The 59,964-nt window shown below is 41.4% G+C and overlaps 1 protein-coding gene across 2 annotated transcripts; it reads left to right on the forward strand.

Moving 5' to 3' along the window:
• The first annotated feature begins 2,742 nt into the window (after positions 1-2,742).
• On the forward strand, positions 2,743-54,753 carry KCTD3 (potassium channel tetramerization domain containing 3). 2 transcript variants are annotated; one of them, XM_075530364.1, is made up of 18 exons: positions 2,743-3,137; positions 8,146-8,199; positions 8,451-8,496; positions 10,828-10,901; positions 19,364-19,422; positions 19,694-19,774; positions 21,668-21,808; positions 22,247-22,337; positions 27,367-27,557; positions 35,870-35,985; positions 39,811-39,898; positions 40,026-40,142; positions 41,844-42,014; positions 45,609-45,764; positions 49,535-49,631; positions 52,717-52,901; positions 52,987-53,119; positions 54,061-54,753. In XM_075530364.1, the coding sequence occupies exons 1-18, from the start codon at positions 3,055-3,057 to the stop codon at positions 54,617-54,619; spliced, it is 2,442 nt and encodes an 813-aa protein (XP_075386479.1). In that variant the 5' UTR covers positions 2,743-3,054; the 3' UTR covers positions 54,620-54,753. The 2 variants fall into 2 exon arrangements, with proteins under 2 accessions (XP_075386479.1, XP_075386470.1); XM_075530355.1 differs by having other exon boundaries at positions 2,748-3,137; positions 52,981-53,119.
• The last annotated feature ends 5,211 nt before the right edge of the window (positions 54,754-59,964 follow it).

The raw sequence follows: 59,964 nt of genomic DNA on the forward strand, positions 1-59,964 counted from the left end.
ATAGCGGAGTCTGGCCTCAGGCAAGTCAAGCAGGGTGGGACAGCAACACAAGAAGATGAGAAATTGAGGACTATCAGAGGCCACTAGTGAGTGAGCATAGTGAAGCAGTCCCAATAGGATCTCAAGAAGTCTGACAAAGCAGTGCACGATAGATCCTCAAGCTCTAGTGATGCACAGCAAGGCTACGCGGTCCACGGGTTGGTTCGGTCCACAGTAGTGCAGCATATGGTTGAGGCAAAGGACTAGCTCAGGCAGCAGACTGAAGGGCTACAAGATAAATGAATTTCCAAGGCCCTGGTCCAATGATCAAACTCTACCCAGATGTTCCTATGGAAGCCTAGTTGGCACAATAAACCTAACTATCACAATACCTGACCTAAGCCATGATATTTTCAATCGCCTTACATACATGTGAAAGTTAGACCAAATAAGAATAGATGCATGTGAATAATGTTGTGGCAAAGAATATTGAAAATACTGTGGACTACTTAAAGGACAAATAAAATTGTCATGGAAGAGGTATTGTGGGAATGCTCTTTAGACGTGAGGATGGCAAGACTTCATCTCACATACTTGGACGTGTTATCAGGTGACACATCATGCTTAGTAAAGGAGAGGATCAACAAAAACAAGTATGATCATTAAAAAGGTGTGCTGATACAGCAGCTAGAGTAATAGGTTTAAACACAATAATTGTGAGGATGGCATAGGTCCATGCAGTGTTTCTTTCTGCTGTATAGATGCATGATCACTTTGAGTCAAGAACCAACTCAATGGCCCCTAGCAACGGCAAGAAAAACATTCTAGCCCTGAATTGCCTCTTGTGTTCATTAAGGGTCAAAATCTGCTAGCAAGTCTTTTTGGATAGTCTTCAAGGTGACAGGCCATTAGAAAACTAAATGGCATTTTTACCACTTTATTAAAATTTGAGAACAAAGCTTCAAATCTTCAGAGAGTGCATTATTATGGAGTTAAGACAAAGATAGCTCACATTGTGTGGAATATAAAGTATCTGTAACTTGCTACTATTTTAATATCAACTTTTACCCACCGTCCAGTATGAAGGGAGGAAAGGTGTCATGTTTAAGATTGAATAAAACTGACTGAATTCCAACTGTCTGCCTTCAAATTCCTGCTATGTTGCCTATTAGCTGTGTCATGTGGAGCCATGTTTTCTGATCGTGGTAAATCTTTAAAACAGTGATAATACTGTGAGGAAAAGAGATAAAAATACAAATTAGTTTAATCAGTGTTCTCATTGCTTGCTGGGGAAAATATTTTTATATCATATCTATAAATACTGCTATTCTTTAAAAATGTTTTTATTTGCTGTTGGCATTTTAATCTTGTGGTTTTTTTTTTTTGTTTTGCTTTGTTCTTTCAGTTTCTTCTCCCCTGTTACCCTCTTTCAAGTCAGGTCTGGACAAAGAAATTCTATCACTAGTATGTTTGACAACCAATGGCTTTTTAAATGTGTTGAGCCCAGTTAACTAGAGAAACAAATCCCTTGGCATACTTGCATGTATAAGGAAGAGCTTTATATGGAAGATGAATTGTACATTAAGAAAACACCCCAGTCCAGTCCAGATCAAGTCCATAACACAATATTAGTCCATATGTCTGATATTAGTCCACAATTCCTCTTCAGACCCATGTAGCCTCTCCAAATGATGCTGAATGTTGGAAGATCACAAGCCGGCCGGTAGAAAGTCTGGTGGATCCAATGATGGTGGAAGTATCTCCTCGAGTGTCTCAACAGCTGTTTCTCTCCATGGTGCCTCCAAATGTGGTCATCAGGCTGCGTCCTGATTGACAGGCTAACTTCCACCCTTTCCCTCTTAATACCCTCAAGTTGACAGATTCATGTAACTACCACACTAAATTATCCTAACAAAGAGAATAAAAGCATGCCTTCACACAGGCTTTCAGTTTGAATCTTTGTAGTAGAACTGTAACAAAACACAAAATTGCTGATAAAGTTTTAGTACCAGAAACAAAGAACTTCTGGAAAATTTGCACTGTCTTTGTCAGCTGGAGAACTCATTAGGCATTGTTCATTTTACACAGGGTTGGTTCCCATATGTACAGCTTACAGCATAAATGAATAAAATGTGTATGTCTCTGTGTCTAATATTAGTTGAGTGCTTACGATATTCTAGGAACATGTTGTTGGGGAGTACACCACCTGAGGCCTTTTGTTCTTCGGATTCTTTCTCTGTTTAACAACGTAAAATTGTTTGGGGGAGTGGGGAAGCCATGAACAGATTAAGGTAAACTAGGATAACCACTATGAAGGGTTGAAATCCCCCCAATTTTCAGGACATTTGCATTAGGTAAGCATTAGTTTCTAAACTCCATGTTGATAAGATGCCAGGGCACTGGATCCAGGCTCGCTTGCTTCTCAATTGAAGAATGCGGCCACCAGTCCTAGGAAATCTGAAACGTAAAAGGCAAAGGGCTTGGGCTTGCCAGGGGAAAAAGCCAGGGCGATCCACTCCATTCGGGCGCATGGAGACCCTACAGGGGGAAGATGAGGAATCCCGTCCCGGCGGGCGAGGCGCCGGGAGCACGTTCTCCCGCCCGCCCGCGGCGGCGGCCTGCAGCGCGGGGAAGCTCCTCCCCAGCCCGTCCTCCCTCCTCCCCCCTCCCCTCGCTCGGCGGCCGCGCGGGCGAACGGAAGAGCGCCGCGGTATTTTGTCCCGCGCGGCGCCCCCTCCTCCGAGGCTGCCTGCGGCGGCCGCGAGCGCGGGCGGCCGTGGCCGTGGCAGCCGACTGCAGAGGCAGGCCCGCGTCCGCCCGGCGGCCTTGAAGCTGCGAGGGGTGGAGACGGGGCCGCCCGCCCGCGCTGCGGGAGCGGAAGGGGGAGCGGTGGGCGCCAGGGAGCCCCGCTGGGCCGCCGGGCAGGTGGGGGAGGCTCCGTGCACCTCCCGCCCTCCGGCCGCCGCCCCCCCGCTGGCCCTGCAGCCGCCGCCGCCTCCTCCTCGGGGTCCTGGCCCGGGCTCGGCGGCTCCGGCCCGGGAGGGAGGGCGGCGCGGGCCCCCGGAGCCGCCGGAGATGGCCGGCGGGCACTGCGGCAGCTTGGCCGCGGCGGCGGCCGGCAGCGGCGAGATCGTGCAGCTGAACGTGGGGGGGACCAGGTGAGTGGGCTGGGAGGGAGCCCGGGGACCTGGTGAGTCGGTTGGGAGGGGGCGAGGGGACCAGGTGAGTGAGCTGGGGGGAGGGAGCGAGGGGCCAGGACGCCTTGAGGGCCCTCCCGGCGAGGGAGGGGGACGCTTGGGAATGGAGCCGGGAAGGAGCGCGGGCCCTGCTAGCGGCCCGAAAGGTGGCCGGTTCGGAGCTGGTGTCGCGTGTCCTCCGGGAAGGGGGCGGCGGAAGGGCCTCTTGGGGTTACCTAGAGCGGGGTCCGTGCGGCCGAGCCTAGGAAAGCCCACCTCTGCCCTGCTCGTGATTTCTAAGGCACCACCTGGCTGACCGTAGAGAAGGTTTGAGGACTCTATTTTGTACCAGCCTGGCCTTGTGGTTTGGCGGTTGCCAATGAATTGCCTCCCTTGCTCCAGGGCCAGCGAGGTGGAAGCAGGCTGCAGCCAGCACGAGTGTCCTGTGCTTGATTGTAACCTCAAAGAATGCCAGTAGAGGCATGAGCGGTGTGTTTGCAGAAATGTGCTCATTTATTTTCAGAGTTTCTGGAAGGATCTGTTCAACTTTGAGGACAGCCTGTCCAGAAACTGGGGTGTGAACAGTTGGTTCTGGGAAGCTTGGGGTCTTGGCACGGTGTGGGCACTCGGAGTACCCACACTGAGAACGCTTCTCTGTCTGCCCTCGCCGGCCTTCCGCTCCATTTTTAGACGCCTGATATTCAGCTTGTTAAAAAACAAAATCAAAACAGTTCTTGATGATTTTTTTTCTATGGCGTTTGAGTCACCACTTTCAGAAAGGGATATTTTTCTGTTTTGAAAGGAGGGTTAGTTGAGTTTTAGGCTTGCAAGGATCAAGAGCTCTGGAGTTTATCTTTCACAAGTATGGAGAATATAAAAGATTTTCAACATTTAAAGCTCTTTTAACGAGTGTGTTTAAAGTATAATTTTAAGAAAAAGTAGGTGAATTATAGTGACAAAAATGTAATATTTTAATCCTAAAATGTGTTAGAGAAGTCAACCCTTTCTGTATATCTGCCCTCTTTCAGCCCCTAGATGAATGTTTTAAGAGTTAAAGAAGTTAAATTTTTATGCCTGCTACATAGATCCACTCGATGGAAGACAAGGTATAGGTTTCTTAATGTAAGAACTGGGATTTAACCCCTCAAATATGAAAGTCTATGCATCCAAGGATTTATAGATGCAAAAAGCACAATAGAATACAGAGTAGACCCTCAGGGTGTGGTAATGCTGAAGAGTAACAGTATAGCCATTTGAGATACTTAACACTTGTTTTTAATTGTGATTGACTTCAAAGTAGAGTAGTCCCTGCTTTAGGAACTTGAGAATAACTCTTAACTAGTCCTGTATTGTTATGTAAATTTCCATTCACTTGGAAATGTGCACCTGAACCTGTTGGTGTAGTGGTTAAGTGCTGAGTGGTTAACTAAAAGGTCAGCAGTTCCAAACCACCTGCATCTCTGAGGGAGAATGTCTGGACTTTCTACTTGCATAAATAGTTACAATCTCAGAAACCTACAGGGGTTACTATGAGTCAACAGTGGTTGGATAGCAGTGAGTTTGGTTTTTGGTTATAGCTTTGCTTAGAGGCAGAATCAACTGGATATGATGGCAATGACTTTGGTTTGCTTGAAATGATCAAGCCAGCCCTCTACCCCTGTTGTCCACTGCCTTGGAGTCCGTGCTGGTTCCAACACAGGGGCCCTCCTTCCAACGAGACACTGCCTCCTCTTGTGCCACCCTCACAGTGGTCATGTTTGAGCCCATTGTTGCAGCCACTGGGTGAGTCCATCTCGTTGATAGACTGTCTTCCTCTTTCCGTGACCCTGCTCTACTGAGCATGGTGCCTTTACTCTGAACACATAGATACCTTTACTTCATCATTTGCGGCACGTGGAGCGTTTAAATCATTGCAGAAGCGTGAACCTTTCCTGCAGAAATAAAAGCCCACCTTTGCTTCAGGTACGGGGGTGCCCTGTGTACTTGGACCTGGGAGTGGCATCATTGCTGAGAGATGTGTGGGATTACTACTCTGAGGAAGCATCATGATCTCTTATAGTAATACAGTATTTACCCGGGTAGCCATGGGAACATCTCTAAGCCATTTTTGCTGAATCGTGGGGCCATGTTTCTTAGTGAGACGGCACATGACATCCAGTTCCACTAGTTGTAGTTACTGTCACCTTGTTTCGTTAAAAAAAAAAAATCCAGCATCTTCTGTAATACTAAAACATGTATATAAAATGTGACTTGAGGTGTTATCTAAGTTCTATCTATGACAATGAAATGATACAGGCAGAGAGTAGAAGTTCAAGGGTAAGTCGAAAATAATTGCTACACAATAAAAGAAACTTTTTTTAACAAAAATTTCAGAATGTGAAACTTGTTTCCCAACATTAGGTGTGCCCCCTACTGTTTCCCATCTGTCTAGCCCTTCTGTTTATGCTGCCTCTTCAACTTACATCACCTTAACATGGATTCAGAAAGTGTCCCTTTTAAATGTTCTTTGAATTTGGGGGGAGAAAGCAATCTTTGATCAGGACTATAGGGTGGATGGAGTAAGGCTTCCCAATGAAATTCTCCTAGATAACCCTTTCCACCCTCAAAGAATGAGCAGAAGCATTGCATGATGGAAAAAACATCCCTTTCAGCAACTTTCCTGGCCTTGTTTTCTTTTTTCCCCCACCAATAGAATTTTCACCTTTAGAAAATGTCTTCATCATAAGCCCCCGTGATCACCCAATCTGTCAAGAATACCCAATATTCCATTTGGAGCCCCTTCTGTGCACCCCGCACCCCAGGTCACATAACCTTTGTAGCTAAGCTCTCTGTTTGGAATTGAGGGGACCCAGCAGATCTCCCTGCTCTTTTATCATACTGTTAAATGCAAGACTCCTCTCTGGTTATGATCTATTAAGGCGTCTTCATTAACTTCCATCTTGCTTAGAAGACTGATGGAAAGATCAGCTTTTTGAATTAACTGATCTTCACGTACAGATTTTTGCCTATGAATTTTTGCCACGTTGCCAACAGAAAATTTGCTATGCCAAACTTTTCTTAAATTAAAAATGTCAACCCGTGTGAGACCCCAGCTGCAGTAGTTCATTTTATGACGTTCTCCCACCAGTTTCTGGACTTCAGCACGGTTTTGACCTTCCGTGTGGCTGATGGTCTTCCTTCTCTCAGTTCATCTTTGAAGTCTTCTTCCCCTTCCTTTGAAGTGCTCCATCCATTTAAAGACTGCCATTTTGTGTGGGGCAGCATTCTTGTAACTTGCTACAAAACTTTGGTGATTTGGGTAAGCTTGAGTATTGTTTAAAATTGAATGCTAGCCCTGAACTCAATCGTTTTTCCCCATGGCACAAAGGTTTCCTTTTACTTCTTCATTTTGAGTCACATCCAGATGTGACTAAGAAAAGGGTATCACTGAGAGAACTGTCAGTTGTTACCTTCCACTAATCGCAGAGATGTGTTTAAATGCACTTTGCTGGGAAATATGTCCTCATACATATTTATACTTAATTCTTAATATCTTCATACATATTTATACATAAATCTTAAAATGAAAATATTTATCTTATGAGAGAAAAGAACTGGACTGGATACACCATATAATGCATGCCATTTTAAATGAGTTGTTGGTTTTCTGGCCCAGACAGCTAAACTTTGTTTAAAGCCCCCTTTGCTGGTTTGATCAAGTGGCAATCTAAAATGTGTGTGTGTGTACATATACATGTACACATACAGCAAAGAAGCTTTAAAAAGTTCATGGAAAATTGCATTTTTTAAAAACAATTTTTAAAAATTGTGAATTAAGTGGGAATTTACAGTTCAGGTCACCAATTTCTTATTTAACACTTTAAACCACCTATCACCTCAACCACCACCATCAATAGCTTGCCCTCCCCTCTGATTTCTCTTCTACCTCCTGCATAATCTTAATTCCTTTTTTCCATGAACTTTTAAAAGCCTGTCTTTGGTGTGTATTGTATGTGTGTCTGTGTGTGGTCTGTGTATTGCTGTGTGAGTTTTAATGAATAAATGCAAAAGTTGAGAATAGGCTCACACTGCATTAAATAGTATGTATGTTAAATATGTACTACCTATTATATATATAATATATGTAAGTAAAATGAATTGACAATGAAAGCTCAGAAAATGATAACATAATCCAGATTACTTAGAAAAAAAAACAAACATCAGTACTGTCAGAAAAGATGATTCAGACTTCGATTTTTAGGTATGACAAGATTGATCTATCTGCTGTAAACAGACAAAACGTTACTGAGCATGCATTGTGCGAGGTTATGCTGAAGAACTGCTATATTACACAGGGCAAGCAAAGCACAGGGTCCTTGCTTGTTCTATATTACAGTTGACGTTTAGCTGCTGTGTACCCTCTTAGGACTGCACTCAGAGTGTCTTGCTGTGTTACACACAGGGCTGCAGTGCTGTTTGCTCATGTTGTCATTTTCAGATGTTCACTGGCAGTGTTTATATGTATGTTTCAACCCCGAAATAATAAAGGTCCTATTTATAACAACACTGGTAATATGAGGTCTTAAACTTATACGTTAAAAAAGTATCCTTCACGGGGCAGAATTGACTTCAGGGAATTCTCCAGGGAAGTCAGCAAAGGGAGCCCCTTCATAAATTGCACACTGCCTGTTTGTCTGTGTTTGTTTGGAGCTGAAACGTGACCCCAGGGCGATGTGTGCTGACTCGCCAGCACATTGCATCATGGAGAGTAGTGCTTTGGGAAGCTTTATATGGCAGTGAGTTGTTTGATTTTGTTGATAGTTCCTTGGATACCCTTAACTGAGTTGATAACAAAATTTAAAATATTTACTATGGTTGATGACTAGTAGCTGGTAATAGTTTTAAGTGGGCGCCCGTGTTTAAGTCATTAGGATCTTTCAGAGGCGAGCCATTTTACATGGCGACCTCAGGTCTTGTTCTCGTTCATGATACCCGATGCTTTTAATTGCAGATTCAGTACCTCCAGACAAACGCTGATGTGGATTCCAGATTCTTTTTTTTCCAGGTATTTCAAACAATCTGTTAGCACTCAAATAAATCAGTTTGTTCTCCAAAATAATATATTTTGTTGTCATGTCAAATTAATGTTTCAAATTTTAAAAAAGTAAAATTGTTAACTGTGTAAAAGTAGTGTTTAGTTTATGCTTTGATACGACTTGACTCATTTGAAGTGGTCTTTGAGAATTGATAAAGATTTAGGACCTTTGTTTATAGTCACTTTTTAAAAGCTAACTGCATCTTACTTTTCTTGTAAAGTTTGCTGAGTGGAAGAATTTCAACACTTCGAGATGAAACTGGTGCTGTGAGTATATAATGTTCACATAGAGATTTCTGTGTTAGGTTATCTAATGCTTATAATGCTTATTCTTTATTATGTCGTGACTTTAAGCAGACAGAAAAGTTAATATCTCAATAACCATTAAATGAAAAAGTGGCACATCTGTAGTTACATTTGCCATGTAGAGTGCTTCCATAGAAGTTAGAGAAGAGACCAGTAAACAATGAACACTGCATGCAGTCAATTAAGTATTTCTACTGGACACTGTAGAATCAGAGCTCCCATTGACAGAAGGGGAAATGACACCCCATTTAGCCAATAATTGTTTGAATCTTGATATTTTAATGAATCTTGTTGTGTGCTGAGTCGATTTCAAGGTAAGCTGATCCATGTGACAGAGTAGAACTGCCGGCTAGAATGTTCTACGTTGTAATCTTTACAGGAAGGACCCCTGGTGGAGCAGTGGTTAAACACTGATTGAATGCACCGGCCACTAGAAGGGAGGGGAAACCTGCCGATCTGCCCCTTCAGATTCCAGCCTAGGACACCCAATGGGGCAGTTCTTTGTCATGTAATGACACCTGGAGTCTGCCCCAGTTTCTTGTCACAAAAATCACCAGAGATTCAAGAAGCAGACCACCCAGTCTTTCTCCCCAGGGACTGCTGGGTAGGATCTACCAGCAGTCAATGTTTAACCGTTGTGCAACCAGGACACCAATAACAAATAAAGAGATGAATACATAACACTAAAATTTGAAAACAATGGATTAGAATAGAAAATGTTTAAATTCCCAAAGGCCTGTATTTTTACTTGGGAGAATAATAGAAGCGTGTGCGGCAATGGTGGAGTGAAGGAATGCCCAGTTTGCAGGGCAGTCTGTAAGCAAAATGGCTGGGGTCAGTGACAGTGGCTGCTCACAAAGACATAAACACTTTGTTTGAGATCAGCTGAGTAACCAACGGTGTGCTGTGATCAAATTTCCAGATGCAATCAAACAGCAAAAAGCGTGTTCTCTATGAAAAAGACTTCAGTAATAAAACATTGGGTTGTTTTTTCAAAAGCAAGAATTTAGGACCCTGGACGAGCAGACGTCACTGTATAGTCACGATTAATACTGACATAAAGAGTTTTATTACTTGTGACATTTCCCATGCCTTGTAACACAAAAGCTCTTATAGTTTATTTGTAAATGATTGCAAATAACGTTGATGTACATTCTTGGCAAAAGTTAATTATGTATTTCACTCAGAGTTACTCATTCATCTAGATTATTTGGATTTTTTTTGGAAAATGGGATTTAGTTCATATGGTTTTCACCATATATTATTTTTATACATAGCATACCATTTGTGAAAAGCTTTTACTTGTGCCTTGGTAAAAGTAGCCTAGATGACGATAACATGCATTAAGACGTGGGTTTTCAGTGAAACTCATTTGACTGAGAACAACAACAATATGTGTAATTGGAAAACATAAAGCAAAACTGGCTAGTAAGTGATAAAAATTCTTCAGTTTATGGAAAAGAGATCCTTTCTTCATGAATTAAAAGATAAGTACAAAATTGGTTCTTTATAGCAATGCGCTTTTTAATGCTTTTTTTTTTTTTTGGTAATGCTTTATTCATTCAAGTTGGACCCAAGCGAACAATCTTAAAAATAGTTACTGAGCTTATTATGACTCATGGTGCCATGTGTATTACAGAACAATGGATAATTTTTCATAAGTCGATCACAAGCCGTCAGAGGCTCCATGTGTGGACCTTTGACCCCTCGACCTTTGGCCTCAGCTGAACCTTCATTCAGTCTCAGCCCTCACTTTCAAATAGAAGTTTGATGCTAAGACATAGGTTCAGCCTTTTGGTTTCTCCCTTTGTCACATGGAGCTTTTAAAAGCTTTTGTTACCTTCCCATCCTAGCCTTTAGGGAATCCATGTAGTAGATTCCAATATGGCTCTAAGTCATATTTGCTCTCATTAATTAATGATTTGACAATGCTAAGAAAACATAGTTTATGCACTGTTTTTAAAGAATTTATTTGATTCTATAATATAATTCAGATTTTTAAAATTCCCTCACATTTAATTTTTAGATTACAAAAAATATTAAACAGAAATGGGAAAACTGACTTAACAGCTACCATATTGCTACATGTTAAATACCATGTATTGTTTTAATAATAGATTTTCCAGGGAGATAAAAGACAGTACCACATTAAATACACATAGTTATAAACTGCATCCTGATTTTAGAAACATCAGAATGTGAAACGTGGAATCTAGAAAATAGAGTCTGTAAAAAATTTAGACTTCATGTTTAATTTGTAATATGAGATTAAAAACAATTCTTCATTTGCAGATATTTATTGACAGGGATCCAGCAGCATTTGCACCTATTTTAAATTTTCTTCGGACAAAAGAACTAGACTTAAGGTAAGAAGTACATCTTTTAAAAGTAAATTCTTATTGATAGATACTTTTGATGTAATTTAGGATGGAAATTCCCTCAGAACAAAGCTTGTGCAGATAGCAGCCACCGTCATTTTTCCCCTGGGGCACTGCAGGCTGCGTCCTCACGGTTTGCTGCCCCCAGTTCTTGCACCCTGTTTCTCAGTTCTTTCCCACAGCGTAGCTTGCTGTTGTCGTCAGGTGCCACTGAGTTGGTTTCATTCAGCTCATAGTGACCCTATGAATAACACCACCCAGTTGCCATCCTCAATTGTTTTTATGTTTGAGTCCACTGTTGGAGCCGCTGTGTCAATCCATCTTGTCAGATGTCTTTCATTGCTACTGCACTACTTTACCCAGCAAATGTCCTCCAGGCATTAGCAAGATGACGTCTCCTCATCTTTGCTGCTTAGGATCATTCTGGCTGCACTTTATCCAGGATAGATTTGTTTGCTCTTAAGGCAGTCACTGTACTTTCTTTACCAGTACTGTAATTCAAATGCACCAATTCTTCTGTCTTCTTATCAGTGCCCAACTGTCATATGCATAGGAAAATAAAATGACAACAAAACCCAAACTTATTGTCATCAAGTCGATTCTGAATCCTAGTGATGCTATAAGATAAGGTAGAACTGCCCCTGTGGGTTTCTGAGATGGTAATTCTTCACAGGAGTAGAAAGCCTCATATTTCTGCTACCAGAACCATTGGTGGTTTTGAACAGCAGCTGACTTTGTATTTAGCAGCCCAATGCATAGCCTACTACTCCAGCATGACTTGGGTCAGATGCACTCTTCTTCGAAGTATCCTCTTTGCTGCACCACTTTAAGAAGGTCTTTTGTAGCAAATATGCCCAAGCAATCCATTCTTTGGTCTTTTGACTGCTGCTTCCATGAGTATTGATTCTGGATGCAAGCAAGAGAAAATCTTTGACAATAATAATCTTTTCTCCATTTTTAATATGTTATTTATTGGTCCAATTGTGAAAGTTGTGTGTGTGTGTGTGTGTGTGTGTGTGTATGTGTGTTCAAACTGAAGGCTTCAATCCTTGATCTTCTTTAGCAAGTGTTTCAAGTCCTCACTTTCAGCAAGTGAGGTTGTGTCATCTACATATCACCGTTTTTGAATAAGCCTTCCCCCAACGCTGATGCCAAATTCTCTGATTATTTGCGCAGCATACAATTAAATTAGTATGCTGAGAAGTTACAACCCTGACCCACACCTTTCCCGGTTTGAAACCATGAAGTATTCCCTTACTCAGTTTGCACAACTGCCTCTTGACCCAAGTTCAAGTTCTTAGTGAACACTGAAGTGTTCTGGAATTTCCTCTTTTCAAGGTTATCCTTATTTTGTTGTCCACACAGTTGAATGCATCAACATAGTCAATAAAACACAAGTAAACATCTTTCTGGTCTTCTCTGCTTTCAGCCCAGATTCACCTGCAGTGATATTCTTTGTTCCATGACCTCTTCTGAAGCCAGTGACTTTTTGGCAGCTCCTTGTCAGTGTACTGATGCAAGAGCTGTTGGCTGATCTTCAGCAACATTTTACTTGCATGTGCTGACAGTAGAATTGTTCTGTAATTTGAGCATTTTTTGAGGTCACCTTTCTTTGGAATAGGAACAAATATGAATCTCTTCCAGTCAGTTGGCCAGGTAGCTGTCTTCCAGATTTCATGGCGTAGACGAGTGAGTGCTTCCAGCCCTTTATCAGCCTGCTGCAACCTTTCACATGGTATTCCATCAATTCTGGGGCCTTGTTTTTGTCTAATGCTCTCATGTTGAGTTGGACTTCTCCCTTTCGTCCCATTAGTTCTTGTTTATATGTTACTTATTGAAGTGGTGGAATGTTAACTAGTTCTTTTTGGTATAGTGACTGTATATCTGCATAATTCAATATTTTTCCCATAGAGCCTTTCAATATTACAACTTGAGGCTTGAAGTTTTTCTTGAGTTCTTTCAGTTTAAGATATGATGAGCATCTTCCCTTTTGGTTTTTTTACTCTACTTTTTTTGCACATTTTATTTTAATGTTTTGCTCTGTCTTTGAAATTTTCTTTTCAGCTCTTGACTTATGCTTCAGTCCACTGTTGGACTTCTTCATTTTTTCCATTTACCTTAACTACCTATGATGAACAGCAAGTTTCAGAGTCTCTTTGGTTTTTTCTTTCCTGGCTTTAATGACCTATTGTTCTTTTCATATTTAATGTTCTTGATTTCTCCCACAGCTCATCAGGTTTTCTGTCACTAGTGTTCAGTGCCGAAAGTCTGTTCTTGAAATTCAGGTTATAGACTTACGGTAATATTTTTACTCTTGTGGGCATGTTTTAAGTTTCTTCAGCTCCAAACTGAACTTACCTATGAGAAACTGATGGTCTGTCCCACAGTTGGCCTTGGTCTAGCGGCTGAGATCGAGCTGCTCCCAAGTCTCTTCCCACAGATGTAGTCAATTTGATTTCTGTGAATTTCATCTGGAGAAGTTCACATATCTAGTTACCATTTGTGTTGTTGAAGAAAGATATTTTTGATGAAGAAACTGTTGGTCTTGTAAAATTTTATTTGATCTCCAGCCTTATTGCTAACACCAAGCCGATATTTTTTGTGTATTGTTCCTTCCTCTTTGTTTCTGACTTTTGCATTCCAATCGCCAGAAATTATCAGTGCGTCTTGATTGTGTTTTTGATCAATTTAGACTGAAGATAATATTGAAATTTTCAGTTTCTTCGTCATGAGCTCTAGTGGTTGGTGCATACATTTGAAACCTAGTTGAGTTGGCTAGATGTCCTTGTAGAGGGACTTGAGATACCCATATTTTACATTGAATGCGTTGCCGTTCCTTGTGAATCTTTGATTTAAACATGCCTTTCAGATTCAAAATGGCGACTACCAGTCCATTTCGGCTCAACTAATGCCTAATATTGGTCTTTGTGTGTTCCATCCCGTTTTGGATGACTTCTAATTTTCATAGATTCCTAGTTCATACCTTCCAAGAACCGCTTAAGAGTAAATGATTGCAGCTGTTTCTTCCAATTTTACATAATGTCCCATCAGCAAATGAAGGTCATGGTCTAATTCTGTAGGTTTATTTACTCCGTCCACATCATTGTGGTCAAATATACTTTGAGAAGACAGTTCTTCCACAGTCATATTTGAGTGCCTTCTTTCCGGAGGGGCTCATTGCTGGTCCCATCTCTGATACGAAGCTGCTTCTATTCCTCAGGTGCTTAGTATCTAACAGTGCTTCCATGCTCTTCGTGAAGTTTTCAGTGACTAGTTCCTTACAAGTGGACAGGCTAGTCCTTATTCCTAGTCTGTTCTTAGTTTGAAAGCTCCGCTGAAATTGGTTGCCTTTGGGTGACCCTGCTGGTAGTTGAAATACCAGTGACATTGCTTCCAGCTTCACAGTAAAACACAAGCCACCACAGTACAGCAAATACACATTCACTTACAACTATTTTATCCTACGGACTGATAGAACTTTGGACTTTATCTCACTGCTTAAAACTTTATAATTTGATCGTGGCTTATTTTCTTACACTTTATAATTTTAGCCTGTAACCTTTTGGGGGCTCTGTTTAAGCCTGATTTCCTCACTGATCTCTTCTCTGTTCACCGACTATTCAACGTGTTCAGTACTGCCACTTTCACAACATTCTATCTGCCCAGGACTCTCTTTGTTGTTGTTGTTTTCTGCCACTGAGTCACTGTGACTCATATTAGCCCCTGGTAGTGCAATGGTAAGCATTAGACTGTCAACCCAGAGTAGTGCGTACCCAGGGGTTTCCCAAGAGAAAGACAAGAATCAGTCTGTTTCCATAAAGAGCCAGCCAGGAAAGTCTATGGGGTGCTCTGCTTTGTTTCATGGGGACTCTAGGAGTTGAAAATTGACTGATGGCCCCCAGCAGCATTTGTTGTTTTCTTCTCACCAAGGACCCATGGTGATAATATGGTTCAGTGCTTGACTCCTAACTGAAAGCTTGGCAGTTCGAACCTACCTGGCCCTCTTGAAGGAGAAGGCCGTGGTGACCTGCTTCTGTAAACACGCAAACACCACCTGCAATGATACCGTTGAGCTGATTTTGATGCCGTGACCTGATAGCGGGGAGCAGAGCTGCCCGTTAGTGTCTCAAGACTAATCTTTGTGAAAGCAGACTGCCAGCATCATTCCATGTGGAGCTACGGGATGTTTTAACGGCTGACCTTCTGTTTAGCAGTTGAGTTTTTAGCCAATACTAGCCCTGGAAATACTATCAGTTATTCTCTGACCTATAGGGTGACCATGATTGACTTGATAGCACAGGTTTGGTGGGAGGTTTTTTAAAACGTTTTATTAGGGGCTCATACAACTCTTATCACAATCCATACATACATCAATTGTGTAAAGCACATCTGTACATTCATTGCCCTCATCATTTTCAAAGCATTTGCTCTCCACTTAAGCCCTTTGCATCAGGTCCTCCTTTTTCCCTCCTCCCTCGCTGCTTCCTCCTCCCTCATGAGCCCTTGATAATTTATAAATTATTATTTTGTCATATCTTTCCCTGTCCGATGTCTCCCTTCTCCCCCTTTTCTGTTGTCCGTCCCCCAGGGAGAAGGTCACATGTAGATCCTTGTAATCGGTTCCCTCTTTCCAAGCCCCTCTCCCTCTACCCTCCCAGTATCGCCACTCACACCCCTGGTCCTGAAGGTATTATCCACCTTGGATTCCCTGTGCCTCCAGCTCCTATCTGCACCAGAGTACATCCTCTGCTCTATCCATACTGTCAAGGTAGAATTTGGATCATGTTGGGGGTGGGAGGGGAGGAAGCATTTAGGAACTAGAAGAAAGTTGTATTCTTCATTGGTGCTGCATTCGCACCCTGACTGACTCATCTCCTCCCCTAGACCCCTCTGCAAGGGGATCTCCAGTGGCTGACAAATGGGCTTTGGGTCTCGACTCTGTACTTCCCCTTCATTCACTATGGTAAGATTTTTTGTTCTGATGATGCCTTATGATCGCACAGGCTGGTGTGCTTCTTCCATGTGGGCTTTGTTGCTTCTGAGCTAGATGGCTGCTTGTTTACCTTCAAGCCTTTAAGACCCCAGACGCTATCTCTTTTGATAGCCAGACACCATCAGCTTTCTTTGCCACATTTGCTTATGCACCCGTTTGTCCTCAGCGATCGTATCATGGAGGTGTGCACCCAGTGATATGATTTTTTTGTTCTTTGATGCCTGATAACTGATCCCTTCGGAACCATGTGTGTGTTCTCCCATGTGGGCTTTGTTGCTTCTGAAGTAGATGGCGGCTTGTTTATCTTGAAGCCTTTAAGACCCCAGATGTTATATCTTTTGGTAGCCGGGCACCATCAGCTTTCTTCACCACATTTGCTTATTCACCCGCTTTGTCTTCAGAAGTTGTGTCTGAAGGGTGAGCATCATAGAATGCCAATTTGATAGAAGAAAGTATTCTTGAATTGAGGGAGTACTTGAGTAGAGGCCCAATATCCTTCTGCCACCTTAATACTAAACCTATAAATATATACACATAGATCTATTTCTCCATCCATATATTTATATATATATATTTGCATTGTACATGTCTTTGTCTAAACCTCTATAAATAACCTTTGCCTCCCAGCTCTTTCCTCTACTTCCCTTGACTTTCCTCCTGTCCCACTATCATGCTCTGTCTCCACCTGTGTTTTAGCAATACCTCTTCATTACATTACCCTTGATCATGCCCTACCAGGCTTGCCACACCCACCTCACCACCAATTTGGGTCACTTGTTGTTCCCTTGTCCCTGGGTTTGTTAACACCACTTCCTTACCCCCACTTCCCCCTATCCCATTTTCCCCCCGAACTGTCAGTCCTGTTGTTTTTCCTCCAGCTTGTTCATCCAGCCTACCTTATTTAGACAGACCTGTGGAGATAATAACATACACAAAAACAAAACAGAGCAAAACCAAATAACAATATACAACAAAACAACAACAACAAACCACTGACAAAGAACAAAACAAAAACAAAACACAACAAGAAAGAAAAGCTTGTAGTTAGTTCAAGGATCGTTTGTTGGCCTTTAAGAGTGTTTCCCAGTCCAGTCTGTTGGGGCACCCACGCCCTGGCCACAAAGTCCACCTTCAGCATTCCCTGGCGACCTTGCCACTCCATTCCCTTGCTGTTCCGCTGCACTCCCCCAGTGCTTTGCTTTGGTGTGGTGGGATCAGGTCTGGCACAATTCTCACACTGTGTCTCTGGTGCTGTCCCCCGCAGGGCCATGGGTCAGTGAGGGACGTCATGTCTCATGGTGGGGCTGGCCATGTGGTCCTCTGTGGACTGGCTGCTCTAATTGGGGTCATCGTCCTCAGAGCCTGGTGGACCAGGATGTGCTCCACTCTCTCCTACTCCCCCTTCATCTGCTCGTGTGTTCCGATCAGATATGTCCTTCTCCAGGAACTGCAGATTCAATCCTGTCCTTTGAAATAAATTCTTCTGGGGGGGAGGGCAGGGATCCACTTAGTATTTTATACTGGGGCCAGCCCCCCAGTGGGAGGTTTTTTATTTTGTTTTAATCTCAGTTGGCTTTAAGATCCAAACGAGTACCTCCTGATTCCTTGGTATCCTCTTGCTCTTTCCTTAGGCTCCATGCAGAATAGGTGTCCAGGGCTCCTTTTGTTTCATTCTTTTAATAAGTGCTTGGTCATTTAAACTAGTTCTTTTATTTGCTCACTTCCAACGTAGATGCTTTCATTAAATTCCTTATGATTCTTTTAAATTTTTATGCCCCTGATGAACTTCACTAAAGTTGTATTTTTATTTTTTTAGCCCGAATTATAATAATTATTTTAAATTACCATTTCATAACTTTTTATGAATTTTCATTTCCTAAGGCAAAAGTTATCTTGAACTCTTTCTTCCTTGCTGTAGTCCTAGTAGGATGTATTCCTAGTCCAAGTTGGAATACTGATTATATGTTCAGCTGATAACTGCAGGGTCAGCAGTTCAAAACCATCACTCCACGTGAGAAAGATGGGACTTTCTATTCCCATAAAGAGATACGGTCTTGGAAACCCCCAGGGGCTGTGTAATTTTGGGCAGTTCTAGTACTAATAGTACATGTAGTAGGTCCTTAGTATTGTTACTGCAATCATTGAATAAATAAAAGAGCTTATGCGCTTTTTTCTGATTTCTGGCCTGATTTAGGAAGCAGTAGGAACTGTGTTATTAACTACTTTTGGGTACTTATTTTTACTGATTTCATATGATTAAAGAAACCTAAGGTTGTGCTTACTCTATAGCTAGGTCACCCATAACATGCAAATCATTGAAACATCCGGGTTTAATTTTTTTTAATGAAATGCCATATTTTACTTGACAGTTTAGGAGATATTATTATTACTTAAATCCTATGTGCTATCTTCCAAAAGAAGATGGGGAACCATGTTTAAAAAATTTAAAAATATATATATTTGAATTATGATCCTTGCACAAAACTACTGTATTGGCCTTATTACACACTATTGTAATTACCATTCTTGTATGCTTATCTTCCCCCGGAAACCTGACTTCAACAACTATTATTTGAGTTCTGAGACACCGTATAATTAGCCTGTACTTCCTGCTGTTATTATAAATGCTTTTGAATAGTAAAGAAAAAACACGAACCATTCTTAAGTCAAGCACGTCACAATCCTACAAATATAAGCAATTTCATTGCACTTGGGTGTGTCTGTTAAAACCAGGGAGTATCTTCAAAGTACAGAAACCTCAAACGAGTCATTGATAGTTTAAGCTCTTATTCATCTACTCTTGTTACTTTTCATTCTCACATGACTTACCAGTCCTGCTGTGTAGAGGATCATGTTCATTTGGGTAACATAACCTTCCTAAAGATGCCCCCCCCACCACCACATCCCACCCCCACTTTAGATTCCACTTTCATTTTTAGTTTTTGATGAGACGGGAGCAATGTGTCTGAATTTACTCATCCAATGAATATTAATTTTATAACTGCTATGTGTGTAAGGCACTGTGTCACATATGCAGAAATAGATCAGAAATGGCTCACCCATAATTAGAGAGGTTAAAGGATGTAAAAAATAATGATAAGATATTAAGAGCAATTCTTATTATAAAATAATTTGTCCTCTTGCCTTATCGAATACTTCCTGGTACTTTACCTGTACTAACACTTTAGAAGTCCTCATCTCTTGCTTGATTAGACAGTTCCTTTATAGATGAATGGTTTTTAAGTACCTGAGAAAATATTTTTGTTTTCATGCAGTTTTCGTTTAGACTTTTCAAATAATAAGCGCATCATAAATAAAGGATATTATGAACTGAAAAATAAGCTTCAACGCCTGGTAGTGTTCACTTTAAGAACTTAGTACCTTTTCCTTTTGCTTCAGATGATAACCCAGGGTGCCAGTGTTGGAGAATCTAAATCATTTGTTTGTTTCTTTGAAGGGGAGTGAGTATTAATGTTCTCAGGCACGAAGCAGAATTTTATGGAATTACTCCATTAGGTATGTGTTCTCTGAATCTTTTATCTGTGTGATTTGACTGTGCCTCTCATGAGCCAAGCTTGCCCAAAAGAAATGTGTTTGCTAACAGGCCCTCCATTTTGATGGCACAATTCATTGCTTAGTCTGTACGGATTTTCTTATTAACAAGATAGTGTCAACTGTGGGCTAATGTACATCCCTCCTCGTTTGTCCCTTATGCTGTTTAACTAGAGACAATAGGAAGGGGTGCTGTGCGCATGCACTCTTGACAAGTTTGCTTGAATTGTTTCAGTCAGAAGGCTTCTCTTGTGTGAGGAACTGGAGCGCTCGTCCTGTGGCAGTGTCCTGTTTCACGGCTATTTGCCGCCGCCAGGTATTGCTGCTTGGTTTTCCTTCCTCTCTTTCACAGGTCCTTCCCAACATTGAGAAAGTACAAACACGTGCACGAGAACATTGGCTGTCTTGTTGAATAGCAATGATGCAAGCTTCAATGTTCAAAGAAATTAAGTTACAATGTTGGAACAGGGGTTTGGCAGTCCTCTCCTGTAGAGAGCCGGATATATTTTCAGGCTACAGTTCTTTGTGTCAACCTCTGGGCATCGCTGTGCCAATATGGCTTTATTTACAAGATCAGCCATTGGACTGGGCTTACCGTGACACATTGTTTCCTGACTCCTGAGATGAGACACTGGCTTTCAGACGCCTCACTGGAGAGCTGCAGGAGTTCCGCAGAGATTTGTCAAGACCTGGGATGGGGGCGGGCAAGACTCATGCCATTTTCTGTGTGTTTGAAGATCCTGCCGTAATCTGTGCTTTATTGGACTTCTGAAGATTTCATTTCGAAAAAATTCCACTCTGCCAAATAAAATGTTTGAAAGTACAAGGAGTTCACCTCTAAAGCACTATCCTTGTACATGGCGTGCAGTACCTGGCCCGTAAGTGTAAAGTCTAGCTGACAGACTGGGTGGTTTTGGAATCTAGCACAGTGACTTTTCTAAATTCCCGAGTCAGGAGAAGAACCAGGATCAAGCACAAAGCAAAGCTGGTTCCTCTGGGGTGCAGGTCGGACAACTCCACTTTTCCGCTTCTTCGCTGTTTGAGACAAGCTGTTTGCGACAGCGCTCTCTACAGCCCTGCCACGCTTGGTAACGTGTTGTAGTGACTGTGCAAAACTCAGAGACCATGCTCAGTTGTGTGCTTTATTAGGGAAGTGACTGGTAACAACTCAGGATCAGGATCAACCTAGAAGGATCAGGAAGCCGATATAGGCCAGTTGGAAGACTTCCCTGAGGCAGAGAGCACATCTCAGGACGGCTCTCTCACCTCCTCGTGGCCTTGTAACACACAAGCCCTTCTCAGTCGTACGGCCTTCTGTGCATTGGCTGCCGTGCTGCTAACAGGTCCAGCTCTCATGGCCACTGTAGCAGCTTGCCCTGCTGCTCTTGGTGAGAGCCCCTTCCTGTCATCTTTGCCACTGGGCTCCTTCCAAGCTTCTTGCCATCCTCAGAGATACAACCTGTAGCCCATATACAGCTTTTAGGAGGTTCTCTCTCTGCTAATTTTGTTTTTTGGCCTCTCTTACCTCTAAACACCTCTGGGGTTAGCTGCTTATATAAGCAAACTGCTGTCCGTTTCAAAGCACGGCCCTTTAAACAGAACCACCACCCAGCCAATCCCTTCAGTAGATCACAACTTACTTAATTCTATTGGGGGGTTTTATGCACCACTGTTTGCATAGCAAATAAACAAATTACAGAGCAGACCAAGTACTGACAGTGTTATAAAAGGTTCACAACTTACCCAGCAAATAAATGCCAGTCACCTTGGGCAAAAGTAGCAGAGTTTCTGAGGCAGAAAACCCGAGAGGCCCCTTGCTCACCTCTTCAAGCCACCACCCTCCTTTCCCTGATGTAGCTTCGTTTTAAGTCCTCAGGCTCAGTGGGAACTATGCTGAACTGTTTCCCACCAACCGCGGAGAAAGGTGACACACAGGAACTCCTTTCCCCAGAATTTTATCTCAATGAGAGTTAGAGCTAGGTGAAAATGAGGTTTAATAGGATCAATTGTAATCTTATTCACTATCATAGTTAATGTAAGTATCAGAAATCTGTTGAACTCTTAATTTTGCTTTTATGGCAATTATTTCTAGTATTATGCTATAATTTGGATATAATGCAGTGCATGTTTTTATATTCCATACTTAAAATTTGATTTTTTTGTGTGTGTTTGAATTTGGAAATAAATTTGTATTATTTTTCCTTTATAGGTATTCCTAGTCGTAAAATAAACAACACAGCTAGAGCCTCTGCTGATTCTAGAAATGGACTAAATTCTGCAGAAGGGGAAGCCCGGGGGAATGGTACCCAGCCTGTTCTCTCTGGCCCTGGAGAAGAGACTGTCAAACTAGGTAAGCACTGCTGGCCTAAATCTGTGAAGAAACACACATAGGGTTTTAACTGTAGGTTATAATGGGTAAGTTTACAGAAGTGGTCTTTGACTTATCTTTTTTTTTGTAAGTCCAGATTTAACCATTTGTATCTTGAAAAGTGCCATTTAACCTATCATTTTTATTTAAAATGCATGGGCTCTTCCTTTTGTTTGCTCTGCATCCTTACAAACTAGGACTGGCAGAGCTTTTTCTTTAAAGAGCCAGATAGTAAACATTGTAGACTTTGTGGGCCATAGAGTGTCTGTCATGACAAATCTGTCATTTACCACAAACCAAAGGAATGTGTCTGTAGCCCAGTTAGACTTGATTTAAAATGGGAAATTAAAATGGGTTTATAGGCTGCAGTTTCCCAGTCCTGATTTTAAAATGTAAAATGTCTTTTTCCAAAATAAACAGGATTTCCTGTGGATCCACGAAAGGTGCTAATAGTAGCTGGCCATCATAACTGGATTGTAGCTGCATATGCTCATTTTGCTGTGTGTTACAGGTACTGTGTACTTAATAACATACCAGTTGGGTTTGGATTTTTCCTGGAGTTTGTTTTTGAGCAATTTTTGTTTATACCTTGGGATTACTATGAATTGTAATGGACTCATTTGTATTTAGTAAACAAAATAGTCTTTTAAATATTCTGATATTATATTTTTAGAGCTGTTTCTCTTAATCATCAAATTTCTTTTCCCGTTAACTTCATCTACATTTGTGTCTACTAATTAGATTTAGTTTGTCTTTATTTTCACAGCTAATTAGGTAAATATTACTGATAACCTTATATGTCTTAAATATGTAATTGACTTTCAATTGAGAAGTCTTGATGTTACTCCTTATTTATTTTTCTTTAGCTTCTAAATCAATGAGTTATTATATTAAGTTATTGAAGACAGGGTTATTGATGGTGAGTCCTATCATTTTTTATATATAAATACCAGATTTGGGCTCTTGAGCCTAGCAGAATATGACTCTACATTGGTCACACATCTTGCTTCAGTGATTATAATTATTTTCTGTGATAATATCACTTATAAATAATGCTGCTCTCAGTCTTTTAACCTTTTTGGCAGTTCTTTATAATATAATAATTGATAAAAGGAAAAATAACTTAGATGCACATTCTCTGCAGCATATTAGATCACATCATATTATTTATGTCCCTCAATAAATGATCACCAAATTACATCATTCACCTCTTTCAATCCATTCCTCAGCTCTCTGTGGCATTAGTATATGTATGTGCATGCACGCAAATAGTGCCACATGTCGGCACTCTTCCCAAAGTACTGACAGTATCAGTGTGACAGTCACTAGAAAATCAGTTGTATGCTGTTTCTCAAACCCAGGGACAAGGGGACAAGTGATCCAATTGTTGGTGAGCAGGGTGTGGGAGCCCTGGTAGGGCAAGATCAAGGGTAATGTAACCAAGAGGAATTGCTGAAACCCTGGTGGGGACTGAGCATGATAGTGGGACAGGAGGAAAGTCAAGGGAAATAGAGGAAAGAGTGGGGAGGCAAAGGGTATTTGTAGAGGTCTAGACAAAGACATGTATGTTTGCAAATATATTTAGGTATGAGAATGGGAAAATAGATCTGTGTACCTATATTTATAGGTTTAGTATTAAGGTAGCAGAAAGACATTGGGCCTCCACTCAAGTACTCCCTCAATTCAAGAATACTTTCTTCTATTAAATTGACATTCTATGATGCTCACCCTTCAGACACAACTTCTGAAGACAAAGAGGGTGAATAAGCAAATGTGGTGAAGAAAGCTGATGGTGCTCACCTATCAAAAGATATAGCATCTGGGGTCTTAAAGGCTTGAAGGTAAACAAGAGACCATCTAGCTCAGAAGTAACAAAGCCCACATGGAAAAAGCACACCAGCCTGTGCGATCACAAGGTGTTGAAGGGATCAGGTAACAGGCATCATCAGAACAAAAAATCATATAGTGAATGAGGGGTGGAGTGCGGAGTGGAGACCCAAAACCCATTTGTAGGCCACTGGAGATCCCCTTTTTGAGTGGTCTTGAGGAGGAAATGAGCCAGACAGGGTGCGATGTAGCAACAATTAAAAATACAACTTTCCTCTAGTTCTTCAATGCTCCCTCCTCCCCGCCCCCCACTATCATGATCCCAATTCTACCTTGCCAGTCTGGCTAGATCAGACGATAGAAACCCTAAACACAGGGAATCCAGGGCGGATGAATCCCTACAGGACCAGTGGTGTGAGTGGCGATACTGGGAGGGTGGAAGGTGGGTTGGTTGGAAAATGGGACCCGATTACAAGGAACTACATGCGATCTCCTCCCTGGGGGAAGGACAACAGAAAAGTGGGTGAAGGGAGACGTCGGGCAGGGCAAGATATGACAAATTAATAATTAAAAAATTATCAAGGGTTCATGAGGGAGTGGGGGAGTGGGGAGGGAGGGCAAAAAATGAGGACCTGATGCCAGGGGTTTAAGTGGAGAGCAAATGTTTTGAGAATGATGAGGGCAATGAACATACAAATGTGCTTTACACAATTGATGTATGTATAGATTGTGATAAGAGTTGTGTGAGCCCCTAATAAAAGAATTTAAAAAAGTAAATATCTGGAAAAGAATGAAGGCAGCATATGTATAAACTTGCCCCATTCAATTGATGTATGGATTGTGATAAGAGTTATAAGAGCCCCAATAAAAAGATTTTTTTTAAATTTGAAAAATAAAATAAAACAAAAATTGAAAAAAATTATCTCTATTTGATTATCTTAACACATGTATTCCATCTGGTGGCTGAGAAGGGTAATTACAAACCCTATCGTGCCTTAGAAACACCGATAGAGTTTTCTCTGTATTGCCTTAAAGTTTAAGCAGACAAATTGTTAGGTCTTCAAATTAATGTGAAGACTCAGTTGTGAATTTTTTTAAATTAGAGTTATTTTACGTTAAAACCAGAACCAATGCTGTCATTGAGTGATGGGTGACTCATAGTGATCCCTTGTGAGTTTCTAAGAGTTAACTGTTCATGGGAGTAGAAAGCCCAGTCTTTTATTCAGTGGAGCTGCTGTTGTTGGTTTTGAACTTTCAACCAGGTGGATCACAGCCCAATGTGTAACCACTGTACCACCAGGGCTCCTTGTAATTCTTCAGCATACATATTCCAGCTAACATGAAGCTGAAGTGATACCACCTATAAGGAGGCTTAGTGAATGTGACTATTATTCAAATGTATACATCAACCTCTATTGCCCAAGATAAGAAACTTAAGATTTTTACCAGCTTCTGTTTGAAATTAATCTAATATGCAGTCAAGATGCATTGATACTTACTGGTGATTGGAATGTCAACGTTGGAAACAAGATGAATAGTTAGAAAATACAGCCTTGACAGTAGAACCCACCTCATTAGGTGAAATGTACAGGAATCAAATAAGCTATGTGTCTGTGGAAAGAGATGACTGATGTAGAAGCGCAGTATAAGTCAGGATAAGGCCAGGGGCCAACTGTAGAAAAGACCATCAATTACTCTTAAGCAAGTTCAAATTGAAACTGAAGAAATGAAAACAAGTGTTCGGGAGCCAAAATATGAACTTGACCACATCCCTCCTACATTTAGAGATCATCTTAAGGATAGAGTTAATACATTGAATGCTAATGATCAAAGAGTAGGCGAGTTTTGAGATGACACCAAAGACATCACACACGAAGAAAGCAAAAGGTTATTAAAAAACAAGAAAAGACCAAAACATATCAGAAGAGACTCTAAAACCTGTTCTCAAGGTAGAAAAGTTTAAGAAGCGAATAGAGGAGGAAATTATGAAGAGAACTGAAAAGGAGATTGAAAGGCAGTATTATCATGCCCTGTGTTTCTCAAGTTGATAAAGCTGAGTGGAAAGCCCCTCGAGGTGCCATCCTGACATGATAGGGGCAGACAAGTGGAATGAGCCAGGAAGCCTCGAGGAGAGACGTGAGGAGCGCAGAGTTACTGCCGGAACACCTAGTCCATGGTCAACCATTTTAGGGGGTACCACACGTAAGAACCAAGGGTGTGGGTAGAAGAAGTTCAAACCACGAAGGCACTGGTGGAAAATGTCTCCAATATTTTACAGACTAACTATTGAGATGTTTTAGCAAATGGATCCAATCCTGGAAGTGATTACTTGTGTTTGCTAAGGAATTTGGAAGACAGCTTCCCTGGCCAGCCTGCTGGAAGAAATTCCTCTTTGTGCCATTCAAAAGGAAGGTGAACCCACAGAATGTGAAAATTCTTGAGCATTATCATTAATATCCTATGCAAGTGACGATCCACTGAAGGTTTCGTAAAAATGGCTGCAGTGGCCGGAACATCAAAGAGCTGTCATACATTTAACCCAGGTTGAAAAGAGGATGTGGAGCAAGGAATATAATTACTGTTCTCAATGGATCCTGGATGAAAGAAACATCCAGAAAGATGTTTGTGTTTTATTCATAACACCAAGGCATTCAGTGCTGGATCACAGCAAATTATGGATAACACTGAGAAGAATGGAATTCCACAACACTTAATTATGCTCATGCAGAACATGCTCAAACACCACGAGGCAGATGTTCGAAGCGAACAAGAGGGGTTCTGTGTTGTTTAAAATCAGGAACGATGGGTGTCGGGTTGTAGCTCTGTACCACATTTCTTCAAGTTAGATTCTGAGCACATCACTAGAGAAGCTGGGCTAGCAGAGGAAGCCTCGCATGAAGAGGGATCGTTCACAACCGGCATAAGCAGGTGACTCAATTTTGCTCGACACCCTTTCTGATTCAAACCAGAGACTACATCCTTTAGTGTGAATTTTACCTTAATTCACAAAGACAGCAAAAACCGTCATAGAGAGACCAGTGCCAACAACATAAACGAGGGAGAAAATACTGGAGCTGTCAAAGGTTTCATTTTACTTGGATTTGCACTCAGTACCCGTAGACGCCCCAGACAGTCAATCAAGTGGCATGTTGCGTGGGCACATCTGCCAGAGGGCTCTTTAACATGTTAATAAAGCATACATATCATTTGGAGGATCACGGTGTGCCCGGTCGTGTCGTGTGTTATGTTGTAGACTGCTAACAGTAAAGTCAGCAGTTCAAGACCACCAGCTGCTCTTTGGGAAAAATGAGGCTTTTTATTGGCATTAAGCGTTACCAGTCTCAGAAATGCACAGAAGCGCTCCCACCCTGTCCCACAGGGTCCCCATGAGAGCAAATCTGCTCCATGGCAGAGGGTTTGGTTTTGTTTGACCCATGTCACCTCATTTGCATGTGAAAGCTGGACAGTGGGTAAAGCAGACAGGGAAAGAATGGAGGATATATGTTAATGGTGATGTTGGCAGAGAGTACTGAACTAGAGTATGGACTGTAGAGTCTAGAGGAATGTGCGCATCTGTCTTGGAAGAACCATAGCCGTGACTGTGAAGCTGGTGCAGGAATTAGGTCGCTATGATTCTGAATGGGTTCTCTGATACCTACTGTGGTTACATTTTCCTCTGTATTCTTGTTTATATGTCTGTGTTTTCTCAACAGAATCAAAGAATCTTCAGGATGGCAACAAGTGTTTACAAGCCCCTATTTGGATTGGACGATTGAGCGAGTGGCTTTAAATGCTAAGGTGGTTGGAGGTCCTCATGGAGACAAGGATAAGATGGTTGCTGTTGCCTCAGAGAGTAGCATTATCCTGTGGAGCGTTCAGGATGGAGGAAGTGGAACTGAAATAGGTAAGGGAAGTGGTGTTTCTGCTGCATTTGGCTGGTTGGTATATCTAATATTGTGAGCTTTAAAATGGATCGCCTCGAAGCATTACAACTAACTTGCCTTGTTAGTGTGCGATAGCTGCTAAGCCTTCTTTTCCGGAGTCTCATACAGACAAAGCCCTTCGGTGTGAAGGGAATGGTAACGTTTAAGAGGGAAAATGGATAATTGACTGTCGTGTCAGTCTTTTCACCAGTGTTCTCGGCATCCAAGTCGGTGTCGGGTCTCTTCGCTCTCTCCCCCGCCACTTGTCCTGAAAGCGCTTTTCCCTCTTCACTGCTACCTCTGGGTCAGACATTCTCAAAACTCTTGAACTACCCTTACAGAGTCTACAGGACCACAGAACCCTTTTGTTTGTTTAGGTCATATCTTGATACTTACTATACTAGAAATTAAAATAGAAGTTTTTATAAAGCATATATTTACTAATCCATCTAGTAAAAAATTAACCCACTGAAGAGTTGTGTGTGTGTGTATTGCTTTTTATGAAGGTGAAAGTAGCTGTTCCAGAATCTCAATTTATTGGACAACAGTGGTGTTGCGAAGCTTTGAGCAGGTAAAACTAAAGCTGACTAGTAAGAGAATGGTAGATGTGGCTGGGAAAAAGCACTGTGCTTGTGTGTACACATCCTCACACCCACCCTAATGTTTAGGAGCAGTTCATGACTGTGACTCCCAAGTGGACCCTTAGACAACCTGTGGCATGCTCGTCAGTTCTCTGGGACTGTCCCAGATCCCTGCTGCTGTATGTTATTTCATGCAATTACGTTTTTCTGCTTAAATTTCTATTGCCTTCTCTTCCATTCTCCTTAAAAACTCGGGAAATCTGAAGAGACTTTTCCTAAGGTCATACAGTCATATCTGCCTTCCTTTGTGACAGTATACTTCCTGGTCCCTTTTGTTACTGTGGTGAAGTTGCCCATGCGTCATTTCAAGGCCAGTCTCCAGTTACACCGAATCCCATTCTTCCTTGCCTGCTCAAAGACACAGTTTCTGTAGGTTTCCTTCCCCCTCTCTCTTTCATTGTAATGTTGGGAAAGTTGTCTTCAGTGTACAACTATGGTGCATTATCTTAAGAAAAATGATCTATTAAAAAAAAAGCAAATACCATATCTACATACTATCCAGTGGTTTTTTTATTCGTTTCTCTTCTTAAGACAAAGTAGTTACCAGATCTTACTGTTTTTATGTCCTGCTCTTCTCTCTTAAACTTGTCCAACTAAAGTACTTGTAAAGCTATTATTAATAATTCCCATGTTCTCTACCCTGCTAAATCCTATGATCATTTGTAAGCGCGCGCGCACACACACACACACACACACACACACACACACATATATATATATATATATATATATATATATATATGGAGAACTCCGGCCCTGAACATTTGGAAGTGTCTGGAGATGTTGGTTGGTACATTGAAGGAAAATTACTACTAGCCTCTCTGAGGTAAAGGTTGTTAAATAGCTACAATGTACAAGACAGCCTCCCACAATGAAAAAAATGTGCCCTAAAACGTAGATACTGCTGAGGTTGAGAAACTGGGTTCAAGATCCAGGCTTGTTTGTTTGCCTTGATCCATATATTGTGGATGTGTTTGTCCCTAATTTTCTTAATGATGTATTTTAAAGAGTAGAGATTATTAAGTCTGATATTAGTTTTTCTTTTATTTCCCATGTTCTTTGCGTCTGAGCTTAGCAGTCTTTGCTTACTACAAGTTTGCAGAGATTTTCTCTTGTGCTTTCTTCTACAAATGTATTTTTTTTCTTTTATCGTTTTGGTTCTATGTATGTGCTGATTGATTCATTTTGAGTACTTTTTTGTGTGTATGATGTGAGGATATGGTTCACTTTCTTCATAGGGATATTCAGTTTCTTGGGGTATGGCCTGCATCACTTTTTACTTTATAAGAGTTAACTACAACAGAGGAGTAAAGCATCACACTAACAAGGTGACCAGATGTCCTGATTTTTAACAATATTTCCCGCATCCCGCGGCGTTTTAAAAAGTCCCGATTTTTGGAAAGAATGCACGACAAGCTAGGGTATACGGTTTTCGGCTGCCATGTGGCTATTTCACCAGGATATGAGTTTTATCAATGGTGTCCTGCTTTACCAATGTGAAAATCTGGTCACCTTATACTAAGAGTTACTTAAAATATGGAAGCAGTTTTGTATTTGGGTAGAGGATGGAAGAATTTTAAGTTATAGGAGTAAAAACGTAAACTCCCTTGCTGGAATTATTGATGGAATTTAGAGGTCAAAGACATTCTGGTGATGGCTCAGAATGGAAGTGAGGACGTGGGCAGGGAGAGCTGTAACAGATGGCACATGTGGTGTGAATGAAGTAGTGGCAGAAAAGTGTCAACCGCTGGTTCAGGAAACTAGTGTGAGACTGAGCAGAAGTGGATCTACGTGGCAAGAAAGTTGCGTACCTTCAAGGTGAGCTTTCCTAGTGGAGGGGGGGGGGGGTCCCTCCAGACGCTTAGCAAAAGAGCTAAAGAGCTTTGTCACACTTGCTTGAGCTAGGCAAAGACCATGCCAGTCCAAGAAGCCGGGACAAGAATCCAAGAGGGCAAGAATCATGAAACAGAGCTGAAGCGACCAGGAGCACAGGAAGCACATTATCACTGTCTTACAAGTTAGGGCCATGACCTTTATTGTCTTAATTTCACATGGAGGGGCCACAGCCTCAGAGATTCCACAGAGTCTACTCTTCACCTGCTTGGTTTTGGAAGGGGGCGCTGCTCTTCACGAGTTCCAGGTAGCAAGACAGATCCACTGATCCCAGCTGCAGGGGTTAGGCCGCCTGCCCAAAGCATCGAAGAATGAACTTCTCTTCCATCTATCCTTCGCCTCCTGCCTTGGAGATTCAGTTATATGTGAAGCTACTTTATATTGACTTAGAGATTTCTGTTATACACCCCCCCACTCAAAATAGCCTCCTTTAATTCTTTAGAAAAATTTAAATCGATTTTATTCCATCAGCATGCATTTAAACCTACTTAGTGATACTGGATGTTTAAGCTCCAGAATTCCTTTTGATTCCATTTTACTTGTTTTGCCGTTGAGATTTCTCATCTTTTCACTTGTCACTGTTACTGTTTGGTGCCACTGAGTTAGCTGCAGCTCATACCGACCTATGTACAAAAGAACAAAACTCCATCCTGGCATTATGCTCCCCTTTTTATTAAGTTTAACGTAACTGTAATAACTTTTTTGAAGTTTCTGTCTGACTTTCCAATATCAGGGCCACTTCATCTGTCTATTTTAGGTCACATTTCCTGCTTCCCGTGTCTAGAAATCCTTGAGTGTGTGAAGGGCAAGTTGATGATACGTGGGAGGTGTCGATGGTGCTGTCTTTCAAGGCTGTGCGTCTTCTAGCAGGCATTTAGGTGACGGGAGTGGCTTCTTGACCCTGGGCTGCTGGTTTTAATGCTGTCTTTGAGGAGCTCTTTCAGCTTTGACTTTTAGGGCACGACTCCTACTAGAGGCTGCGACCCTTATTTGTAAAGGTTGCCTTTTCCTGGACTTTCTGTGCCATGTCGGAGGTGCTAAGGCAGGATTCACTCTTCACTTGTCTGAGCTCACACTGGAGATCTGTGTCTAGGACCTCTATAGTTTCTCCACTCAGGCTCACAGTCCTACAGAGGGTAGGGGTGTGTGGGGTGTGTGTGTGTGTTCGCTTTCTCCCCAGGTTAAGAGAAGCCATCACCCTTCACCTGGGCTTTACCTACCAAGGTCATGAAGGCATCGTTCAGCCCAAAGCCAGAGTGCATGTGGCATTTATCTTGGATCTTTCCCATTTCTGCTTTCTGTCAGCCAGGTCTTAGAGCGATTGCTATTTTACAGTAAAGGAATAATTTGACAGTAGTTGTTCTTTCCTGGCTAGTAGAGGAAGTCTCCCCTGTAATAACACAAGAGAATAATAATTTCAGTATTCTAATATTTGGAATTAACCCGTGGGCTTGTGGGTTAGGCGCTCATCTGCTAACTGGCCACGGGCACGCTGGTTGATTGTCGCCCACCAGCCCCTCCTCAGGAGAAAGGTCAGGCTCCCTGCCCCCTGAAGCTTTACACTCTCAGAGAGTGGGTAGCCGGTTTAGCCGTGGGTTTCCTGTACAGAAAGATATCAGTTGTGATTTCTTTTTCTTTTAAAAATTACCACTTAGAATGGCAGTACAATCCATTTCCCGTCTTGCGTTATTTTCAAAGGCTGCTGTGGTAGACAGCTATGTTACTGGGGAGTCCAGTAGCAGTTTGTTTGCACTTTGTAAAATAAAGCTTGGTCTGTCTGTCTCAAATGCTCTTCGACCCTGACAAGACCATCTCTGGAAGTGCTAGGGATGCCCTCTCCAGGATAGCTCCACGCCTGCGCCAAGACTGAGCACTCTTCGGCGTCACTTCCGTAAGGCAGTGCTCCGGACTTGCTGCTGTATGCTGTGTTTGACTGCGAGGACCCCTTAAGACAGAAGCTCGTCATGACTTACGCTCTTGTCTCCCCTGCTGATGGCAGGTCAGGGTTGTTGAGCATAAGCAGCAGTGACACTTTAAATTTCCTAAAGCCATTCAGGGTATCTGCTTTGATTTCCTAGAACGTTTGATTTCCTTCTCTGGTGATTCAAGGGAGTTGTTTTCTGTTCTTCAAATTGTTTGATTACTTCCTCCTTTCTCAGCCCTCATAGTGCTGAACATAGTTGGCTTCACATGGTCTAAAAATGGTTGGGTATCAAAATTTCAGCATTACATAAAAATTTTTAAATTGTGCAGAATGAAAATGGTGACCCTCTGCTTTCCTAGTGACAGGCTTACTTCCCAGTTAATCCAGAACACAGCTACACGTTGGGGAATGTGGAGGAGAAGACAGGAAAAAGTCACACCACACTCAGAATAAACATTTAGGCCTTTACTCTGAGCTTGTTGATTAAACACTTGGGTTCCCAGTAGTGCAGATTTAAATGTAATTCATTGACAAGGCAACACTATTAGGTACTGGTGATGAAAAAAAAAATGCTATATACTACTAGGAATTTACTCCCTAGTAGAAAAAGAAAAATGAAACCACCAACCATCCCATCAGAATGCAATAGTAACACAAGAATACACAGCGTAGAGTGATAGCCAGAAGAGCGAACGGGTCAAGGAGCCTGCTGGCACGGTGGGAATGGCTCAGACACGAGCCAGAAGATCAGGGGCGGAACTCCACCAGGTGCTCCTTGGAAGGAAGAGGCTTCTATAGAACCTTGGAAACATGACGGGGCAGTTCTCTCCTCTGTCCTGAGGAATCACTATAAGCTAGAATTGACCCAGCAATGTGTTGGGCATGCTTGCTTGGTTTGCTTTCGGTAACTGGGGAGAGAGAAAAAGCAATGGAGAAAATTGGTTGTTAAAGAAGTCATCTGAATTGGAATTTTAAAAGGTTAAGAGTTCACCAAGGTGGAGAACCAGGAATAGACAAATCCAGGGAATCTGAGAAAAGGAAAGGCTGGTTTAAGGCAGGAGAGCTTGTACTAGCTAAATATAAGTAGTAAAAGGCCAAAGCATTTATAAAGCAGAGAACTCTAGGGTCTTTTTGGTAAAGCACAGGACAGGTGCTGAACAAGTTACAGCAGAATTCGCATACTAAGATGAACCTGGGAAAAAACATATACCTTAGAAAATCAGTTAAGGGAAAGCCTATAGGGATCACAAGGGGGCACCGTCCAATCCACACGAATCATGGAGACATGGTAAGACTAGGAAGCCTTTTGTTCTGTGCATAGGTCACCATAAATTGGGGCCAACTCAGTGCCAGCTAATACCAGTAATAAACACACACACACAAATCATGTGCTAGACTCTATACAACACGTGTGTGCACACGCACACACATGAGCTTCAAAAAGAGTGGAAACTTTCATTGTTTTTTAAATCGGTTTTCTTAGAACTTTTGAAATCCTCTTGTGTGGATATATGCCACTGGTTCTCAACCTGTGGCTCGTGACCCCTTTGGGGGTCCAACGACCCTTTCACAGGGATCGCCCAATTCATAACAGTAGCAAAATGACAGTGATGAAGTAGCAACGAAAATAATTTTAGGGTTGGGGGAGATCACCACAGCATGAGAAACTGTTAAAGGGTCTCAGCCTTAGGATGGTTGACAACCACTGATATATACATTATCTGTAACATATGTATCACTTTAGCAGAATATTGCAGTATAATTTGAGTTAGAATCTTGAGTTAAAAGTACCTTTCTTTTTCACCTCTTTGGTCCTTACTTATGTCACCTACAAAACGAGTTCTAAGCCAAGTATCTCTGGGATAGCATTTAGTTTTAAACTGCTACAATTCCATTTTGGCATTTAAGTAATATTATTTCAGTTCTTCAAAAATACACATGATAGGAAATATCATCTTTTAGCCAAATAATCCTAGAAAATAAACCTCACAGATATGCGATATTATTTAGCTATTTCGAGTATCAGTTTATTTATTAAAAGAAAAAGGGAAGAGCATCTATTACACGTCAGTGCTGTGTGGGCCCAAAAAGAATGCTAAGACTTTCAAGAGCTCATTTGGGGAAAGAAAGGAATGCAGTCAGTATTACTAAAAGTCTGCGTCAGAAAGGATTCCTGGCGTTTGATTTCTTCTGAAGCTTATACCAATGCTATTGCTGTTCCTGCTCAGAAATGTATTACATGTAGTACAAGAGCAGTGACCATAAACATCTTCAAAATTTTTAACTGAGCTTGAAAATACAAGAATCTAATAATAAGAAAAATTGTATGTACTGGATAATAAGCCAACAACAACAAATTAAGCAAGAATCCTATGGAAGATTTTTAATATATACATTAATATGAGCCTAGGAAGCATACTCGTTTTATGTATTGGGCTGTTAACTGCAAGGGCAGCAGTTCGAATTCATAAGCCACTCCAAAGTAGGCAGATGAGGCAAACACGCCCAGCACGTTACTGGGTCAATTCTAGCTTATAGTGACTCCTCAGGACAGAGGAGAACTTCCCCGTCATGTTTCCAAGGTTCTATAGAAGCCGACTTCTGCCTCTTCCTTCTAAGGAGCACCTGGTGGAGTCTTGCCCCTGATCTTCTGGTTCATGTCTGAGCCATTCCCCACTGTGCCAGCAGGCTCCTTGACCCGTTCGCTCTTCTGGCTATCACTCTACGCCAGGGCTCCTCAAACTTTTTAAACAGGGACCAGTTCACTATCCCTCAGACTGTTGGAGGGCCGGACTATAGTTTAAAAAAAAACAAACTGAGCAAATTCCTATGCACACTAGACGAGTCGACTGCTAAGCAGGACCGGCAGTGGTGGCAAAAACACCTGGCGGGCCCGATAAATGTCCTTGGCAGACCGCATGTGGCCTGGGCCGTAGTTTGAGGACCCCTGCTCTACGCTGCGTATCCTTGTGTTACTATTGCATTCTGATGGGATGGTTGGTGGTTTCTTTTTCTTTTTCTACTAGGGAGTAAATTCCTAGTAGAATATAGCATTCTTATTTTTTTCATCACCAGTACCTAATAGTGTTGCCTTGTCAATGAACTACATTTAAATCTGCACTACTGGGAACCCAAGTGTTTAATCAACAAGCTCAGAGTAAAGGCCTAAATGTTTATTCTGAGTGTGGTGTGACTTTTTCCTGTCTTCTCCTCCACATTCCCCAACATGTAGCCGTGTTCTGGATAGATGAGGGTAGCAAGTCTATCACTTCAGATTGATCACGAGGTCCCAGTATCAGGCCTGTAGACCAGCTGCATGTACATTTCTTATGGATGTTTAAAAAATGCAGTTTGATTTGCTCGGTGTGGTACAGAACCCAGGAGGTTTTTACAGACACACACACTGTGCGCACACGCACGCACACACACACACACACAGTGGTGTTGCTGCCATTGTGCTAGTTCTCACTCAGAGTTACCCTGTGCACACCAGAATGAAACACTGCGCAGTCCTGGGTCATGCTCGCAGAGAGGGAGAGAAATCTGCCCGATTATTTTGATCATCCCAAGTAGGCTTGGGAACCACAGTTTTGGATAACTTCAGTATGATGTCAGTGTAACATTACTGGGGGGCAGACTCTTTATCTGCTTTAAGAGTTCTGTAAGCTATTTACAAGCTTAGAGTTTGTCATTTCTGGTTCTCAAACTGTCTTGCACATAATGTCCGTAACCAGAATTGAGTCAAACTCTTCACTTGTACCATGTTTTCAGTCTGGGTTTTGATTAGTTCTCAAATGGTGACCAGTGAACCTTATCTTTCTCCTTTTGATTTTAGGGGTGTTCAGCCTTGGTGTTCCTGTGGATGCGCTCTTCTTTATTGGGAACCAGCTGGTGGCCACGAGTCATACAGGGAAAGTCGGCGTGTGGAATGCAGTCACTCAGCACTGGCAGGTCAGTGCTCATGAAACTGCAGTGGCTGAGTTGATTCCTGGGGACAGACAGAGTAGAACGACCCCAGGGGGTTCCCAAGGCTGTAAATCCATATGAAAGCAGACTGCCGCCTCTTTCTCTGATGGAGCCACCACTGCGTTTTAAGGACCTTTTGGTTAGCAGACAATTGCCTAATTACTGAACTCAGTCCACCTGACAGTGATGCTGCGACTCTTCATGGGCACAGAAGCCTCTCTTCCTCTGGAGGAGCAGCTGTGAGTTCAGCTGGTGTCCTTTCGGGCAGCCGTCCGGCATGCAGCCTGCTGCGCCACCAGGGCTTCTGACTGCCCCACCAGTCGTACGGCATTCGTAGTACTTTCAACTTGACATCATACTGAATATACTTAATAGTAACGTTTTTCTTGGTATGTGTTTTACTATGTGGATTTTTTTTAAAGTGCATTTCTGAACCTTTGTTTGGTATTTCTCAAGTTCTGTGCTCCTTGAAAGAAAAGCTAGCGCAGACATACATCATTTCTGAGTGGAAGCAGAGAGAATAGAGAGCCCGCTCAGAGTCGACAGCAAGCTAAATGCGCTCACGAGCGCTGGGGGGAGGAGATAAGACTCTTAAGAAGACATTGATACCTGATTCTGAAGGAAAGAGGAAAAATGGCCAGATGTTAAGCAACAGAGTGACACGATCAGATCCATGTGTTAGAAGCTGACAGTAGGAGCTAATGGTGGTCACTGTAAAAAAGATCAGCCAAGGAAGCTTGTAAAGGATTGATTTAGATGGATCTAAAGCTTAGGTAGAGGGCATTTCATCAGAATTCTGGAACTGCTGAAGGTTCTGTGAAGAGGGATGTGCATTTGAATGATTCCTCGAAGCCCTGCTTGCAGGGGGCTTATTTGGCCAGTTGTGTTAAGCTTGAACTCCTGTGTTTGGAAGGACGCTGTACTGTTTGTATCACCAAACTGCTAAAAAGTCCATTTTGTTTCTAAAGGAACATGGATTCCTTATTACTATTTTTGATTTTTACTAAAATTTTAGAAACTATATATAAAAGTTTTGGTTGTCTGAAATCCAGAAAACTGGACTAGCCTCCTTCCATTAGGTAATTAGTCTTAAGCTTTCATTTTCCTATGACAACCTGATGCTTCTTGTTTGGTGCAGGCTTGGATGGAAAAGTATTTCCGACTCAGGAGACCCGTTAACTGCGTCTCCGGAAGTCTTTGGGAAAGCCGAACCCCATGCAGCAAAGCAAGCCTTACAGCCTAACTGGATGAATGTCTCTAGTGCAAGGCAGCGGTCATTGCCACGATGGCTAGCGCGGTGTCTGGTCTGTAAATCTCCACAGGCAATGCGGACCTAAGGCTGACTCTGGTGGCTGCTGGAACACTAGTAGATCCTGATTTGGGCTGGAGCGGCAGCTCAACCCAGGAATAGCACAGAAAGTACAAAAGACAACCCTTGTAGTTTTTAATAATCAAAATTGATAAGTCACAAAGTAGTGTGTGTTTGTATGTAAGCCAAAAAACAGTTTATTTCTTAGTAGTTTGTCCTCAGGACTGCTTTCATTGAAGATGTTATAGCCGATTTGAATAAGGAAAAGGAGAGATCTCTTTCTAAAGTAATCTTGCAGTTTGGTATTGCCTTTCTTCTCTCAGCTCGTCACAGAGTTTTGCCGAAGAAGAAGACCACTAACAAAGCGTTCGTGTTGTCAGGTGGTAGCCACTTTAAGTTCCACGGGAGAAGAGAGCATCATTTCCCAAATGGTTCCCCAAACGTAGGGACCTCTACTCGGGCTCGGAACTCGGAACTGGAAGCAAGATATTTTATTCTTATGTCCAACTGGAAAGACAGTTTGGGAGCTTAGTGCTAGAAATGCTTGATGTATTCTGATGACTAGGGATCTGAGTCCTCACCCCATGTTTGTTTTGGAAGATTGGAGACCTTCACCCAAACTTCTCATTGGTATCACACCCTACCCTGTGAACGTCTGACGTGAGCAGTGGGAGCTGACCTTGGGGGGGAGGTGGAAATAGTGCCTGAGGAACTGGGTTTCTCAGTGAATTGTCAGGGCTGATTGGCTAGGCTGGGCAGGGTTTGAGAGAGCTTGTGTAACTCCTCCTCGTTCTTGGTGTAAGAAGCAAGGTTTTGTGTGTTTTAAATTTATTGGGGAGTTTGTTTTGCTTGTTTTTTGGTGGTTTTCACCTACCTGGAGACCTGCTTCTGAGGAAGGTCACGTCCCTGAAAGCCCTGTGGAGCACTTTGCTTACACAGATGTGGTCACCTTGAGGCAAAGTCAACGTGACAGCAACCACCATGCTCGGGGAGAGGAAACTGGTCAGTGGGAATGTAAACCTGGCTTCCTCTGGCGCCATTCTTTGGCCTTTTTTGTTAACGTCAGTGACAAGTTGGCCTCGTTCGCCTGCTGCAGAATTTGGTGGCTCTGATGGGGCAGAAGCCTGACCCGACTGTGCAGAGTTATGTGTTGTACTTGACTGTGTGATACCTGGAAGGCGCACACAGCTCATGAAGACCTGAGCGATCATTCTTTCCAAGTTTTAGTTCATTTCCTAAGATTTAGAATGGCCATGTAAAATTAGAATGGACCTAGAGCCTGTGCTTCTATGAGCAAGTATGCTTGCTGTTCTGTTGGACGTGCCCTTTCCCCCCCTTCCTCCACCTAACTTACAGTTAAATGCTTCAAGGTGGCAGAGTGGTTATACATTGGGCTGCTGATAGGCCAGCAGTTCGAAATCCCCAGCTGCTCTGCATAAGGAGTTGTTACCGTCTCAGGCAGTTCTGCCATGTCCTATATGTAGCAGAATTGACTCGGTGGTGTCAAGTTTGGCTTTTTTGAGTTTGGTGGCTTTTGCTTGACCTTTGCCCTTCACAGTCCACCTCGACTGAGATGGGAATTCCTCTTCCCTTTGCTGTCGTGTCGCAGGCTGGACTCCAGAGCCTTTCACGTTGTAGTGGTCCTTCTTTCTCCCCAGTGAACTTATACAAGATCCTTCATCTTCAGCCCAAGACTGTTCTCATGGATAATGGCTGACACATAGTAAATACTCATGCGTTAAAGTGGATAATATTTAGGGCATAGCCTTTCAAATGCAAACTAAATAATAGAAACAAAGGTTCCTTGATTAAAAAAATTGTAGTAAAAAAGCTTATCCTTTTACTTTAAGCTGAAATGCATGCAGTTTCTAATTTGTAGACCAGCTTGAGCTACTTGGAAATGTTCACTCCAGTGCCAGTAGGAAGGCAAATAGCCTATGAGAACACTGTGGTTTCCCTGGTCCTTTCTCAGGAAACAAAGCAAAATCCTCACCAGGGAGATCAAAATGGACAATACGATCGGTGCCAAAAATTGTAATAAAAGAACAAGAGAGCAAGTACTGTCCTGAGCAGTATTGGTTCCTGGAAGGTTGATTGGTTGTGCCCTTAGTTTACTAAGTGAATCTGCCTGGACATTGTTTTCTCTCTTGAATGAGAGAGAGGTGGGGACAGGGACCCACTAGGAGGCGACGTCCCAGTCCTCGTGTGCTATGATCTCGAAAGGAAGTGCTGCAGAACAAAGTGGCTCCGCTGCGTTCCAAAAGCAAGACGACTTTAGGAAATAGATTAAAGCCGTCTTTTCCTCAGAAGCATTGCACTGAGGATTCTGCGGAGCTCCACGTGCGCTTGTGCACGCTGTGTGTGTAAGGAGAGTTTTTCTCAATTCTGAAATGGGATGCGAACATTCATAATTTTTTTGAAAAAATCAACCTTTTGAGGAAATTGAGTAGAATGTGTCCATGACACTTCTTATCTAACGTATACTGATCTCATCACTTCAGGTTCAAGATGTCGTCCCCATAACTAGTTATGATACTGCCGGGTCTTTCCTTCTCCTGGGCTGTAACAATGGATCAATATATTATATAGGTAAGTGTACTGATGCTTGCTATGCTCTTATTTAAGATGACTTAAAATAAGAGTAAGCAGCCATCACCCTTCTAGTTTTAAATCAATACAGTGTTTATGTAAATGGCACCTTTTTTTTATTTTGTAGATATGCAGAAGTTCCCTTTACGAATGAAGGATAATGATCTTCTTGTAAGTGAGCTTTACCGTGACCCCTCAAATGACGCTGTCACTGCTCTGAGCGTTTACCTCACGCCTAAAACAAGTTCGTACATGACAGAATTATTTTACATTCTTGAGACTTTTTTTAAAAAGAACATACATGTATTTATTGGTTTGTTTTGTGATTAGAATTAGTAGGACCTATCTGAGCTGCCATAACACCACCGATTTTAGTTATATGAATCTAAAGTTTATTTTGGGTTTAATAATGAACTCAAATGAGCAATGCATAAAATAAATTTATGGTGGAAATTAAAATGACTCCTTCTGAATTATGTATGGTCTAAGAAATGTAAGGGATATGTGTTTTCCCCCATAGACAAATGCTTAGAAATTATATAGAATAATGCTTTCGGAATGTCCAATGCTCTTAACAGACCAGATTTACCAATTCATTAAGCATGTATAGAGTACTAACTATGTCTCAAGTACTCTATATACTGTGAAAGATTACAGTGCATTCTCTCTCAATAAAGAGCAGGAGTAGACAAATTTTGTGTTAACATGCTACAGTTGTTACGAAGAATTAAATACACAATATTTCCATCTTGGAGTAAAGATTAATAGCTTTGTAGTAAAAAATAAAGGAAAGAACTAGGTGGCAGAAGACATTTATAGAGGTACAAATATAAGCATGCACATGTAAATATACAAATATATTAATTGGGATATAGGTCTGTGTACATATATTTAAATGTTAAATATTAAGGTAGCAGATAGGCATTGGGTCTCTACTCAAGTCCTCCCTCAACACAAGAACACCTTGTTCTAATAATCTGGCATTCTGTGATGCTCACCTTCCCAACACAATTACTGAAGTCAAAATGGGTGCATGAGCAAATGTGAAGAAAGCTGATGGCTCCTGGCGATTAAAAGATATAGCATCTGGGGTTTAAAGGCTGGAAGTTAAACAAGCGGCCATCGAGCAGTGAAGCAACAAGCCCACATTGAAGAAGCACACCAGCCTGTGTGATTATGAGGTGTGAACGGGATCAGGTATCAGACATCAGAAGACCCCAAACAAACAAATATATCTGTGTAAATGATGGGAGTTGGAGTGGAGACCCAAAGCCCGTCTGTAGACAATTGGACATTCTCTCACAGAAGGGTCACAAGGAAGTATTGAGTCAGACAGGGTGCAGCATAGCACTGACGGAATACCCAACATTCCTCTAGTTCTTTAATGCTTCTCTGATCCCCCTGCCCCCCACTGTCATGTCTACAGTTCTACCTTCCAAATCTGGCTAGACCAGAGCATGTACATAGGTACAGATAAGAGCTCTCCACACATGGAATCCAGGACAGATAAACCCCTCAGGAACAGTAATGGGAGTGACAATACCATGAGGGTAGGGGGAAGGTGCGGGGAGAAATGGGGCACCAACTACAGTGGGTCATGTATAACACCCCCCACGCCACCGCCCGGGGAATGAACAACAGAAATGTGGATGACGGGAGACAGTGGACAGTGTATGATATGAAAATAAAAAATACTTCATAATTTATCATGGATCCAAGAGGGTGGTAGGGTAGGTGGTGAAGGGTAGGTGGTAGGGTATGGTAGGTGGGTGAAGAGGAGCTAATATAAAGGGCTTAAGCAGAAAGCTGTTTTGAAAGGATGATGGCAACATAGAAGTTTTAAGATGGCTGTGCTGAGCGGAGTCTGGGCTGCTGCGGCAGACTGCAAGAGCAGCATCCCGTTCTTGTGTCTAACGGACTGCTTTTCAACTCGTGGCTGGTGTAGGCGTCAGCGGAAACTGGATCGAGATTGCCTACGGCACGAGCTCGGGCGCAGTGCGAGTGATCGTCCAGCACCCGGAGACCGTGGGGTCAGGCCCGCAGCTTTTCCAGACTTTCACCGTTCACCGAAGTCCCGTTACGAAAATCATGTTGTCCGAGAAGCATCTCGTGTCAGGTAACACGGCGCTCAGCCCTGGCAGGGTTCCCCCTCATTTCAATCCTGCCAGGCGGCTTGCTTTCCTACAGCCTTGCTACAAGTTCAGAAGGATTTTTACTGCAGAAAATTTCCAAGCATAAATTTAAGATGCATAAGTTGGGTTATTATGATGTACGCTTTAATATTACAATGACAACTTTAAATGTGCTTTTTGGCATTTCATCATTTTAAATATAGAGTATTTGAAAAAGATAAGTTTATTTTGTGTGTGTGTATGTTTGTAGTTCTTTTACTACAGTCAAAGCCCAAACAAACCAACCTCTTGCTGTCAAGTTGATCTGGACTTGTAGGCAGAACAGAACGGCCCAATCCCCACTGGTTTCCTAACACGGTAATTTTAAGGACAGTGGACAGCCACATTTTCCTCCCCAGAAGTGGCTGGTGATTTGGAACCACTGCCTTTTCAGCTAGTAGCTGAATGGTTAAGTCACTCTGTAATCCCGGCTCTTCCTCATGCAAAGTATTTAAAGATGTAGAGAATAAATTCTCAAAGCGAGCGCTACTGGTCACAAAGTAGATTTTCATTGATGCATTTTCTCATTCCATTCGTTGAATGATAGATGCTTTCTGAAAAGCCTTGTGAAAATTAATTGGCACTCAGGTACACCAGGAGAGCTGGGTGCTTAGGGGAGTCTGGGTGGTCATTCTTCTGTGAGCAGTTCTTGCCAAACTAGTAAGTTTGCCTTTGTTGTTTTGCTTCTATGAAGATGACCCAGTTTGAAAACCTGGTGCTTCTTATTCTTCAGTTTGATTTAAACACCAGCTGCAGCAAAAGTACTGTGAATGAGTGAGTGAATGAATAAATGAATGAATATGCTTATATTGAGTGTCTGATTGTTGTGGATGCCATTAAAATGAAATTGTATATTATTATAACACTATCCTCAGGGATAATTGTTTTAGCTCTTTATATGTGCAGTAAAAGCATTAAAGTGCTTAAGGGTTCTTGTTTATAGTAACTTAATGCATCAGGGTCAGTGATTCACTAAACTTTTTCTACTTAATCAGATTAAAATGGAGCTACAATGATTTTTATGCAAATACTATGGACATTGCACTTTCTTTTGCAAACCACACAACTGCTATAAATGTCAGGTTTCTATAGGTACTTTGTGTGTTACACATATGGGCCATCAGTATGAAAATATGTCATACTCTGCTGGTGGAATGGAGGCGAATAAGGGCTTCAGAGCCTTTTTGCCCAGTCGTACCCTCCAGTGGGGCTTCCTGCTTTCTGGTGGCTGGGGTAGAGGAAAATGCGGAGGTGCTGCTCACCGAGTGTGCACGGTACTCGCTTGCGTTTTTGACAGTGGGCGTGGGTGTGGCTTCACAGCATTGTGATAACTCTCAGCACAAGTAAACTGTGCGTGCAAAAATGATCAAAGGGGAAAACTTTATGTTGTGTCTATAGATTGACACATTCCCGCTGTACTCTTATCATCTTTCACACATCTGATCACGGCACCATTGCTGCCTGCTAGGAGCACACAGATAGCATTTCTCTGCTGAGTTACTTCAGGAGCTTCTCAACTCTTCCTCGTTTTGTTTTGTGTCTCCAGAGCCCATGCTCCACACAGCAGCCCAAGATAGCAAGAATAAATGGAAACACCGTACCATGGCCTACACGGCTCTCTTCCTGTTCTGGATTCTGTTTGCTCTGCAGGTCCTCCCTCTCTGTGCCCCATGTTTCCCCTGGCTCATGCCGATGCCCTCTTGTGCTTTGGAGTTCTTTCTTAATGCCTTTGACCTTTACCCTTGTTGTCCTTGCTCTATTTGAAATAATGACCCCCCTAGATAATTTTTTGACAGAATTCTAGTGACTTGGGCTTCATTTCACACACCTCTTCAAGTGAGACTTCCTTGACCCAGTGGTCACTTTCTCTTAGCGATGTCTTGATCTGTTTACTTTATCAACATATCACTTGAGCACGTGTTTGCTTGCTTCTCACCTGCGTTGCTCCTGCAGAATGTAAGTCTGGCCATGACCAGGAACGTTGCTCCCCACTCTATTCTCAGCACTTAGCCCATGGAGTTCTGGCACACTGAAGGTGCTGAATGCATATTTGTTGTGTGCACTGAATTAGTCTGTCCCTCCGAGAAGACAGATGATGCGATGTTTACAAGACAGTGCTCAGAGACACTCAGTAGTTGTTGCTATTATTTTCATGGTGGTCGAGTTGTCAGAGGATGTAATACCAAAGAACTGTTTATTAAAATTTGCATTTTAACATTAGATTTTTTTTCATATATAAATTTGAAATTTAAGTGAGTTTGTCAAGAATCAATTCTGAAGTCATTGTGTACTCTATGTTATTCTGCCACCTGGTGGATATTAACATTTATTTAATGGTGTTCTTTTTCATATACTCTTCTTAATGCCATAAATTTAAACTTGAATTGATAAATAGTATTCACAAAATTGCCATGATATCCCAGTGGAATCAGCCAAAAATATTTAAGTAGTTTTTACTGACTCTAGCTACCTAGTAGGAAATCATTACCCTTGAAGTTGATTAAACAGCCTAGGACTAAATATCTTTTCACCAGCACACTGGCAGTCTGAGAAATGGAGAATTTTAATGCATAAAAATAAAAACTGCAGGTGTTACTTATTGCTGTTTAAACAAAGTAAATTTTGTTCCTTCTAAATATAGCCTGTTTAAAACATCCAGCTGTGACTTTTTACCAAGAAGAACTGTGTGTGTGTAAGAATTTTTTGTTAATTATCTAATTTTTATTGATGAACACATAGCTTATTATCGAAAAGAGACATTGAACTCACGATAAGTGGCAAATTTGTACATGTTTTAAATGTGGCTAGTTAAAAAATGTGATTCTTTTATTAGAGATGCCAATATTTTGGCTTACATTTTCTGGAATAGAATTCGAACCAAAAAAATGCAAGTTATTAGGGGACAGCTCATATATATTCATTTAATATTTTCATTAAAAATAATTTAATTGAAACTTATTCATTAAATACAAAGTCTTGGGTGATATAAAATTATCTTTAGTACATGACCTTAATTGTCCTTAATGTAACTGCAAATGGGTGCTAGCTGGTTTCTATGAGTGTTTTTGACAAATGTCATTTGTGCTAGGTGATTGACTTAGGTGATTTGCATTTTTGAATAACATAAACAGAAATGGTCTGTGATTGGAAAAGATAACCCAAGCAACTTGTTTATTCCACAGAAGTTTGCAGAACAGGATACTACTGATCAACATCTTCTCCCATGTACACATCCACCACCCCACCCATGCACCCCCTTCCCTATATGTAGATCCTCCAGATTTTTAAGGAGCTATAGATGTATGCAGACCTTAAATTTCCAGCAAAATAACCATATTCCGTTCTCACTTCCACTGCATAAGTATCATGCTAACTAGCAATGTAAGGTATATATAGCATTGACCATTCACTACGTGTGTCGTTTGATCTATTTAATGCATAATTTGGTAAAAAACGAAGTTAAAATTTGTTTACAAAGAATTTGGTGATGCTCTTTCTAGCTATAGTTAACTACATTTTATGTGTGTTCTCCTTCCCAGTTTGTGCAGATAATAACCATGTTCGTACTTGGACGGTAACACGCTTTAGAGGGATGATCTCTACTCAGCCAGGTTCCACTCCGTTAGCATCCTTCAAGATACTCTCTCTGGAGGAGACAGAAAGTCATGGTAGCTATTCTTCTGGAAATGACATAGGTAGGTTAGATTGCTTGGGGGCATTTTCAAATTTTAATTCTGAAACTCATTTAAAACAAATATAAGAACTTCAGATGAAGTTCTCTGGGTTTTCGATTATATCCTTGTTATTTGTTGTTTCACAAGCAATGAGGGAAAACAAGTTTTGCCTTAATTTGCATTTTCGGAGGCGCTCTGGCCACAGTGATACGTACTCAGCTGCTAACGGAAAGGTGTTGGCAATTTGAATTCCCTGAACAGCTGCAAAGGAAGACCTGGTGATCTGCACCGTGAGATTAGAGCCTGAAAACTAACCAGGGACAGTTCTACTTGGTACCCGGGCGAGCGAGGAGGTGGAATCAACGTGATGGCACCACCAAAAGCGATGACCTAACATATTCTAATCTAAGTAACGTCTAAATGCTAACCGGATTTTTTAATAATTAAAAGCCATAATATTGTGCACATTTGAGACCTGAAATATTTTCCCTCTATTGCTAATAGTTATTGTACTGAAAGCAACATTTGAAGCTAGAGAAGAACCGGTCCTTTTACATACGGAGACTAATTATTACAGCATTGGCTATATGTTTAATTAGGAAACACCACAGCATGTCTCTCAGGTCCTTTCATTTCAGCTGAAGTTATTAGATAGAATTGGATTTGTCCAAATAATAATAATTTATAAATTATCCAGAGTTTGTGAGGGAGAGAGAGGTGGTGGGGAGGGAGGGGAAAATGAGGAGCTGATACCAAGGGCTCAAGTAGAAAGAAATGTTTTGAGAATGATGATGGCAACAATGTGCTTGACACAATGGATGGATGGATGGATTGTGATAAGAGCTGTGCGAGCCCCAATAAAGTGATTTTAAAAGGGAAGGGAGAAAAAGAATGAGATTTGTCCGTCCACAGCTTTCCCACGTGCTCTGTGTACCCGCACACTTTTTATGGACAGGCTCTTTTCTTCTAAGAACGCATCTGAAAGAATATATATGTCCACTTGTGCCTCATTGATCCTATCATGGTGCTGTCGGACTTATCAACTGCTCTACCTGTAATAGTTTTACTGGCATATACTTCGTATATTATGAAGTTCAGTAGGTCACTCATCTTGACAAGAGTTGTGCCAGCATCACCACAATCAAGTTTAGAACACTTCCTTCTTCCTTGTACTCGTTGGCTTCCCAATTGCCCCCAGTCTCCCCACCCCGCCTCTAGGAAATTATGAATCCAGTCTATAGAGAGCTACCTAACCTTGATTTCATCTACGGAAAATCATGCAAACCAAACACAGAAACCAAACCCAACAACAATGAAAAAATAACACAGTGAAAACTCAATCAATGCAAAAGAAAGCAGAAAATAATAAAAACCGCGTCAGATTGACAATGGGTCCGAGATCAGATGTTACAGTGTTACATTCTAATCTAGCTACATCTGCCTTAATTGACTTTGTCTCGCTCCCTGACAGCAAGGCTCTACACATTCCTGGGCTATGTATGGTAAGAAGGGATTCATCCGTCTTAATCCACGTGGGGACCCTGCAGGTGGATTTTGGTCTTTCATTGTCATGAGTAGACTTCAGCAAACTTGGGGTTCAGACCTTAAGCTTTCATTCCATTTCTTAGGCATTAGGATTTCAGAAGCCAGTGTGCTTCTTCCATGTGAACTTAGCTGATGCCTCACTCAGATGGTGGCTTGTTTGAAGACAAGCCTTTTGGACCCAGTGCTGTTCTCGGTGATAGCAGGACACCATCTGATTGCTGGTTATTTTTTGTAAGCGAAAATTACAGTCTTGATTTACATGAGACTACTGAGTTTATATCCTGTCAGAACTGGCTGTGATATTAAATATTTCAAAGTAGTTATCTTTAGATCACATAAGCTATGAAGGAGAACTTTTCTGCCAGTCATAGTGTTATTAGGAAGAACTATTCAATCTCATCCCAGATGCTCAGAACTGGAAGTTTGTATTTTTATTTTTTCAATAAGTGTTTATTGAATACCCTTGTGACAGAAATTATTAAAAAGAGAGAAACAGTTAACATCAACTTGAGTATAATGAGAAGTGTGAATGAGAAGCAAGCAGTTGCCTTCTACACACACCAAATAGGTATCGCAGGGCAAAAGGCACCCAGGGAGACAGTGCCAGGTTTTCTGCTGGGTACCATCTCTCTCTCTTATTTAACCTTGACAGTTGTGAGATTAGAGCTTGTCCCCCAGTTAACATCTGAGGAACCAGATTCAGACAGGCAGTCACTCATAGAGATGGTAGTGTTTGAAGTGAGCCACGAACCGTGAGTAGGAATTTGATAGGGATGGAGGTGTCGTTTATTTGGGGCATTTCTGAAAGAAAATCCAGCATGTCAAAAGGAGAGAGCCCAAAACAACGCAGCAAGCTTGACAAATGTCCGAAGAACGCTTAGGTTAAGACTAATAGGGCATGAGACAGGGTAGGTGGGCAGGGCCGGGTAGTGAAGAGCTTCTGTACGTCACACTGAAGTCTAGGGGAAGCTTGGAGGCTGCCGTGCATTTGTGTTTTCCGTACGTCATTCCTTCGTGAGGAATGCAAGAAGACGTCGGGAGCAGAGGAGCAAGGGTACCAGGAAGAGCGTCACTAACTGGAATACAGAAAAGTAGGACGAGGACAAACATTCAGATTTGCGTCTCTAATGCTTAACTCTTGCATAATAACACTTACTTTTCATTGTTCGGAATCTCTTGGAGCTCTATGAGGCCGCTGCTCCAGTCTTTTAACAAGGACAAGCTAGTTAAAACAAGTCAGTCTCTTCAGGCTGAAAACCTTGCCTGCTGCACCTCCCTGACCTTTCACAGTGTTGATGTTCTGTTTTGATTTAGCAATTACTATTTATCAAGTATCAATTACTATTTTTTATTTCCTTTTGATTGGCATCTCAAAAGAACAAAGGTGAAGTCCGATGAGTAGGCATAGTTGGTAGGTGCTGTTGCGGTTTGCTCTGCCCTGCTGCACACCGCCCTGTCTGCCCTGCCCCTTCCTTCCTTCCTCACAGTTGCGGGGCTGGAGCCCATGTCGCCGTCGCTGTCAGTCCATCTCGTCGAGGGGCTTCTTCTTCCTTGGCTGACCCTTTACCAAGGATGATGCTGTTTTCCAGAGACTGGCCTCATGACACAAACCTTGATTCATAGCGGCCTCTGATTCATTTAGGGAAAATCTTTCATATAAGGAGTCTACAGGTTGCCTTTCAAAAAGGCAAATCAGTTATAAGCTAATTTACTTTACAAATCCTTTTTGAAGTTGTCAGGAACTGAAAGTATTCCCAAAGATAGTTACTATAAAATTTAAGTTTTAACTATGCCCATTTCTACTGTTAATGTATAGCCTTATACATATTATTGCCTCTGGGTTTACGGCTTTTAGTGCTTACAGTGTAATGTTGAAGTTACAGTCATTTCCCTCCCAATGTGGCTTATTATTGGTCTACTGTGAGGATTATTGTTTCCTTTTACACCAGAGCAGAATCCATGCTGACGGCTGTAGTTATCTCACTTTTCAGCCGAGATCCATCTGACAGCAGTAACGATAGTGCTTGTGGCACTTCTTCAGAATGCAGCTCAACTCGGGCGGCTCCCTGGCGGGGCTGCACTGCTGCACACATTGATGAGTTAGCGTCGGCGAAATTTTGCTTGGGTGGCATATTAATGGCATTCTTTAGTAATTTTGATAGGTATTATTATTTTTTTTACATCAAACTTCTATTTGCACATGAAACAAATTAATTTGTTACCTTTTTTTTATTATTCTGATCAAGGGCCTTTCGGAGAACGAGATGATCAACAGGTGTTTATCCAGAAAGTTGTTCCCATCACTAACAAACTGTTTGTAAGACTCTCATCTACAGGGAAAAGGTAACACTTTACCTTTAAAGATCCAGATGTTTATGAGTTGCTACTGTTTAGCAAGCCACGTTGCCTATGTTGAGTGGTACCAGCAACAAAGGGTTCTTTATAACCTTAGATGGCACAACCGGCTTAGTGGTCACGATTGCTAATCACTTCAGACTCACTATTGCTGTGTACAATTTGGATGTGCTTGACTGTTAGCTAAGGATCGTGGTGCAGACCTACCAGTTGCTCTACAGAACTAACTTCTGTTTAATATTATCATATAAGAGACTATGCAAGGCATTTAGGGGATTTGAAATTTTTATCTATGCCACTCTGCTTCAAGGCAGCTAGGCCTCAGTTTATGAATGAAGAAACTGGGCCCAGGGACACAAAGTAATACAAGTTGAATTTTCATAGCTAGCAAGGGCTAGAACTCACTTAACTGCACGTGACAAAATTCAGTGTGTTCTTGTTACGTGGCTGCTGCTGTTTGCCATCGAGTTGTGTGGCCTCACAGGAAACGTTCAGGTTTCCTCGCTGTCATCCTCCTGCGCACAGGCCTCACAGGGCAGTGGCCCGGCACTGGGCCGTGAACTGAAAGAGCAGGGATTTGAACCTCAGCCACTCTGCGAGAGACGGACCTGGTGTGGTGCCACCACGGAGATGCGTGCTTTCGGAGACCAGGAGTCAGAATCAGCTTGATGGCAACACGCTTTGTTTCATTTTGTAATCTGGAAGCAGATTACCAGGTCTTTTCTACAGTTTCTTCATTCATCAGACGAGGCCTAACTGCCTTGCAGCGTGTCATAGGATAAAACTTTTAAACATCATGAATGTCTTGCATAGTCCCTTAGTATGATAGATGTTAAATAGAATTCAGTTTTCTCTTTCGATTTTTTTGACTGAAATTTTACTCTTTTAAAACATTAGTATAGCTAAAACCAGTTGTGCTTTAACATTTCTCTTTAACAAAAACATTTTTTTTTGCCAAACTAATGAATGTGAATAAAATTTGTAGTGATAGTTAATGAAAAGTTTACTGGTTTTCATATTAATTTTTTTGATGTTGATTTTTAAATGATTCCTCAGTTGCCTTTGCTTCAGCTTAATCTTTTAATGACAGCACTCTTTGAGCAATGATAAATTTTCTTTTCATGGCACTTCAATACATGTAGTCTCAATGAATTTATAGCAAAAATTTATTTTTAGGTACCTAGACTATCTTTTTGACCGCTTTCAAATTTTTTTAAAGAAAATGTGTGAAGCACCTCTAATATACTTGGAAGCCAAAATATTATCTCAAAAGAAATATTAAAAATTGGGGGAGGGGAAAAAAGAAATACTAAACATCACTGATTTTGATTTTATGCACGTTCAGTAGGATGCGCCCAAGTGTGTGTTAAAGCTAATGCCGTAGTGTAAGATCCAACAGTTCTTAGCGTCTCGGTATCGCAGGTCCTTCACAGTTACCCTGTTCTCTCCCTCTCACTGCAGCTGATAACAGTGTGCTGTCATGTACCGCGATATCTGCTTGGTTAAATAAAAAATACTCATTCACTCATTCATTTATAGAGTAGCTGGTATTTTAGTGGTTGTTTTGAGGGTCACACTGGCTGTGTTTCTGATGTGTGGGGTTGGGAGAAGAAGATGCAAGGGTGGGCAGTTTGTCCACTGCTGTCATCAGCTGAGGAAGTTATGATTCCTGAGGAAAAGCCTATATATTATACAGATGACGAGCATCAATTCCATAGGTTTAAATATAATATCTGTCTTTGATGAAGCGAGTGTGAAAAAAACCACTTTGTATTTACAAGGCAGTTCTTAATAGTGAGACATGAAGAATGTTATTGAAAGCGCACAAGAGAAAAACTTGTGAAGAAAATTTTTGAAAAGAAATAATTCTAAGGAATCTCTCCTTTAAGGGGGAGAAAGAAAGAGTTAAATGACCTGCTTATTTTTGAATGTATGTTTGAATGTTGATTGATTTTTAGCTTAACCAGAAATAGACATCTATCGATTTACTTAAAAATTTAAGCTGCAGATGTTATTCAGTAAGCAATGTAATTAACTATATTAATGAAAATGAGGATATTTCTATCAATTTGACTAACTCAGTTAAATCATTTGACATATGGTAACACGTTTAAGGTTGAAGTATTTTTAAAAAACTAAAGAGAAAGTTTGAGTTTCATAAATATCTGCAAAAATAATTGTAGCAAATGAAAAAATTGGTGGTGAAATATTGAAACGTTCCCTTTGAGATCAGAGATGAGAATAGAATAGTGGATGTGTAGTTACTAACTTTTTTCCTTTCTTTGTATTGAGCCAATTAAGCTCTATATTCTACTTTGTTTTGTACATTTTTTCGAAATGCATTTTCTCTTCCTCTATTTCTTTGACCATTCATTTGCTTGATATTGATTATTCTTAATTCTAATATATTGTGGTTTTGGTTTCGGTTTTTGGTAACCTCCTCAACTTCCTGGTGAAATAGCTTGTGATAAATACATTCAATCAAGTATAGTAACATCAATTTATATCACTTTGGGAAAATGATTTGCTGATTATCCCATGATTTCTTCATTTGTCTGATATGAATAGTAATTGTCCCTTTTTAGTTTTGTTCTATTTTGTCTTGATTTTGGTATTAAAGTTATATGACATAGGTGGAGGATACTGTATAAGCTATCTCCATACAGTGGTTTATTTTTTCCTAGTTTCACATATTTAGAATCTACACATAAGTTTTAAAATGATTTCTCAGGATCTCTTCTTGCTTGGTTTCCATTTTATTTTCAAATTTCCTTTGAAAGAATTGCTGATTTCCACCAAGGGTCTTTCTGTTTTTCTTTCAAGTTTGGCTTAAATGGGTTGGCCTCACTGCAGTTATGTAGTAATAATTCAACATTGTTTTGTACAAGCTCCTTTTCTAAACTCAAAGAAACAAGTTTTATTTCCTATTTACTTGCTTTAATCTCTTTAAATAACAGCCCGAGATGTGTAGACTATTCAACTGCAGTACATTTGCAGATACCTTAGTAAACGATCTGAAATTCAAAGTCTTATTTATTCTCCATGGATGACCACTCTACTGTATCTTTTGCAGAATCTGTGAGATCCAGGCCGTGGACTGCACTACGATATCCTCTTTCACCGTGAGGGAGTGTGAGGGGTCCAGTAGGATGGGCTCCAGGCCCAGGCGCTATCTGTTCACAGGCCACACAAACGGCAGCATTCAGATGTGGGATCTGACCACTGCTATGGACATGGTGAACAGAAGTGAAGAGAAAGGTAGTTCACCACTTTCAAAGATGTGTGCCGTGAGCTTTCCTTTCCACATAGGTGAATTAATGAGGGCTTGTTTTCTAAGATGTAGGTGGTCCCACAGAGGAAGAACTACTCAAATTATTAGATCAGTGTGACCTGAGTACCTCTCGCTGTGCTACTCCCAACATCAGCCCAGCAACTTCTGTGGTTCAGCACAGCCGTCTGCGGGAATCCAATTCCAGGTAGGTTAAAGAGGGTGGAGTGCTTATATAATTGGCAGCTTTGGGGAAAATGGGCAGAAATGCTGTAAATGTACGGCTTCCCTGGAATCCATATTTTTAAGTATAATTTTAATTTGAACTTAATTTTGTTACTCAATTTTAAAATTTTGCTAGATTTCTCATCTACATGCATAGTTCTGGTTCTTTTCATTGAAAAGCGTTTTCACCTTTTAACTTACTTGCAAATTGCTGCCAACTTGAGTGCCTCTTACTATGCCACCAAGGATTCACGCAGTGAATTAGGGAAACACGTGTCCCCTTGGGTAGTACGTGGAGCTCTTTGTTCAGGTGCCTTAGGGACCTGTTATTCAGAATAACTGTTGTATCTTGTCTGAGGTTACCTGATGGGGTGCAGAATGTTCCGGCGTTATCTACTGGAACAGGATGACGCAGTATGCCCTTTTTACTTACTGCACTGACAGAAACGTCCAAGTAGGCATCATACTGGTTCCATGTTGGTTTCAGAGGTTCTTCTCAACGTTTCCTCTATTCAGAACTCCAGCTTGACTTTGCTGATGTGGGCGGGATTTCTGCATGGATGTGTGAAATGTTTTGCATGCGGAAATGCGAGTGCACTCTACCGTATGCAGTATACTCAGGGAGCCCTAGTGGGGTGCAGGTTCTGCAGTGGGCTGCTAGCTTGAAGGTGAGCAGTTGGACCCCACCAGCCACTCTTCCAGAGAGGGATGAGACTGTGCGCTCCCATAAAGAGTTAGGGTCTTGGAACCCCCCAGGGCAGTTCTGCCGTCCTATAGGGCCACCTTGAGCTGGAATTGGCTCAGTGGCTGGGAGTTTGGTTTGGAGTTTTTCAGTACTCTATAAGTATGCTTCCATTTCTAGATTATTGGATAAGATTGGCCCTTGTAATATCCCCTGATCTCTAATTTAAAAATCGGTTTCAGCCTTCAGCTTCAGCACCATGAAAGCATTCACGAAGCAACTACGTACGGGTCCGTGCGACCTTATCGGGAGAGCCCTTTGCTAGCAAGGGCGCGGAGGACCGAGAGCTTTCACAGTTACAGGGACTTCCAGACTATTAGTTTGAACAAGAACGCAGAACGAGCCGTTCCTGAAAATGGTAACTTGGGTCCAATACAAGCTGAAATGAAGCGGGCAACAGGGGAATGTAATATATCTGAAAGAGAGGCTCCTGGGACAGAAATAAGTTTGAGAGAAGCAGACAGTGGTTTGGAAGCTCATAAAATAGCTGAAGGTTTTCCAGAATCCAAGAAAAGGTCATCAGAAGATGAAAATGAAAATAAAGTAGAGTTACGGAAGAAAGGAGGATTTGAAGGAGGAGGATTCCTGGGAAGAAAGAAAGTTCCCTACCTGGCATCCTCACCAAGTACTTCTGATGGAGGTACTGACTCACCTGGTACTGCATCCCCATCTCCTACGAAGACCGCTCCATCTCCTCGGCAGAAAAAAAGTGATTCTTCAGGTCAGGAGTACAGCTTGTGAGAACTCACCAAAATGAATGGTTGCTATGCTAAATTTAGAAGAAAGGTAAACTTTATGAGCTTGCAGCTAAATCCGTTTTGACATCAAATTTGCCAGGTTAAAATTGGACTTCTTTCAGGACCTTTTAAACAGAACTACCATGAGTAAAGGAGCTACATTAAGTTCTTGATGTTCGAATTTTCTTTTTTCTTGGCTTGACCATACATTTTACAATCATGTGTAAAGCAGGAGTCTGTCTCAACCTGTCGCTGCTGTTTGTTGGCTGTAGAAACACTGTGCCCCGCATCGCAAGATGTGCCCATGTGCACACAGGAGCCTCCCTCCAGAGTGCCACTCACCACACTAGCTTCCCAATCGGGACTGTGTCCGGACCGGTCTCACATTCCTTAGTGAATCACATCATTTCCCCCAACCCTTACTGTGTTTGCAAAATGTTTACCAGATATTTGAATGAGGTGCTCTGTGTGTGAGGGGCATTGGGGGTGGGGTGGGGGTGAGTCACGTGCGTAATTCAGAAACACTATTGATGTTGAATGCAGATTCCACTGTGTAGGAAGTCCTGTAGGGTGTTGGTTTTGGGGGGCATCACGTTCTGATGTTCATGTTGGAGTTCTTAAATCATAGCATCACCCATATTAAGTTCCAAGAATCCATTCATACTTTTTTTTCCAAGTTGAAATAGTTGTCTGTGTTTGAACTGATGAAATAAAGTTATCAAGGGCAAAGTTCTCGGTGCCCAGGCAGGAAAGCTGTGGTACCAAGTTTTGGTTTGCCTGACTTTTTCTTTCATTTATGTCAATAACAAATAATAAAACCTAAAATGTGGCCATTTTATTCATCTTTTGTGACTGAAGTTCTCAATTTTTGGTTAATGAATTTGACTTGTGAAATGTTATCTTGAGTATATTTTGAATTATAATGGCAAATATATATAATTTTTGTACTTCCCCCACCCCCATTTAAATTAGAATGATTGTCAAGTGTCTGCAAATAGAGTAACTGTATATTTAAAGCATTAAACATTTGTTGGTGATAATGTGTTTATTTCCACTCCATAAAATAAAAAAAGTGAGTGGAGTCAAAATAAATTCTTTAAAGTCTATATTGCCTGCCAGTGGTTTCACAATAGTCCTCTTGTATTTATTTATCAATGAAGTCAAATAAAAATAAATAAGAAAATGAGTTTTTGTCACTTGAAGGGCAAATGCCCCGTGTCCTTGTTTTGTTCATTCCCTTGCTTCCTATTTCCATAATAAAAAGGAGGGTGGACACGGAGGGAGAGCTTTTATATCTGGGAAAAGTGAGTTGGGATAAGGGTCAGCAAGACAATTAAAAATTACTAACCCAAAAATTACAGTACTCTCTTCTACTCATTACAGCTAATGCAAAGTGGCATGAGCAAGAAAGAAAGGAAAAAATAAGAGGAGAGTTGTTCAGTCTTTTCTAAGGGTAAAAGTCTATAAAAATTATTACCCATAAAATTCTATAAAAGCAACTTGCGTATCCTACAGAAGTCAAATCTTACTTGTTTCACGTGTAAGCGACTGAGCTGGCCTTTAGGGCTGGGCTTTTTGTCTGCAGCACTTGTGACTGTGAGCAGTGTGCCCCTGAGCTGAAGTGTGTGATAGCTACCTCTAGCGTGGCTGTGGATAAAAGACTTGAAATGATTCTGTATGATTGATGGAAAATAAGAACAATATGATTCTCACAGCAAGCAGTTTTCAAAGTATTTTTGTACTGATTTCAAGGTAAGTATTAAACCATACCAATAAGCTCTTTACCCTCATTTCCCAGGTTGGTCATTACGGGCCGGACACATACTAGTTAGATCTGGAACCTAGGTTTTGTTCCGACCTGTGCAGCCAGATTGTATCAGAATCACCTGGGGTTATATTCCAAGCCTATTCCAGACCTGTTAAATTTGAATCTGGTTGTTGAGAGTCATATGTTTTGAAAAAAGAACCAAAGTCGATTCTAATTCCCAGGTAAGAAATTATTCAAAGCATCCTACTAAGTAAGTTCGACTTAAACGCCACTATTCGTGTGTGCATTGTAAATGCCATTCGGAGTCATCAGAGTATTTCTTTCAACGTGTAGCAAACATTTCACACTGGGTCATTTACTCAGTAGGTTCCGGTACCTATTAAGTGAACCATCTTTAGATTATTTTACATGGTAATTTTGTATTGGAAACTATATAACTTTATTAAGTTGTTAGGGTTTTTTTTTCACCTGGCCAGTTTTATTTACAGGTTGTTCTGGTTGAATTATCTTTATATTGATACTAACAATGTTTAGGATCAGTATTAGAGATCATAATGGATTCTTGCTTTAGATTTTCTATGCTGTGAAAATAACAGTTCATCAAAACCAAATCTTGATCTATTTTTTTTAAATCACTGGTTTTGTTTTTTTTTGTTTGCCATTTGCTAGGCAGTTTATCTTTAAAAAAAAATCATTTTATTGGGGGCTCGTACAACACATCACCATCCATCCATCCATCCACTGTGTCAAGCACTCTTGTGTATCTGTTTCCCTCATTGTTCTCAAAACATCTGCTTTCCACTTAAGCCCCTGGGATCAGCTCCTCACTCCCACCCCGTCCCCAGTTCCCCCTCCCCCATGAACCCTTAATAATTTATAAATTTGTATTATTATTTGTCATATCTTACACCTGTTCTTATCAAACAAAAGTAACAAAACTTGGTAGTTCTTAAGCTGAGACGATGACCTGTCCTAGTGACAATAGAAGTTTTAGAAGAGATGCAAAAGGGACCAGGGACCCTATGGGTCATTCTTGACTGAGTGGGGAGAGAGTTTGGTTTGGGGTTGGCATTGATAGCTTGCAAGTGGAGGGAGGTGGGGGGGTACGAGAATAATTCTTAACAGTTTGGTCTATAGCACTGATGACTTACACTACCTGGAAACTAAGAAATTGTAACTATTGTGAATTAGCTGATGGGTTTAGAACAGAACACTGGTTTTACATCCCAAAATGCATAAACATTTTGGTTCAGCTAAGCCATTGCCATCCTCCATGTCCCATCTATTATGCATCCACTCTTTCCCCTGTATCCTGTCTTAATGCCTCTTGTTAACCCTCTGAATGCCAGAAGAACCAGATGATACCTGGTGACCACTACCAACTCTGAAACAACCTTCACAATAGACTGTTCTGGATCGAGTGGGAGGAAAATGGGGGACAGCACATCCTAAAAGACCAGGCCCACTGGTCAGAGACTTGTGAAATCCCCAAGCCCTCGATCAACTTTCTGCTCTGGAAGTGAACTCACCCCCGTGTTAGAACAGTCAACCTTTTAAAATCAAAAGGGCCTGCGTTCGCGCTCTCCCCTGGAAAAAAAAAATCAAAAGGGTAGCATGTTTGCTCGAGGATCTAAAAGCTTAAGCATTGATGTGTCAGCCCTATCTCAGACCAATTGAATCAATTTCTAGTGGCTAGTCTACACAGTTTACGTGATGGCAGCCTGGCACCAAGTGCCTCTTCAAACAACCAAACACTTTGGATTCTTCTGTCAACTACAAGGAAAGGCTACGCAGGCCAGAGAGTAGGGAGAGGAGAAGGACCACTGCTTTGGGGGAAAATCATCCCAGGATTCTGTGTGCTCAGATGTCTGAGGGCAAAATTTCAAAGATTGAACTAAGTTCATGTAATAACAGTGTCAAACTGGGTGATAAGTGGAGAATGACAAGATTAAATCCTCGTTCCCTATTTTTTCCTTTTGTATTCTAAAGTCTGGTAATATGCCATAAATGCACAGTGAGATACAGGTTGTGCGGAACATATCAAGGAAAGTGAGCTACATTCATGTGTGGCTAACAAGTGTTTGCAGAAGAGCAGGTCATGGACGGCATGCAGGTTTGTGACTGGAAATCAGCGCTTCTTCCCTGTACATCGTAAGTACCTCACTTGAGGCAGAAATTCAGCCTTAACACGTGAGTACCCCATGCTCACAAATAGGAATAACTTCCAGTAACCCTAAATTGGCCAATCTCATTTTTCTGTTTCAGAGGTGTGAAACTTGGCAAGGGAGAGAAAACCGTTATTTCCTAGAAAGGTACCAGTACCATCCACAGCCAAATGAACACAAAGATTTCAGATTTTTTTTTAAGAGTAGTTCTAACAAATGGAAGGATTTAGGCTTAATACTGATTTGTGCTTTTGACACCTATGATAGGCAACCTTTGGTCAGGGAGTTGGTCCACCCCTGAGAAGCCCACTTCCTCAATTTGGAAGCCGAATCAGAGCCCCAGAACTGAGTCTTTGCCTGATGGACCATGGGGTCATTTTCAAGGAGAATAACTGAATTCATAAGTTATTGCCCATGTGTCTTTCAGAAAATCCACCTGTCTCTGAATGCAAATTCATGAAATACTGTCTGTCCATGATATAGATTGACTCAAAGTAGCTGTATGAGTGAAGGAAGAGTGGGTTTTCTTGTATTCAATGAAGAACCAATTTAAATGGCTTTGAGATGACTTCATGTCATAGAACTGCCACTAATGACTTGATAGTCCAAATAGGGTAGATGACACATTCTGGAACCATGGAGAATCAGTACTGGTGAGTCATCAGCTGCTGTTAGTGTTTCTAGGGCTGAAATAGCAATGAGTATGTCTCAGAAATAAAGGGATGTGTAGTCCAAGGGTCTAGCTACATAGACAAGAAGCTTTGAATAATGCGTGTGGGCAAAGGGAGTTAAATCATAATGCAATTTTTTACCTATGAACATTTTGAAGGCCACTCATAGAACAAGCCAATTGGTGATACCAACTTACGGCAACCCATTGACTTCCCAAGGCTGAATTCTGTCTGGAAACATATCTTCCCTCCGGCTGATCGCTCGTGAGCTTAAATGGCCCACTGGTCAACAGCTAAGCAGTTAGCCACTGCACCACCAAACTATATATATTGCAAAATCTTTGTGGGACAGTGTTATTCCATGATCTTAATTCCATTTCCCACAAACTTAATATTTGGAATAATAAAATATTTGGAATAATAAAACTTAATATTTGGAATAATAAAACATGCTCACCTTTAAATTACTCCCCTCCATTTTATACAACCAGGTGTGTGTGTGTGTGTGTAGATACCTATAGGTGTAATCTTAGCTTACATGTAAATGTGCTAACTTAAAACTATTTTGAAGCTGGAAAAGTATAAAAGGGATGTTTCCTTATTATTCCACTTGGAATAATTAAATACCTCACATAGAACAGTAGTTTCTATTTCAAATGTGCTAAATTGTAAATGTCCCTCATATTCAGTATATTTACAGAATTTTATAAAAATTCCCAACTAAAACTTTCGTTGGAGTTTTAGA

This window comes from Tenrec ecaudatus, chromosome 1 (genome assembly GCF_050624435.1).
Source record: "Tenrec ecaudatus isolate mTenEca1 chromosome 1, mTenEca1.hap1, whole genome shotgun sequence".
Taxonomy (NCBI): Eukaryota; Metazoa; Chordata; class Mammalia; order Afrosoricida; family Tenrecidae; genus Tenrec; species Tenrec ecaudatus.

What these genes read in the sequence shown, in the direction of transcription:
- KCTD3 (XM_075530355.1), top strand. Translation starts at nt 3,055, where the DNA reads ATGGCCGGCGGGCACTGCGGCAGCTTGGCCGCGGCGGCGGCCGGCAGC. An exon ending in CATTTTGCTGTGTGTTACAG is followed by an intron (nt 22,338 to 27,366) that starts GTACTGTGTACT and finishes TTTTCTCAACAG; the next exon opens with AATCAAAGAATCTTCAGGAT. An exon ending in CAGTCACTCAGCACTGGCAG is followed by an intron (nt 35,986 to 39,810) that starts GTCAGTGCTCAT and finishes TCATCACTTCAG; the next exon opens with GTTCAAGATGTCGTCCCCAT.